Source organism: Urocitellus parryii, chromosome 10, assembly GCF_045843805.1.
Source record: "Urocitellus parryii isolate mUroPar1 chromosome 10, mUroPar1.hap1, whole genome shotgun sequence".
Lineage (NCBI taxonomy): Eukaryota > Metazoa > Chordata > Mammalia > Rodentia > Sciuridae > Urocitellus > Urocitellus parryii.
The window spans coordinates 38,121,476-38,193,564 of record NC_135540.1 but is presented as its reverse complement, the minus strand read 5'-3'; the positions used below and the strand labels follow the sequence as shown (position 1 = coordinate 38,193,564).

At 32.7% G+C, this 72,089-nt stretch overlaps 1 protein-coding gene across 1 annotated transcript; it reads right to left on the bottom strand.

The window, feature by feature from the left end:
• Positions 1-12,787: 12,787 nt before the first annotated feature.
• Positions 12,788-67,609, bottom strand: Mmrn1 (multimerin 1). Its single transcript, XM_026405201.2, has 8 exons — positions 66,956-67,609; positions 54,216-54,335; positions 51,436-51,542; positions 40,176-40,310; positions 36,430-36,603; positions 29,644-31,629; positions 14,766-14,918; positions 12,788-13,550 (listed from the first exon to the last, which is right to left on the bottom strand). Exons 1-8 carry the CDS (start codon positions 67,537-67,539, stop codon positions 13,129-13,131), a joined length of 3,681 nt encoding a protein of 1,226 aa, XP_026260986.2. The 5' UTR covers positions 67,540-67,609; the 3' UTR covers positions 12,788-13,128.
• Positions 67,610-72,089: the final 4,480 nt, after the last annotated feature.

Genomic DNA, 72,089 nt, shown 5'->3' with positions numbered 1-72,089 from the left:
ACTTTGTCATAATAAAGTAGACAGATTCATGAAAACCATAAAAATATTACCATTCTGATTTTTAAATAATAAAATATTTTAAATCTATAAACATTCATGTTATAGCTCATGTTGATACTTTCAATTCTAAATGGAATAGAATATTTAGTTGATTTATAAAGTTAAGTGAAATTCTGAATTCCAGAAATAATTTCATATATCTTCCTTTTATTGTGCTCTCATTTTAAGTACTTTTCCCCTACACACAAACTGTTTTACTAGAAGTTAATGACATCTATGAACTGCAGAAATATGCAGGGAATCCAGAGTGCAAAACCATTTCTCCAAGTTTTTGTACATCAACTTTTCAGATGTATATGCATATATATATATATGTTTGTATATATGACAAAAGACACAGTGTCTGTTATTAGTATTTTGCCAATTCTCAACTTGCTTTTCTCTTTTTGTTTCCAAATGATTAATCCACACCAAAACTGAGTCAGTTTTAACCCAGTTTTGTTTCCACCTTACTTCCCCTAATTGTATTCATTATCCGTGGGTGGACGAGTTAGTTTAATATGCTTATTCTTTCATCAATATTCTTTTACTCAGGATATATCTTTATAGTGGATTCAACCACTCTGTAAGATAGCTAATAAGATCACACCTAAGATCTTCTTAGGTGACACATAACTAAATCAAACATGCAGGGATCCATGTGGATTAAATCTGAAATCTGTGATTTTTCTATATTGTAGAGTAGGTTCTTGATCATGTATGAAAAAAGAAAGAAGAGTGACAGACAGGCAAATGGGAATGAGTAAAAATTTCATTTTAGTATTGACATTGGCTTACCCAAGAGATTCTTACTTTTGTTATAACTGCAATTCTTTGAACATCCCCAAATCTGTTTTAAGTGACATCTCTTGAGTTTAGGAAAAAATATTTTGTGAGATAATGCATTGAAATGTAAAGCTGTGATGAACACCTTCAACCTAAAGATGTTCTATCATATATGTATGTGTGTTTAAACTCTTTGAGATTGTTTCAAATATTTATTGCCATCATTTTTAAGTGCAGAATTTCAGAAGTACCAATAGTGAACACTTCAAGAGTACACATTATGTGCCAATTGTATACAAAATGATGTCTATTAATTAATTTTATCCCTGTACCAAACCTATGAGGTAGATACACTTATTATTATTCTTATTCATTTTATAGGAGATGAGATTGGAGTTCAGAGAGATTAAAAAATTAACCACAGGTCCCACAGCATTTAAAGGGCAGAGCCAGGTGTTGAATTAAGCAATTTAGTTTGTAACCATTATACAATCTACCTCTTAATTAAAACCTTTTAAGTAATTGATCCTGCTCTTTTTGTTAGTGTCTTTCAAGTGTAGTAGAGAAAGAGAAGAACATCTTTGAAGGAATATTTGAAAATTCTTATTTTTAAGAGATCAACCAAGAAATTTTAGTGCAGTTTTTACTATTATTGAACCAAACAATTTGTATAGATATAAAATGATTTCCTTAATTTTCAAGTAATTTAGATGCACTAGAACTGCTTATGATAACCCTGAAATCTTACATGTTCTCCTATGTGACCTATCATTGACATTTATGGTCAATTTACTAGATAAAAAATTCTATAAATACCATAATAAAAAAACAATTCTATTAAGAAAATAAGCAGGTGAAAAGGATTAATTGTTTTTCACTAGTGGGAGAAATCCTTTTTCATTTTGAAAATAGTTTTATAGTATCTTAAAGCCTTTCTTTATACTCCTGCTAGGATTATGTCACTATGAAATAAAGAAAAGCAAAGAATTAACATAGAATCCAAAGTTCAACAAATAATTTCCTGCTGAATTTTCTTGTTCATATACTCTCATTTCCTCTGCCAGCTTAGCCTTAGCTTGTATTACCTCAGGCTAAAGATACCTTTCATTTTAGAAGTATGCAATTGGATGTGAAGATTACCTTTTTATTTGTTTATTTTCTTTCGGTATTTCAATTTGCCTGTTGATGCCTGTGCAAGTTTTTGCTGGTGACATGATTTCTCTTAATTTATCCATTTTTATATGGTGTCCTACTTTACCAATTTTATTCCTCTTGTTGCTTTTTTCTTTTCTGTGCATTTAAAACTCAAATCCAACTATAAGTAGTCTTTAGAATTTGCTAATTGTCTCCTTCCTTTTCCTGTGCATTCTCTTTTACCTTTCAAAGCTTCCCCACTTTTTTTTCTAGCATAACAATAGAGCCAGCCAATCATTTTTGAGTATTTGCTAAGCATTAATCATTGTGCTAAATGTGTTACATGCATCATCACATACTCACTACATAACAATCTTACTCAGTAGGAACTATTTTATATCCATTATGAATGAAGAAAATGAGGCACAGAAAAGTTAAAGGTCAGATGGTGGATGATGGGGTTTGAACTCAGTTAATCCCTGTCCACATGATCCCCATCCCTTCCAAACCAGTCTCCCTTTCACATCAAATAGTATGACTTTTGGATTTGATCAAGAGACAACCAATTTCAGGTCTTGTTAGTGAGGAAGCACTTGATTATCTTTGCACCCAAATCTGTGATTAGTTTTGATAAGAAAATTTCAACTTAAAGTAAATAAACATTGGAATCAGAACTTTGAACCACATGCAAATGATTAAGCTACAGTTGATAGAAAATTCCTATAGCCTTCTATGTGGAGTTGATCCAGTTCTATAGATTTAATTGTTACAAGAAGCAGACAGACAAAATCAGGGAACTCCATTTATATAATATTTTTATAAACATTTAGTATTCCTCCATTGTTTCCACATATGGACTGTATAATCCTTATGACATCTTTCTGTTTGAAGTAATCTTAGTTACTTTCTCAGGTAACATGGTTTGTTTGTACCCAACCCAAACATATGTCCTTAAGAACACTTTGTTTGTACATTTGTTTTAAAACTCAAGCATTAGTTAAAAAAATATACTAATACATTTCTGCTATTTGCTGACCTTGTAAATATGAACAAGGATAACCAATGTTAAGTCACTGTGAAACACCTCTAATAAATATAACCAGTATTGCTGTTATTGAATAACTGACACTGAGAGTCTTATTTTCTCTAGTAGATATGTCTGAACATAAATACTAAATACTAGTGTTTTTTGTAATATATTTATATACACACATATATACATATGTATGCATATGTATATATAACATATGTATATTCAGAAATCATTTTTTTAAAAATTCTGTCATTTGCAAAATAGGTTGATTATTTTGATTATTTAGAGAAGTCTATAAATTTTCCTTTATTCAAAATGTCTATAATCTTAAATCATGCTATTTTAATTGTAATAGGTTGTAAATTTGCAATAAAATAACAAGAAGGGAGTCTGTAACAGATGTTCTGTCAGTACATGTGATTTCATCTGAGACAATCTAGCATTCATCATGCTTAATCTTCATCCACTGAAATGTACTTATGTATAATAATGTGAGCTCTATATATTCAAAAGGCTTCTGATTTTCAGGAAGGAAATTTTTTGACCAACGCATTTTTTTTTGTATACTGTTTAATTTACCTCATGGGTTTTTTTTAACCCTGATTATAAGTAATTTTATTTAGTTGTATATTATTTCATATGATAATGTTATAAAAGTGGCTTTTTTTTACAAATACAATTTAATGATTCTTTGCGAATGACAAATATTTTACCTCAATAAGTAAAATGTGGTCTTTCCTTAAACTGAAATTCATTGTAAAACCACATTTATAAATAATGGTGTTAAGTTTTTTTCTTTGAAATATACTATCCAGATGGCAGTTAAATTTAATCTGTTTAAATAGTTACAGAATACTGTAGAACAGCATTTTCTGTAATACTTTTAGAAAAAAAATACAATATAGGTCTACTATATACAATGGAAACTAATTTCACTCTAACCATTGTAGGCCTATTATATTAGAGTGGGTTTTGGATTATTATGAGGCCTTTAAAACTATGAGGCAAAAATAGAAGAAAAGACATGGCAGGATTATATTATATATACATCCTTTAAACAAAAGCAAAGGTTTATAAAAATATGTGTAAGCTAGGGAGAGTGGGAAAAAGAAAAAGAATAAGAGGGAGAGCAAAGGAAATTGAAAGTGAAAAAAGAATAATACAGATATAGAGAAAATGGGCAGTTAGAAGGAAGTAGGAGGAAGAAGAGAAAAAAGAGGAGGAGGAGGGAAATATGAAGGAGGGGTCAGATGGGGTAAGAGGAAAAAGGGGGGGAAAAAGAAGTAAAAGAAGAGACAAGATCATGTAAACAGATCAATGCTTGTCTTCACATTTGTAAAAGGACTTCCATAGACTGACTTTCAAAGAGCAGGTGGAGTCAAGCTGGGTGTAACAGAAAGGTAATTTCCTGCACTGGCGCTTGCCTCTGTAGCAAAGTAGTGCACATGGGGATGCTATAGTTTGGATTGAGGTGTCCCCTAAAAGCTCATATGTGAGATAATGCAAAAAAGTTCAGGGGAGAAATCATTGTGTTGTAAATCTTAACCTAATCAGTGAATTAATCCCCTGACAAAGATTAACTGAGTGATAACTGAAGTGGTAGGGTATGGCTGGAGGAGGTGGAAATTGGGGCTGTGACTTTGGGGTATGTATTTGTATTTGGCAAGTGGAGACCTCTCTCTCTCTCTCTCTCTCTCTCTCTCTCTCTCTCTCTCTCTCTCTCTCTCTCTCCTCTCTGATCATTATGTGAGCTGCTTCCCTCTGCCACACTCTTCCGCTGTGATGTTCTGCCTCACCAGGAACCCTGAGCAATGCAGCCAGCCAACCTTCTATGGACTAAGACCTCTGAAACCATGAGCCCTTAAATAAACTTTCCTCCCCTAAAGTTACTCTGGTTGGGCCCTTTTAGTCATAGTGGTGAAAAAGCTGACTAAAATAAGGGATAAACAGAGTCTCTACGGATGGAATCCAAGAGAGGCAAGTAAGTCTTGGCCCATTTCTTAGGTCCCACAAAGGCCATTTGTCTGGACCTAGAACTCTCCTGGTTGCTGGGTGAATGATAACATTTGAGAGGTTCCTGGGGATTGCCAGAAGTTGTCTAGAACCCCAAGGGTGGTGAATGTGGAGATCAAAGTAAGATATAAAGTGGGCAAAAAGGAACATAATTGCCCTTTCTCTCTCTCTCTTTCTTTCTTTCCCCTTTTCCACTGTGGAAAACAAAATAGAATACCTTCTGCAATATGGTTTTGTTCATTCTGAAATGTTGTCATTGTAACCTGGTCTGTGAGATATTATGAAATATTGTGGGAAGAAAAAAAATCAAGACTGTGCTGCTTTTGATATCTGCTCTGTGATTTTAGGAGTCTCCTCTTCCAAATCTCACTATACCTTTATTTCCTTACTTACGTATACATTTGCTCATGGGTATTCTCATCTTTTTTTCCAAAGCTGGTATTGAATGAAATTTTACTGTAGGTGAAAATTTGTTTTCTCTTGTCTTTTAAGAGCTTTGTGTTTGGAGAAGAGAAAGAAGTACATATTGTTGCAGGCTATTTTCTGATCAATATTTATACAACAAACTTTATATTCAAGGCACATGGAATTCAATGTAGCTTTATTTTAAGGTCACTACTCTAAACATCTTTAAAAATTCATATTCCAATTTTCTTTACTTTAAAAGATCAGAACACACAGAAAATGTTTAAATACATTTGCTACCTTCCTACATTTGTTCAGTAGCAATGCCAGTGTAGAAATTTTGTAATTTCCAAGCTGGAGTTTGAGCTCTATTTATTAAAAACATATGCATTTCACCTATTTGTGTCTTTTGATTTAATGTGCAGAGCTGAACAAACATACTGATAATCATATAGTAGGAAAATCATCTTAGGATTTCATTAAAAGAACATTTAGATGGTAAATTCTCATCTTAGATAAATTTCCAAGTTTCAATAAGAGGATTTGATAACATTTGACCCCAAACAAAGTTTTGAACTAAAGCATTAATTTTTGTCCTTTTTCTTTCTAGTTTGTGATTCTTGAATTAAATTACTCAGAGAAAAGCAATTTTACAAGGTGCAAAGAAAAATGTGTATCTTAAAACTTTTTCAAGACAACTTACAAGTTTTCAAAATGGCAGCTGGAGTAGACAGACAATTATGATTTCCTATTAATATTTCCTCTGCTAGATTTTTTTTTTAATCATCTAGGGTTACTAAATTTGTGCCAATGTCTTACATTGCCTGTGATTTTTCACTCTTTTACACTATTTCACACTGTGGCCACAATCTATCACTCAACACCCATTTTGCTATAGATTTTTCTCTTCCTTAATCTCTTTCATCTTTCTTTGTCTTTCTGTTTTCCCCCACACTCTTTCTCCTCTCTCTTTTTGTGTTCTCCTCTTTCTTCTCCTACCTATTTTTTTCCTTCTTCCTCTTGCCTCTGCCATATATTTTCTATAGAACCATCAAAGTAGGAAAAGCAATAGAAAAAGAGGTTTTTTTCCCTGAAGTTTGTGTTGTTTTTATTTTACAAGCATAGAGAAAAAATGATGTTTTAGCTTTTACACTGAAGAAAGATCAATAACTCTGAACTTCGAGTGACACACATTTCAAAAAAAGATTGTCAAAACCAAATTCTGTGTAATTATTTATGTGGAAAGTGGTCATCATCTTTGATTCAAGAGCCATTTGGCTCTATTAAACACAGTTTTATTGCAGGATAATATGCTAAGAAGATTCATCTATTGATCTGAAGAAGAAATATCTTGTTAGAAGGACTACATCTGCATATTAAGAATACACCTACATTATGTAGTTGTTGTTTGTTAGAACTCAGAATATTTTAAGAAAATTTGATGTTACCATGACAGACTTGAAAATCTTTATTCAATTAAAGATAACAACATCAATCAAATATAGACATCATATTTACATCTTCAGATTTTGAAAATTAGAAATAGTTTTGGGCTTAGTGATTGCAAATTGAAATGTGTGTCTTCATTAGAGTGAGTAAAATGAATATAACTAGAATTTTTTTAAGTTTTAGAAATTCTAAACATTTACTTATAAATGTTTAAAATTTTATTCATGAATTTATGATATTCCACATTTTTAGCATTTACTCATCTCTATGATTTTCCTTGATACGAAGTGCCAAGAACTTTCTTGATAGAAAACTTTATTGACATGACCTCATGGAATTCTAAGTTGTTCTGTAGATATTTTAGTCTACTCAGACTATAGACTATGGAATCCATTTTTAGATATCAGTATTGATCCAGTAATATCTAAAATGTATTTCTTAAATTTAAAAGGATCTTTTGGATGCTCAAGAATGCCTTTAAGGTATACAGACAGATGTGCTGTTGCTGATGAGGATGATTATTTTTCCCCTCAAACAGATATTCTACTTAGAGCCAACCATATGGGAAGAGAAAAGCCACACATATATAGAAATGCAGTGATGACATTTATTGTTCCTCTTCATTGCATGGAGTAGAGTTCTCAGTTTGCTGTTAATACAGAGCTCTGAGATAGGGGGAAAACTCACTGATGATCTATCAGTATGCTGACCATTTAAAGGAATTAGAGTTTATGAAATAGATTAATGATTCAAAGGATTTAATGACAAGATTCAGAAAGGGCAATGAAAGTCACATTACAAAGACATGTAATCTCTGGAGAGCCTTTGAATTTTGTCTACAGAATAATTTCCACACTATTTAGCTGCCTCCTCAGCAGGAATAAAGAGTTATAAACATGTTCATTAAATAGCAAATCTACAATGGAGAGATAGAGAATTGGGACAGTTGGGAATTGGAGGATGTGGAAGGCATCTTTTTAGAATATTCTTTGTTAAAAGCATGATTGCTCTGTGACAAACCATGAAAATCAGTGCATGTGAATATATCTAAGAAATCAAGATAAGGACAGCACATTTTCTTGACATATATAAATAGCAGCTAAATGCCTTTATGTAAATTTAAAATTTTTGTTATAAAAAATTACATACCTATCCACCTTGACTCTTTTTTGGAAATGGCTACAATACTTTTCCTACATATGTTTGCTGGCAAATTATTCTCACTATGCACAGATTTCATATAAATAAGGAAATGTACAAGTGATTCTTTGTACACAAATTATGTACAATTAAATGTTTTGATCATGGTGATAGTGATTGCAGAGGTAAATGAGGGAAAATAAGTGACAAAAAAGGACATTAAAAGCTATTTTTAATTTTATCTTGGTATAAGTCGAAATCTACACAAGTAACTAAAATGAGCAAAATTGAGATTCCCCCTCCCTCTGTTGTATAATGTGGCATTTTCATTGATAAGTTGGATTGATAGAAGTACTGATTTGAATTTTAAAAAATGAAATCCAAATATGTATTTGAATTGTAATAAGGCATTGAAAAAACACCTTCATTGCATGTATAATTACACCATAAAATATTTTTGGTGTTATCTTTAGTGAGCTTGATATAAAAATGTATTTGAACCTAACTAATACGAAACCATCTTAATCAGGTTGTATTATAGACTGATATTTTAAAACTATGAAAATGAGGTTTTACAAGCACCATTAAAAATATCGTCACGTTCATTACCTGGTACTGTGGAATACATATCCATATTCATGCTTCCTGGAAAATTCATATGTTGAAGCCTTTACTGCCAATGTGATGAGATTTAGAGGTGAGGTCTTAGGAAGTAAGTAGGTTAGATGAAACCATGAATATGGGGGCCCAGTAATGCATGGGTTCCCTTATAAGAAGAATAAGGCACCAGAGTTCTTCATACCCCACCCCCCTCCATGTGAAGACACCATTGAAAGGCCAGGAAGCAACCCCCTCACCACACCCAAATCTTACTCTGGGATCAAGCCTCCCACAAGCTGGGAGAAATGGCTGTTGTTTACCTCCTAGTCAATGGTTGTTTGTTGGCAGCCAAGCTGACTAAAATACTTGTTGTCTGGAAAGGGGGTTCATTAAAGTTTGGGCTTTGACAACTCAGGAAACAATTCATGAATAAAAGAAATAAAAACTCCAAAATATGTACTTTTCCCAGAATTTTGGATTGTTTAATTAGGATGTCAGAGTGGAGAAATGAGTCTATTCTATTGTTGTTTTCTCTAAACACACACAGTAGAGCTCATTGAGAATTCTCACTGAGCTGTGGAAAAAGCACTCAAGGGAAGGTGCTTAATAACACTCCTCAGCTTATTGATGAGAGGCGGCAGCAAATGTGTCTGCCTTCTGAGAGGAGAGCAACCCAACCACACTGTGAACACTAGAGAGAGCAGGTTTGTATTCTGCTTTAATGTGTCTCACATGTACCCTGAAATAATAAACGCTATGTAAACAATTTTTATTAATGATGAAAATTTTTCTACATTTAAAATTGCCTTGATGAAGATAAAGAATGTGACTCCACACTATTCAATGTGAAAAAGGTGACATTAATAGACCATAGTAGATTTGTAAAGAGGTACCAAGTTGTGTACTCATTTTCTTCAAATTCATTTGACAAGTGCATAATAAAAACTTTACATCTTTTATATATATATATATACATATATATGTATATATATAATATTTATATTATTCAACTTAATGCATATATGATATAAACAAATAACAAACTGCAAATGACTGTTATATATAAAAGTATAATACAAGTAAACATAAATATGCTTCAGACATTATATAAAATCATATTTTATATAAAATGATTTTTATATTTATCATAAACTCTGACATATTTATATAGTTTTAAATGATAATTAAAGATATATCTATGTTTAGGTATATTATATAGGATTTATCTATGCAAATGACAATAAATAATGATTTATACATGTAAATTTATAATTATAAATGATATATTCTATATAAATTATATATTTATTGATAACATTTGTGACTATACCTTAACTTACATATTTATATATCAGTTACTTATATTTTCATATTTCATATTTGAATAATTTTATATAATGTTTTATATACTTACATATAAATTTAGCTGAGTATGTGCAAATCAAAGATTCATTTGAGTTAAGAAATTTATTTTGAGATAGATTAAAAATAACCCAAAAATCTTAAGTAGAATATGTAAGCAAATAACAAAAGATTTTGATTTATTGAATCCTTTTTTAATACCTAAGTAATATTAGCCCATTCTTCCAAAATAAGAGTTGACTGTGAAATAGTACAAGAAAAAAAATTAGGCACAGTTGTATTTGAATATGAAGTCCCAACTTGTGTATAGAGTCAAAAACTATAGAAGTTTGGTTAAGAAAAAAAGAGATGGATGATTTTAGAGATAAATTTCCCATTGAACTGAAGAGAATCCCATGGTGTTGATTGCAGAAAGTAATATTATGACTCTGAATAATGTATTTCAATTTCAGCATTTGTTTACACTGACTTAACTTGATATTTATTTTTATATTATATGGTATGTATGATTTATAATTTGTTAATAATTGATGAATGGATGAGAGATTGTCATCAATAGTTACGGTCTTGGTATACTTTGGGAACTCTCTAGGCAGGAAGGTATGGTGAAAAAAAAAGCCTCTGAAATTTAATCTACAAAGCAATGTTGAAGATAGAGGGCTGTCTCCATAAAAGAAATTCAGAAAAATCTCAGTACTGTATTGCTTCTCCATGAATAAATTTGACCTGGACAATTATTATATTATAATACATTATTTAATTGTCTTACATGATATTGGTTAGGTATTTAAATATACCAAACAAGTTCACAGCAACTTCAAAGCTGCTATAATGCCTCCTGGCTATTGGGAGAAATTTGATATCTAATTATCTATTCTACAAAAACTTATAAAAATAAAGAATAATGTTAATAATTAAAATCTCAAACATCAAAGCACCATTCAATGCTAACTGTTAGTTGTCTAATTATAAAATCAATAAATTGGGCATGGCAATGATGAATATCATCAAATGATTTACTTCCTTCTATTCTGGTACTGTTAAAGATAAGCAGTATTTTGAAAGCACGAAAATATATATTGAAAAGTGTATTTAGAAATTAAAATTATGTATTTAACCCATGAATGAGTACCTGAAGAAATGAAATGAAAAACCTTAAATGATAAATTTTTATGCAGCAACTGAAGAAGGTATAGTAACTTTTCAAATGTTTTTGAAAATGACATACTTACACATAACAGGGTAGAAATATTCACCCAGTCTTCAGTTTTCAGCTACTAACTCACACTTTCCCCTGGAATCCTGAGTCTAATACTGAATGAGGCTGGGATACAAAGCCCTAGCTGTTCTGTCTCAACATGGGACATTCTCAAGGATAATAGTCTACTTGCAGGATTGTCCAAGATTTGTTAGACTGCAGTTTGTAAACTTCCGCATCATTATTGTAAAATTCATAGGTATTTCAGTGTGTTCATTCTCTTTTTATTACTTGATAGTGCTCTATTGCATGGATAAATGAAAGTTTGCTTCATTATCTGTTGTTAAGCATGTGGGCAAATCCCAGTTTGGGGCTCTAACGAAATTACTATGAACATTTGTGTACAAGTCTTTGTATTGAGGTATTCATTCCAGCTTAAACAATATTTTTTTTAAAAAAATTAAGTTTCTGTTATATGGAGATAATTTCTTTTATCTTAAAGACTGCAAATATTTAAAAATTGTGAGTTTTGAATGTATGGGGCATAAAGAATCTTTTTATATATATATTTTTTATGACCGCAGATTGTGGAGACATATTTTTAGGGTAATTTGGTAGTATCTATCAAAATAATAAAATTGCTAGTCCTTTGTTCCTGAAATTCTACATCATTTAATGTAATATTGGAAAAAAAATATTTGCTTTTATGTGCCTCTGTTCCTCAGGGCCATAAAGAGGATAATAACATGCAATATGTATTTCACATTGATGTATAATTCATAGAGTTATAGTGAGCATAAATAAATTAATTCATGAAAAATGCTGGCCATGACAATTGTTTTTTATTATTATTTTTATTACTACTTAAGAAAATATGTCCTTCAGAAATCCTTTGATAAATATAAAAGGCAAAAATTTTTAAGAATGTTTACTAGAACAATTTCTTATAATAAAAATTGTAGACAACCTAAATGTTCATTGATAAGGGGTTATTAAATAAATTTTGGGACAAATGAGGGAGGCAATGGGGAAGGCGTGGACTCAGTTCAGATGTTGCTTCAGTGGGTGGGCTCTGGGTTTGGTCCATTTCTTAATCTTTTTATGCTTAATATTTTATGCCATTAAAATAATGATAGTGCCATCTTATATGAATTATTGTGAGAAATCAACTAGACATGAAATGTAAATTGTTTAGAAAATAACCAGGGCATTGTGAGCATGCCATAATCCATAGCATTTTACAGTATTACCCTTTATAAGAACAGAGGCAGATCTGTATGTATTGTAATAGGATACTTATTATAAAATGATTTTATTTTTTCTCACTACAGATGTTATATGAGGGAGGTAGATATATAATCCACTTATGTATCCTTATAAATAGGTGGAAATATCCCATATGTATCAATTATTATTTTATCCATTAATTATAGGAAGGAAACAATAGTTAAACTTCTTTCATTTCATGCTTCTAACAATTCCAAATTGAGGATGAATGAACATTTAAATATATTAAATAGTTCACTTCAATAGTAAACAATAAAAAAATTTAAAAAGCACTTTTTGTCTTTTAGTAATTTGAGTTTATTAAATCAGGAAATGTTTGTTATATATTTATATACACAGAATGTAACAAAAATCAAGGGTACCATGACTGAAAATATTGTATGATTATCATTGTACAATACATTGAAATGACTTAAAATCAAGGAAAAAAGTAGGAATAGTTACTTGGGCTAACAAATGCTCTTCTGTGTGCCGCTATGTTCCTTTGGGAGCAAGAACACCTCCACAAGCAGGTATACTGAGATCATTTTGTGAAATAAACAAACATATAGCTTTACTAAGTTTAGAAAGAAAGTTGGTTTTTGTTTAGTGTAGAAAATCCCAGGTAGATGAGATGTTCATACAAAGATAATAAAATCACTTACTGTTTCTCAGTGAAGTTGATAGTATCTTTCATACTAGCTTATGTACGATATAACAAGTAACCACTAAATGTGGTAACTGGGGGAAACTTGGCTGGAATTGTTCCTTTAACAAGTCGCAACCACACTTCCTGCCCATAATTTAATTCTAATAAGGCATCTCCAGTCAAAACTCTGTCACAGTGTATTTCACTGTTAATATTTTCAGCCTCAAATGCAAGCTTGTCTACTCCATCAACCACTAAAAATCCAGAGATATGAGCACTAAATGACTCAATGGTATATTTGAAAACATACACCCCAAGATATGGAATTCTGAATCTTCCAGTTCTTGGGTTATATGAAGCTCCATAATTGACATCCAGATTATTAAACAGGATAGGACCAGGTGTAGTCATTCCATATGTATGAGATGCAAAGAAGGCCACCATTGGTGCATATCTATAAGATCCTTTGGAAAAATCTGTTACAGAAAAAAAAAAAAGGGCAAGAGTTAATTTTCATGTTTGTATTTTGTTTTGTTTTTTTTTCTCATGTCATTATCATTTTATCTTAGTTACAAAAAGCCTTACAGAAGCAACTTTAACAATGGTTATGTTCCTGAATGTCTGCCTCTTCTCTTGACTGAATTACCCTAAATCATTTAGTTTTTTAGAGCCTCAGTTTCTCCATTTAGATCAGCATAGAGGAAAATAACATTTGTTATCTTCCTCATGCAAATGCCTCAAAGTTTAATTTGCATATTTCTTTGATCTCCCCAGAGATAAAGGAATTCAAAGCACTCTATGATTATTATGGTATGCCAGAATGTTTTAAAGTCCCTAGCAAGAATTGAAGCTGACATCAAGTAGAAACAATTTTTCCAGCACCTTGTCAAACTGTTTCTAGAGGCTAAAACAGAAACTAAATGAAGTCATATTCACTATAGGGAAGTAGACAAAAGAAATTTCCTGTGTAATTAATGCCAAACACACATACAAAGGATCAATTAAAAAATAGGCTAAAAAATTTACTTTTCAATATGCAGCATATTTAAATAAAGCCCTATTTGAAATGGCTTTTTGCTTCTATTAAAGATAACATAATTTGAATGCTGTACATATTTTCTTGTATTAAACCAGAAATGTACTATTAAAGTAAATGTAAAGCAACCAATACTTATCAAATGACATGATGAAAAAGGCATCTTGTTTTATTCCGTACATTTGAGCATGTTCTAATAATCCCCATGTCATCAAAATGGCAGCTAGCTCAACCCTCATGGAAAACATACTGTGGAGCCAATGTTGAAGCTTCATTTAAATGACCATATCTGACATGACTCAAAGGTGTTTCTTTAACAACTGTTTGAGGAGAGTTTATACCTGTCAGATATGTACATCTGCATTTTCTCTTAATACGCACTAAGAGAGAAAAACTGATGGGGGTAGGACTTTCAATACAATGCCTCTAGAATACCAACATAAAAATGTCAAAAAGTTCCTGCAAATATAAATTTTCCTGAGATAAAGACATTCTATTTGTAAATCAGGTAAGTTATTCAATAAGTTTCCGACAGAAAAGTAATTAATCCTCACGTGGATCCAGAATAGATCGACTTAATATCCGTTTGCAAATATTTTCAGAATATGTTTCCGTATCTGACATTGAGCAAATCTAAGGATGCAGACTCTTTTACCTGGAGTTAAAGCATTTTCTTGCATCAGCTTGATAGTGCAGTTGTCACCAGTGAAAGGGTGCCGGCAGGCGCAGGTATAGCTCGTTCTCCCACTTATACAGGTGCCCCCATTCTGGCATGGGAATCTGCTACAGCCTGAATACTCCTCTGTGACTGAAAAAGAATCATGGTAAAGGAGAATAAAGTGACTCTATTTTCCTGTTCATCTCAAATCAGAGTTTGCAAAAGAATAGGCAAAACGCTGAATTTGCAATTTAAAAACCAGGTTCCTAGGTACAGATCTCCTGCCAATGTAATAATGGGACTCCATGCAAATCACTTAGCTCTGACCTCTTTCTTCCTTTTTGTGAAGTAGGAATGATTCTTTTATCTATTGCATTTACTTGTGTGAAAATGCTAAGATTTTGATCAACTGTGATAGAGAGTTCTATTACCTAGACAGATCATTTATAATTGGAACTGGTATGGGATAAAGGTAATGGTGCAAATCACTGAAGAAGAAAAATATCTGCTCAATACATAATATTAGGATTATTGGATAATGATAAAAATGCAAATTCTACGTGTACAAAAATACTATATTTTTGTTTTAAAAAACCCTTTGATTATATTACAATCAAATAAAGGAGAGTATATAAGGTTTTTTAAATTCTAGAAAACTCTTTCAAAACAAAACAAAAAAACAGATGCTATAAGAAAAAATTTCCACATTTGATTATGAAAGAATTAAAACTAATTTTAAATGAAAGTTGTTAAATTAAATGTTCAATGATAAGGGGAAAATTAAGAGACAATATTTTAATAGACATAATCTAATGACTAATATCTAATAACATATGACAAGCTCTGATGAATCTAAATGAAATAGAACACGGTTCCCTGAAAAATAAAGTGAAAAATGAGCAAATGGTATGAGCAGATAAGTCACTGCACAAAAACTGCAAAATTTCACCAAAAGTTTTAAAACACATTCAATTTGCTACTAATCAAGTAATAATAAAATTTACCATGATAATATTATTTCATACTTTAAAAGAGAGAATATGAAACTTCTTATACAACATTGGTTTTGAGCTTAAATGATTTGACATTTTTTATAGAACAATTTGACCATATTGACTTTGAGCCAGAAATTTCTCCTGGCAGAAAGAGATCTACTTGTCTATGTATATAAAGATAATTTTAAAAAGGTGTTCTTTATGGAGTCATTTTCATTAGTGAAAAATTTAAAGACAACTAAATAAGCAGTAATTCAGAACTCATTAAATGAATTGTGACATATGTCCACTAAGAAATATTACATAGCAGTTAAAGAATGAGGTAGATCCCCCAACACATTTGGTTTACCAATATCAGCAAATTACCATTTGTATTTTGCACATAGACTAATTCCCTTTATTTATAAAGCTTCAAATTATAAATATGGTTAGAGCATAATACATGATATATAATTAAGTAAATGCTGGGAAAATGCTGGAAGAATCATTACCCTTCTTGCCATATTTACACTACACCACCACCTTGTGGCAACAATGTAAATAAGTTTACAATTCACTCATTTCAAATTATGTGTTTCTTGATGTTTTTTTAAATTGGGGATTATTTTCTTTATTTGATTTTTTTTCATGAAGTGAGATATATAAACATTTTTAATACATTTTGTTTCCTATCTGCTTATATTAAATTCTTATAAAATGTATTCAAACTATATTCTTATATTATTAAGATTTTTTTTGCAAAGAAAATATAATATGCAACTAGAAACTAAATTTGAATTATATTGATGTATTCTCTGCAATGGTCTATAAACTACTTCCCTCATCAAGAAGAGTGTAGCTGACCCTGATGATGCACATCCTTTAATCCCAGTAACTCAGGAGGCTGAGGCAGGAAGATCCCAAGTTTGAGGCCAGCCTCAGCAATTTAGTGAGGCCCTAAGCAATTTAGGGACATTTTGTCTCAAAATAAAAGATAAGAAAATGGGGTTTTGGCTATTGAGCCACGGTGTAAAGCACCTGGGTTCAATCCCCAGTACCTCCAAAGCATAAACTGGGTGTGGAGATGTATACTTCTAATCCCAACTACTGGGAAGGCTGAGGCAGGAAGATCACAAATCTGAGGCCAGCCTGAGCAACTTGGTGAGTTTCTCTCTCAAAATACATTATCAAGATCTGGGGATGTATATCTGGACAGAGTGCTTGACTAGACAGGAATATATTTCAATTTATATAAACACATGGTATGTAATACATTTTAACAAGTCTTTCAATCTGAGCTACATTTTTTGAATGCCATTTCTCTACCATGTGACTAGGTCATTAAAAAACTCTCATTTGCTGTGAGCTGTAATTCTAGAACTTAGTCCATTACTTGCTGGTTCTCAAAACATCAGTGATTCTCCATTACCTGTAGAAATGTGAGTTCTTCACAGCAAAGCACTGCTCCATTTGTTGTTACATTCTCTGAATCTAGTACCATGACTGATTCAAAGGAGAGTGCTCAGTTATGTGATTCACGGGGAAGGGATCAAATGTGCAGTAGGATTGGGGAAACACTGTAGTTATGCAATTTGATCAACTCTATAATTCTCATTTTCCCAGATGAGAAAAAGTTACTGTCCTCTGTAAACACAGCCTATTCACGAATGACCAAATCCGTTCTAGGGAGAATTCAAAAAACTAGAAACAATGCATTGCTTTGCATGGCTTTGCTACTCTGATTCTTCAGGTCAAAAGTTTTTGAGTTCTATTTAATGTCCAGAATGAGTATTCTATTTTTCTCCTCTTTATGTTGCATTACCTCCTGGAATGGTGTCTTACCTTTCTTTTGTTCTTTTAGCAATTCAGCGACTGTTATTTTATCCTATTTTTCCCCCTGACCTGTTTTTAGGGTCATTTATCTGGATGAGGGTCCTCTTTAGTCTGAGGGCCTGCATTTTCTCCCACATCTCTCTTGGTACCTACTGATCATCTGTAGGGAATGCCTCATTCGCCTCATTCACCTGGCTGCACCTGCTTCTACTGCTATTTTAAGTTACTTTCTTTGCCTTTCTTGCTATTTTATGTTATTGCTGTTCTGTAAATCCCAGCCAAAATAATCCACATTTTAGTTAAGCAATGCCCATGGCGTTTTGTACTGGACTTATTATGCCAACAAAATCTAAGCAGTACAGGCTTTGGCAATAATTGCTAAGTACCTTGCTAAAATGACTTTATATCTCTCGTCAATGCAAACTATGTATTAGGTGTTCATTATTTTTGCATCGGTATCATACTTTGTCATAACAAGTCTATGTTCTGATGTTATTGAAAGGCTCCAAAGTCCCATATTTATGTCATTCATTTAAACATACATTTACAATTATTACTGATAACAATTAAATTTGTTATACTTGAGTTGTCATTTCTGTGCACAGACATGACTCATTGTTTTATTCGGTAAAGAAATGTTTTAGCCACTCCTCCCAGCATTTTATCATCTCCAATTTTATGTTGCATTGTGTTAATCCAAATCATTGATAAAAATGTTTCACGAATCACTGTCAAGTACAGCACCTTATAAAAGACAAGTAAACTTCGTTGTCAGTGATTTGCCAGTTGAAGTTGTCTGCAATATGTTACACAAATGGGATAGACATCACTACCCAAAGTACATGTATGAAGACATGAATTGGAGTCAATATACTTTATATACAACCAGAGATATAAAAAATTGTGCTGTATATGTGTAATAAGAGTTGTAATGCATTCCGCTTGCTAATCATTTTTTTTTAAATTCAATAAAATAAAAAATAAAATTAAAAGAAAGAAAGAAAGCGAGCCAAAGACTTGAACAGACCTGTATTTGAACAGAGGAAAAAAAATAGTTATAGATTGTATAGATTTTGTGCATCTTCTGATTCACATTTTCCATTTTATTGTTAAAATACTTAAAAGTGGTCAGATATCTTTATTAATATCTCCTGTACAGATTAATACTTAATAAGTATTTGTTTCTGAGATGATAACAAAAATTACAATCCAATAAAGCATCATTTCTGACATCTTTCCTCATTCCTGCTGCTAGAGTTAATTACTTTAATTCTCTCAATTATTGCATGATGCCCTGGATAAGTTTTCTCATTGAAATGATTATTATATGATACTCATAATAAGTATCATACTTACTGTTAGTTTGATAGTGTTTTTGCTCATGTGTTCTTCATCCAATTGAGTGTGAGCTTTTTTGAGGTCAGGGCTTACCTCTATTTCTTAAATAGGACCTTAATATTCAATTTACTCCTACTCTCAAATTCATAAATGTTCATGTTAAATTTGAACAGATTGGAGAGCTCTTTACATTCTCAAAGCACCCTGCCGTGGCCAACATTTGTCATATTTTTATTGTAAGTACCTGCTGTCACTACTGATTATCACAAAACTTTCATATAGAAAGTTTTAAAGACTTTTTATAGAAGAATAAACAAGTTAACAAAAGATAGAGTAGAAGACCACACTTTTACCCGACTCTATCCCTTCTTTACAGTTTCTCAAAATCACAGAATTTGCTGCTGTATCATAGATATGTTTTTGTAGAGACATGGAATTATCTCAAGAAAACTCAGGCACAACTTCCCTCCTCCCTGGGGTTTCAGTAACTTCTTAAACCCTATCCAGTCCATTTAATTTCTTTGATGGATAAAAGTGCAATTAGTTGAACAGTTCTACCAACTCAGCATTCTACTATTTTGTGCAAGTAGCATGACAAATCTTTCACTATTCATTTCCCTGCTTTGAGTATGACTAGAATTCCTTTCCCAGTGTCCTGGAATATTTCATCAATCACTATTTGTTCTGGCCTTTGCTTTCTGGACCTTAATATGTACTCTAGTTGTACTTTCCCCTTAATCCTACTTTCAAATTCATAAATGTTGATGTTAAATTTGAACAGATTGGAGAGCTCTTTACATTCTCAAAGCACTCTGCCATGGCTAACATTTGTCAGATTCTTATTGTAAGTACCTGCTTAATGTCTGAGCTCCATGAGGAGAAGGGACTGTGTTGAATTGACACTGTATGCACTCAGCCTTTCTCAGGGCTTGTTCAGAACTTACTCAACAGGGAGTTCATGAACAAATGAAAGAACACTCTGTGCTACTCTTCTACTTAATCCTCATTTATTTTATATATAACTTAATATTCATAATTTTTGAAATATACATATATGCTAGATAATATATTGTAATTTATTATTTTACTTTGCTTAACGTTTCACTTTTTTTCTTACTCATAGTTTGGCGTGAAGATCTTACTTTTTAATTTTTCATTTGAACAATAATGTACGTAGCAAAGGGCACCTAACTCTGAAATGAGTTATCAACAGATTAGTGAGAAGACCTGTCCTTTTGCCTCTGGAGGAAAGCATTATGCAAACCACTACATAACAACTCTGCTCCTAGGTAATACAACCTCATAGCATTACCACTTTTCTTTATGTTTCATACTGATTCCAATCAATGCTTTCCAAAATACTTCAACTCTATTATTTGTGAATACATTCTTAGCATTCAGTGTTATTCTGCCTCCTTACTTATCAAAATTGTTTCTATCAAATAAGATTTATTCTTCTATTACTCTAGAAATAGTTCATATTCTCCTTTCCAACAACTCCTAGAAATGAAAATATTTATGTTCATATTAAATATTCAAATTTATTGATCTAAATACTCATATTTTCTTCACTGATGTATAAATGATTGGAAATGTTATTTCCAATCATTTTTATTGCTTTTATTTCAAATACCCAGCTTTTATTTTTGTTCTTTTTATTTGACATCTGCTGTTCTTGACATTGTTTCCTGGGATTTTTTTCTCAACCATTCAAATGTCACTTTAAAGTACATTTAATCCTATCAGCAATTTTCCCAGAAGATTTAACCTTTATCATTAAACAATCATCATGTGATCTTAAGCCATAAACTAGAAAATTAAATGTTTTATTTGACATTATCAACTGTTTTCTCATTTTTCTTCAGAGTCACAAACCCACAATCAAAAGCATTAAAAATGCTCTCAGGTAAATGCATGAATATATTTTTTAACATCATTAGTCATTAATAAAATGCAAAATAAGGTCACAAGGAAATATAGCCGCACCCTTATTAAAATGTTAAACTAAAAGATATTGTCAATTTCAAGTTCTGGCAAGAATATATAGCAAGTTGAATTCTCTCATATATTATTGATAGAAATACTAAGTGACTTGTCATTCCTTATAAAGTTAAGTCTGGGTTTATCTTATAACCAAGCTTTGTTACCCTATTTTTTAACTCAAGAGAAATCAAAACTTATGTTCATACAAAAAACTTGTATGTGAATGTTTATTGCATCTTTATTCATAAATACCCTCAACTAGAATCATCCAAAATATCCCTCAACAGGACAGCAGATAAACTGTAGTACAAGGTTACAATGGAATACATGCAGCACTGTGGGTAATCTCAAACCTACCACACTAAGTGGAAGATGTTAGACTCACAAGTCTACAGATACTGTGTTGTTTCATCTATTAGATATTCTGGAAATGGGAAAAATGTGTGGAAAGAAAACAATTATCAGTGCCTGGGAGTGATGTGGAATCTGCCTACAAAGGTGTATGGGACAGGATGAAATACTATTCAGCATTAAAAGAGAATAAAATCATGGCATTTGCAGGTAAACACATGGAGTTGGATAATATAATGCTAACTGAAGTTAGCCAATCCCCCCCCCAAAAAAAAAAACAATTGTAGAATGTTTTCTTTGATATAAGGATGTTGATTCATAATGGTGTTTGGGGTGGGCAGCATGGGAGGATTAGAAAAACTCTAGATAGAACAAAGGGGAGGGAAGGGGAGAGAGAGGAAATTCAAATCAAAACTACTCTAAGATTTTTATCTTGCTCTAGTCAGAATGGCAGCTATTAAAAATACAAACAACAATAAGTGTTGGCAGGGGTGTGGGAAAAAAAAGATACATGCATATATTGCTGATGGGACTACAAATTAGTGCAGTCAATATGGAAAGCAGTATAGAGATTCCTTGGAAAACTTGGAATGGAACCACCATTTGATCCAGCTATCCCACTCCTCGGTCTATACCCAAGGGACTTAAAATCAGCATATTACAGTGACATAGCTGCATCAATGTTTATAGCAACACAATTCACAATAGCTAAATTGTGGAACCAGCCTAGATGCCCTTAATTAGATAAATGAATAAAGAAATTGTGGTATATATACATAATGGAATATTACTCAGCATTAAAAGAGAATAAAATCACAACATTTGCAGATAAATGGATGGAGTTGGAGAATATCATACTTAGTGAAGTAAGCCAATCCCCAAAACAAAGGCCAAATGTTTTCTCTGATATGTGAATGCTGATCCTTAATGGGGGCGGGAGGAGCATGGGAAGAATGAGGAACTTTAGATAGGGCAAAGGGGAGAAACAAAGCTCTGTAGAGGAACCTTTCACTCTCAACTTCTTCTCTTTTTTTTTGTTGTTGTTGTTGTTGTTGTGTATTGGGAGGGTATTGGGCTGAACCCAGAGGTGCTCTACCATTGAGTTACATACACAGCCCTTTTTATTTTTTATTTCCAGACAAGGTCTTGCTAAATTTCTGAGGCTAGCCTTGAATTTGCTATCCTTTTGCCTTAGCCTCCAGCATCACTCTGATTACAGGTATGCACTATGGAGCTCAGTACTATCAACATTTTCCAGAACAAAATTATAAGGATTTTTGAGCCAGATCCTTGCTATTTCATTCTATTATCATTTCCTTACAGAGAAATACATACAGCACTATGTATTGCTTACAGAGTTCACTACTTTTTCCAACAAATGAAGCCAATCTTACCTTCTAATTTAATAATGCTACCTACTTCCAATATACCCAAACACATTCTATAATACTCTGATTTCTCTTACTTTTCTCTGCATTTCTTTCATGCATAGCATCTGTCAACTTTTAGCATAACATTTGTCCACTTATTTATTGTGGATTTGTTTCCTCTCTCTATCCTTGATAGAATGTGAACTCTAGGAGATCAAAATTTAAAAAAATATATATATTGTAGTATATTCAAGGCATGAAAAATAGTACCTGATTCCATCTGGCACTTAAATAATTGTTGAATTGAAATGGACAATTATGATTGCCATAATTTTCAAATATAAATAATTCTAAAGATAAATTATTTCAATCCCAAGCCAAAAATAACTTAAATATGAGGCTTTTTCTTAATGACACAAATCTTTGATTTTATTTTTCTTATTTATTTATTTGTGCATTAGTTTTAAAACAATACTATGCACTAATGTGACACACTTTAAAAAAATTACTGCACCTCTATTGCATCTTCGGACTAGTAAGGTGTTTTACAAAACTTTTCTTGGATTAAATGTGTAGTTTGATATTTTTCAAGGAAATTTCTTGGGTTATAATAAATGTGCAATAATTTGTTAGCTGACAACAAATTCAATGAGTTTAATTTATGTTTAAAAGGTAGTTTTAATATTTGAAGGGTAGTTTTGAAGTCTTATTATTATTCAGAAAATTATTTGGGATATTGAATATTTTCTATCACTTCTAATTCACTGTGAAAGACCTGGAAATCAAAATTAGATTCATATATTAACTTATTTGCTTATTCTCTTACCTCTGTTCCTCCCCAATATTCTCTCTTGACTTTTCTCTCTTTCCAGCTATCCTTTAAAGGTTATTGTTGCCCTAACTCTGATCCTGTTTCCAGTCCCAAGGTCAGATAGGTTTTCCCTTGGTTTATCTCACCAAGCCCAAAGTTTTCCAACATGGTTCTTGTGCTGAGGTCTCTTAAAATTAAATCTCCAAACAAATTATGGTTTTATCACTTGCTTAAAATTATAAAAGATTTCTAGCAGGATTGTTAATTAACCATGGTAAGATAATCAATACAACATGAAATAATACTATTGTGCACAATTTAAAATGAATAATGCAGTTAATGACCAATAGAAAAACATCTATTCATTATATCCAACTTACAGATCACTTAATAATCAAATTTAGTTTCAAATCTTTGATGTCCTTTTAAATTTAATTTAGAAAATGACTCCTATGACTCTAGCTTAGTTAGGAAAAACCCAAACATAAGCAGCAACTACGTAAACAGAACCTGACATTCTGCTACATTTTGCTATTAATGTTAAGCTAAATATTAGAAATTTTGGATCAGAAAACATCCACCCCATGCATGGGAATCTGACTGTTCACCTGAGATATGCTGGTTATTTTATTGTAAGACAAGGTGCAGGAAAGGGTTGCTAATTGTGTCAGACTTCTCTCTTCACCTGTGATCATCTTTCCATATGAAGGGAAATCACATAGAAAGCTGAGAAGGTATTTTTCTTCTCCCAGGGAGCCATGGACAACAAGTAGTTTATTTAATATCCTCTTCAACACTGATGATTTAATAACAGAAACTGGGGTAGCCATCCCCAGGCTTGCTGACCAATTCTTTTTTTAAATGTTATTTTACTTATTTTTATGTGTTGCTGAGAATCGAAACACAGTGCCTCACAGTGAGAGGCAAGCACTGTACCCCTGAACCACAACCCCAGCCCCTCTGCTGACCAATTCTGACACAAAAAATATCTTTAAGATCATGTACAGAAAAAAGTTAATCTGGCAAGCCTGAGCATGTTTTCTTTGAAAGGCCCACTTGCAAGGTTTTGCCTTTGGTTGGGATGTGAGAACCTGACTTCACTCTCTAAGAGGTAAGTATCATTCATTCACCTTGCACAGACTCTTTGTATGAGCAGTGTGCTTTATGCTGAACATCTGCTTTCCTTTAGAGAACATGGAGTTTTGGTATGTGCTTCGCCAACAGTGCCTAAATGACAAGGTCAACCAAACCCTTGGGTGTTGAATACCTGATGCACTTCTCTGGGAAGAAACATAGCATACATGTTGCTACATTTTTTTTTTTTTCTGAATGGAAAAAAGAGCTCACAGATATGTTCCTTATCATGGAAAGGAAAGCATGGATTTCTCAATTCTGCCTAAATCTTTTTTCCTAGTTGGTCCTATTATGTATCATATTACCATAATAAACCTTAGCTATGTACACAACTATATGCCAAGTTCTATGAGGGCTTGTGGAGAATCAGTAAAGTGGGCATGATTTGGGGGGGGGCACTTCTAATAGGTCAGAAATTCTAAAGTCAAGTAAATGCTCTTCAAAATCTAACCACTTTTTACTCAAGTCAATTTATTTGATAACATGAGGTATATCGGAAAAAAATATTTTTTAATGTAGAAAAATTCTATAAAAAGAAGACCCCTTGGAAGAGATCATTCTGGAGGTATTTTTTTTTCCGTGTTTACCAATGCACATGTCTTTGTGCAGTTAAGATTTTATATTTTGTATTTTATTCTTTGTGATTTATCATTATAGAGCAATATTAAGCTAAAGTATAAGTATATGCTGGATTTAAAACACAGTGATTGAGCTGGGGTTGTGGCTCAGTGATAGTGTGCTTGCCTAGCATGTGTAAGGCACTGGGTTAGAGCCCCAGCACCATATAAAAAAACTAAATAAATAAAATAAAGGTGTTGTGTCCATCTACAGTTAATTTTTTGTTTAAAAAGTGAAATAAAAATAGAGAATGATGCTATGCCATGACTCTGTCAATTGTGTTGATGCATAGCAATAATTACAGATGAAATATTAAACAAAATATTGAGAAAATACATCATTAAAAATAGCTAAGAAGGAGCTGGGGTTGTGACTCAGTGGTAGAATGCTCACCTAGCATGTGCGAGGCACTCAGTACCACATTAAAATAAATGTATTGTGTACAACTAGAACTAAAAAACAAATATTAAAAAATAGTTAAGAAAATTATATACATCACAGCTAAATAATATCCTACATGCAGATTATTTTCTTGATCTGGAAAATACACTTGTAAGGTGGGTATGTTATTCTTATTTTATACTTGAGGAAATAATGCTGAGAAAAATGTATGACTTTTTTCAAATAAATATGATAGAAGTTGGACCCTGATTTCCTGACTCCCAATAGTCAGTGCTCATTAGTCATTAAAACTGCTTCTATTAAGAGTCACAAACCTTAGAAATGGTTTTAGAGTGTTAAAAACACAGTTGCATATGTAATAGGTTCATTTTTCTCCCTTTGTAAAATTGCTTATATTCACAACAATGATTTTTTTAAAGTTGTATATACTAAATATTTTATAGAAAGCAATCCTTCTTAGGAGGACTGGGATCATTATGAATAGGAGAAATAAAAAAACACTCTTGATGTCTATTAGAATATTGTTTAGCAACAAGACAAATATCAAGGATAGCTAAACTGTTACATATCAGGGAGATGGTTAATGAAAAGTGAATGAATGAGCCACAAGCTTGAGTGCCCATACTCCACAGTGGACTGAGAAATGATGCCGAGGCAGGATTTAGCTGTCCTTGGAAGGGCAAGCAGCCAGACTCTCTCTGCAGAGACCAGTCTGCCAATTGCTGTACAAACAAATCTTCACAAATGAAATAAAAAACCTCTTGATGTCTATTGGAATACTGTTTAGAAACAAGACAAATATTTAGCAATTGAATCAGAACAGCTTATCAGCACTGGCCTACTAGGAATCAGAATTAGTATAACGGAATGTAAGCATGGTTTGAAAAGGAAGTGCTGAGGATGAGTACCCTGAACTTTGTTGCCATTCTCCTACATCTGGTAAAGAAAAATCCTGATTTAGTCAGCTCCTCTGTTGCTTTACCAAAAGTCCTATTGAGAACAATGTAGAAGAGGAAAAATTGGAAAATATTGGAGCTTAGTTTCAAAAGTTTAGTTGGTGACCAGCCGATTCCATAGTCTGGGCCCCAGGTGAGGCAGAACACATGATGGAAGGCATGAGGGAGGAAAGCATCTCAGGATGTGACAACAGGAAGCAGAGAGAGCTCCACTTACCAGGAACAAAATATTTACTCCAAATGCACACCTTTAGTGACCTAACTCCTCCAGCCACACTCCACTGCTGACAGTTAAGTTATACCTCTCAAAATCGAATCATTTCACCTCCAAAAAGTCTTATATTATCTTGTAACTGAGCTTTTGGAGGACACTGGCCATATAACATAAAAAAAAAAAAACCTGAAAATAGTATCTTTACATCCTCAGCGTCAACACACAAAAAGTTGTCAGGATTTGAATTCCCAAGAAAGGAAATTCCCTGAGAATATCAACTGTAGTCATTATGGAATATTCAGAAATGGTGAGACTTTGAAAAGTACATGATGCATGGGACAGAAGCAGAAGGAAGAGGAAGGCATGAGAAAAAACAAACAAATAAACAAACATACAAACAACAAAAACAAACTAATGCAGTGGATGAGAACACAGCCCTGAGTCCAAGAGACCAGGAGCCACATACAAGGTAAATGACCCTCAGCAGGATGCTTAGGCTAATCTCTCTGCAGGTTAGTCTAGTCATCTTCAAAATATGACTAACTCATATGTATTGGTAAAGGAAGGATATAGTATATAGTTTAATTTATACAGTGCCTTAGATGCAGTAAACATTAATAAACAGTATCCAATATCATACTGTTTAGACACCTGACCTCTAAACAAAATATTAAAAAGGACTGCAGATAAGGCTCAGTGGTTAAGTGACCCTGGGTTCAATCCCTAGTACCCAAGAGAAAGAGATAGAAAGAGAACTTAGCCTGCATCCACTGCCTTTATCAACTTGCAGAAACCTTACTTATTCAGATTCCCAAATAATGCCACTAATTTTATGGACCCTAGGAGCATGGCCAATTTAATGGGCATGAAAACCCATACGATTGCTTGAAGGGGCCCGACACATTATGCCACCTGTCCCACATAAGGTGAATTTCCAACTTGCACATAGAATTAGGGCAATACACCTTTGTTGCCCTGGAATAATTATTGATATTTTTACAGAGATGTCAGTTTGGCCAGATAGTTCTATAAACATTCTGCTCTCAGTAAGTAAAGAAACAGGAAACAACTTAATCAAAACATTACTGGAAAAATATGAATCAAAACTGAATTATTCCCTTTCAGCCCATTAAACTCAATATTGAGTAAACCACTTTATATTTCAAAATGCATTCTTTATACTACTAAAGTTTATAAGTTCTTATACTCTATAAATTTTTTACTTCAGGTTATTTAAAATTTATATTTACTATATAGATCCAGATAGTTTTTGGTTTAAGAAAAAAATGACATCACTTGCTTGATGTATGATCAAACATTTTGCAGAATTTCACGGAAGCTCATATTGCAAATCCCACATGAAGACCAAGATAGTATGGTACTTTGGAAAAGAACAAATCATTATCATTCCTAAAATTGTTACTACAAGGACATCTTATATTGGGATACTAAATTTCTTTGAGGACACATAACTCTAAACAGTTTATTCTGTATACCCATAGGGGTAAGATTAATTCTCCTACTCAGACTAATTTGGGGTACTCACAAATAAATATACTAGTTAAACATTCACAAGAATTCATCCCAATAGTATTTTGTGATTTTTAACATTATCAAAACATTTGGAGATTAAATATGAAAATTCACTTTATGTTAAGATAATGAGCACTCTTTGTAATTAAAAAGCAATAAAATACAAAATTCATCCAAATGGGCATATAATTTAACAGCTTACTTATGTGAGAAAAACACAGCCATTTCTCTTAGTAAGAATAAGCAGCTATTCTCATTGTGAAAATATTACTAGATATTACTCAGCTGGTGAACATTTAAAAAACACTTCTTTCTTACTATTAAGTTATTTATATTACCACACTGAATCCCTCTTTCCTCTCAACTCTGTGCTTTATCCTGTGGTGCTAACAACATCTGTTAATGGCACCAACATCCTCTCATTACCCAAATCTAAAACTTCAGAACATTCTAGGGTCTCCCTTCTCCAAGTTCCATACATAGAGTCTGTGAATAGATGTTTATTTTTATTTTATTTTTTATCAGTGATGCAGTCTGCAACACATTTCTCCTGGGCAAATTACCAGTTGCAATCCTCTCACTCCGAAGGAAGAAACTGTGAATATTTTAATTAGTTGCTCTTTTTTTTCTGTTAATTATACATTCACTACATTTCTTGTCTCTGTTGCCTCTTTTTTAACTACCGCTTCCTTAGATATTACTCTTATTGATATTGCCAAAATTTATTCAGTAATGCTCTAATCAGTACCATAATGTCATTCTCTGCACTCATACTATTTGCTGCTGTTAGCTTCATGCTTCTGAATCTTACTACACAAAGCCCATTACCCCAAATTTCTACAGATATCCCTCCACTGGCAAAATTGTATCTAAGTGGCTTAGCTTGGCACTTAATGACCTTCTGTGATCTACCCAACCCTAATTCCTAAACATATATCATAAAGCAGTCATTCAACAGATAATTACTGAGTTCTTATTACACATTTGATATTGTGTCCAGTAAAGCCAAAATGATTTTTTGATCTTGTTTACCAAATCACTGTGGAATACTTTTCTTTACTTATGCTGAAAAGTATTGAATGGGAGAAAATTTAATTATTTTATAATGATCATCAGATGATCAAATCATCAAATATCAGAAAATAATAAAAACATGTAGACAAATATGTACACTAGAAGTACATGTTTTGTTTTAATAGTTTACATAGAATGAGATTCAAATAATCTTTCTATGATCTTCTAATACTTGACTATCCAGTTTCAAGGGAACACCTTTTGTACTTGCTAGACTGTACAGACTTGCTAAATGTCATTTAACTAGAAAGAGAAATTAAAAGTTATTTTTAGAAATAGCTTACCAGGATACACAAGGTTGTCTGTGTTTCTTTGAGTCCGGCCTATCAGAACGGTCGTAAGATTTACTGTGGGTTTCTTAAGTGTGTTAGGTTTCTTCAGCAATTTTACTTGCTTCTGAGACTTGACAACATTTGCCAGACCTTCAGACAACAATCGATCTATATACCAAGTTAAGTTAGATAGGGTAGCTTGAGTTTTTATTTCAATTATTGATTCCACAAATTCTGTCAGACCTTTCTGAGGAAGCTGATTTTGTGGCAGAGAACCTTTTATCCACTTAAGCACAGCAGCATTCTGTTCTGATGCGCTTGTTGAAGCATTACAACACACGATAAAAAATTCGTGCAGAGTTTTGTTAAGCAAAGAGAAATTAGTTGAAAGATGGATGGATTTGGCTTCCAGGGCCTTAAATCTGGAATTTAATACTTGCAGTTGAAGAGCTTGGTCTCTCTCATTTGCAGTCATACTGCCTTTTTTAAGTGAAATATAATAAGGAATGAGCGTCTGACTCACTTTAGATTCAATGCTTTGCAACCGAGTTTCAAAGTTTTTGTAAATCTTGGTGGCTGAGAGTATATTTTCTTCCAAATGACTCATGTTTTGCTGATATTTCATCACTTGGTAAATGGTTTCATTGAACATTTGATAAATATTTTGAAAGTTGAACTGATCTGCTTTCTCATCTTTAGGAATAGCTGCAAGGGCCTTGGCAACTTGCAAAACAAAATTATATCTCTGAGTGTCATTGACCAAAATTTGAATAGAATCATTTAAACGTTGGAACTGAGGAATAAATCTCATAATGGTTTCCATGTTTTGATTACATTTGTGGTGGACCTCAGGATTATACTTAATAGTACTTAAAGTTTCTTTTAGCACGTAGTTATCTTGAACAAAATCAATGGCATTATTTATAATAGTTGTTGTCTTATTCAGGCCATCTTCCATTTCAAAGGCAAATTCATGAATGCGTCTTTCTAAGGCATTTTCACGACTCTGCACTTCATTTCTCAGTAAATTGTGCCTTTTTGTAAGTTCTTTGATCAGAAAATGTAGACTGTTGACAGCACTTATCAGACTTTCCACCTTTTTCCTTGTAACTACTACTTCTTTGGGTTGCTCTAATGTCACTGTCTGTTTGAGTGATGCTCCCTGCTCAAGCAAGGGTTGAAGGATCTCCATGTCATATGTCAAATCGTTTAGTTGCTCACTCATTTTATCCATCTTGCTCTCCATTGGAAAGAGAACCTCAGCCAATGTTTGGTTTAACACATGTACACTCTCTTCTGTGTCTTTAAGTTGAAATTTAAAATCATTTCTGCACTTAGATAGCATGTCTTCGCATTCAACCCTCACAGATTCCTTCTCCATCCCCAAACTGATGGTGAGATTGTTAATCTTACTCTCTTGGATGTGCAACTCATCAAACATCTGCAGCATCATCAAACCTTGCTTGTTTATCTTTTCATGTAGAATAGATACGTATTTAGTGACATTATTGCTGATGGATTCAGCAGCTGTAGCATTCTTCTGGTCTGACACTTGTTCATTTGATAAAAGCTGCTCGTGCACTTCCTTCATTTTGGAAAGAGTTTTATTGAGGGATTCATAGTACAGAATACCCCTTGCGTGTTCCTGTTCTAGAGCACCTTGTAAATGAGCCTGCTTTGCTTCTAGTTCTTTAATAGGCTTCTCACACGTAGAAGTCATTTCTTGTCTGATATTCACAATGTGATTCTTTAGATCTACTATATCAGTCAATGTGGGCCTGTTTTCTTGCATTAAAATAGACTTTTGTTGGACTGTTATTGAAACCACAGATGCATTAACTTGTTGAATTATATGCCTAGTGTTTTCAAGGTCCTCTGACAATCTCGACACAGTCTTGAAGAGCTGTGCGACAGTCTCTTGCATGTCATTTTGAAAGACTTTAAATTGTTCTCGTACTATGTCCTTTACTAGATCATTAATGCTTTTGGATTTTAGACCTAGAGACAAAGATAACAAATAATAAAAAATACATGATTTTAATTATGAGAGGCTAGATATATTTAAAAGGTAGATGTTTGAAACTATTAATAACATTAACTAGTGAAAATAATACTCTAATACATTTACTTACAACATTTAAAAACTACGATTTATAGGAGGCAATCACCTTGTTGGTTGATGAATCTGATTGGAGAAATCAAGTGTAATGTAGAATATGCTAGAACCATAAATCTAAGGTTCTATTGACAAAAGACATGAAGGAAATACTGTTGGCTTCAGTAATAGACATTACTATGCAATAATCTGGGTCTAGTCCCGAATGAAAATAAATGGCTTTGTTCTTTTTGCCTTTGCAAATAATTCCCATTGTTAGCTGATGACTGTGTTATTAGATTTCTGGTAATCAGGTTCAGAGCTTACGTTTTGAATTCATAAACACTATGAATCTGCTCTAGTAAAGAAACTTAATGAATTGAAGAAAAAGATGAATTCACATTCACAGGAATCAACATGGTTTACAGCAACAATAAAAAAGTAAAATAAGAGGTTTGATGATAACAAAACAATTCAATTGTAAATCAAAACAAGAATTCAAGATATGCTTAATTTTCATAATATGACTTACATTTTAACAGAAAGAGAGGAGGAAACTTCCTGATAATGACTACATACTAGTGTCTCCAATATGAGAAAGCATAGGCTAATTATGAACCAAGATTGTGGTAAGTTTGAAAAGTAGTATTAAGAAAGAAAGAGAAAATGAAAAGTATTATATAGATTATTACAAATGATATAAATAGAAAATGAATATTTAAAACTGCAACAACATTCTACTGTTTCATTCAGAAACAAATATATATATTTGGGTTAAGGACATATATTTGGGTTATATATATACTGGGTTAAGGACATAACTAATCCCTTCTATTAAGTAGAGAATTTTATTATTATTGCCAACTTTATTTCCTGTATTAGTTTTTTCCTGTGCCAGATTTTTTTTAAGTAGGTTAGTGGGTTACAAAAAGCTGTTTATGATAACCAAATTTTATAGTATCTAGCTATTTAGCAATGTAAATGTAAGATCTGTCCATTCAAATTCAAAAACAACAAAGGCTATACAACAAGATTCAAGCAACATAATACTTAGGATTTTCAAAAGGAAAATATGTGCAGTGGGATATTGCCATTTGAGTTATGGCTATTAAGTAGCCTATATAGGAAATATCATAGGATAAAAAAATGAGTGTAGGCTCTTTATTTATTTATTTTGTAAGCATGTTTTCAAAAGTATTTAGTATGCATGAGAGACTTACATGAAAATTATTGTGAAAGAGAAATTATTAAAAAACAGAATGAAGTGTTGCTTTAGCATCTTGCTGTCAATGAATGTAGTACAAAGATAAAGGTGTAAAAGTAGATGGTTTTTACATGGACAAAAATGACCTAGTAAATCCTATGTTGTATGATTGATGTTGCTAAAATGAGAAAAAAATTTTACATTTTCTAAACATAGTGGAAACTTAAATAAATTGTGAAGTTCAAAAAGTATAGAAAACTCAGTCTGTATATAATAGGAACATTTTTTAAAATGTCAAATATGGAATAATACTCAGTGACACACAACTCCACAGAATACTCAAGAATGAATAAATTCATTAGAAAAATGTAAATAACCACAATTAAGAGATGTTACACATAAAAATTCCTAGCTTTTGAATTGTAACAAAAGGTTTTAAAATATTTGTATTTTCTAAATTCAGACAGCCTTTAACCAATCACCATTTATTTAACAAATATTCTTTAAATACATTCTGTATCCTATACCAAAAATAAAATTTTAAAAATTAGATTTTTGGTCTTAAAAACAGACTATACGAGCTTCCCCCAATGAAAGGTACTACTCCATAGTGCAATTACTTTTATAGCACTATCTACAGGTAATTAATTATCTCCTGTTAGTTAAACTTAATTTTAATTCTCATGATAGCAAAAAAAAAAAAAAAAAGTAGTGCAATAAAGCATACATAAGGTTGGGGTTAACCCTTCTTTGAGTTTATAACCTCAGAATTTTGACAAAAGATGCTTTTCAAGATTGTAAAGATAAAATATAAGTTAAGCTTTATTGAATTAATTAGTTGTAGATAATGACAATTAGGTGTTTGAACTTGGGAAACAAAAACTACATGACTGAAAGTCAGAATAAGAAATAGAGATAAAAACAGTGTCAGGTAAAATTCAGGTCAGAATCTTGGTCAAAGCAAGTAGGAGAAATTAGGAAATGAAAAATATGAGATGCCTTAGCCATAATTCTTTAAAATCTTTATGAAAAAAATATATTGGAGAAAAGAGAAAATCACAGCAAGGTCTGAAGAAAAAAAAAACCTAAACAGATTATTAGCTTAAAACTTTGTTTCTGTTTCAGATTACATCTCCACAATTTGTTACAAAAAATATTTATGTAAATCTATTTTTGAAAAAATATGCCAAGATGGCTTATGGTAATATCTATGTGGGAATATAATTTTGAACTCTTTTTGATTCTGTTTCATGTGACTTAAATCCTTCTACTTTCTTAAAAAATAATATTGTTTTTGGTGACTTAGATATATTTAATATCAGACATATTTGCATGCCCTTTCTGTGGTTGTGAACATAGGGTCTTTTCATAACATTCAGATAGGTTGTGAGGAGTTGAGACATTTGATTTTCAACAGTTTCTATGGTTACTAGCAGATTAAGCACTGTTCTTAACCTTGGATGTGAAGTAAACAAGAGAAGAAGCTGTAGCAAGCTTGGCACCTTAGGGGTGGGTTTAGTCTTTGTTTCCTATAAGAATATTCATGAACTACAAGCCCTCTGGTCCTCATAATTAATGATTGTGCTAAGGACATAACTAATCTCTACTATTGAGTAGGGAGTTTTATTATTGTTGCTGTGAGTATGATTTTTCATGTGTCAGTTTTTTCCTGTGCCAGATTTTTTTAAATAGGTTAGTAGGTTACAAAAAGCCATTGACAAGCCTAAATCTCTTGGGTTGTGTTTACCAAATTTTGCTAATTTCATTAAGATGGTTACAGTCAATCATACACTGTTTCTTTTTGACTTCTTTCATTTTTATATTTTATTTTTATTTTTTGTTGTACATACATGCAATACCTTATCTTATTTATTTATTTTTATGTGGTACTGGGGATTGAATTGCACCCAGTACCTCACATGTGCTAGGCAAGCGCTCTACCACTGAGTTACAAACCCAGCCCAACTTCTTTCTTGTGTTATCACTTCAGGGAGAAAAAATTCTTCTTATATGGTTTTAATTGGTAATATTGGCCATACCAATTATGTAGGACAGGGTCTTCATTTCAGATTGAAAAACATAATGGAGTCATGGTTGCTATTGAGCTGCAAAAGTGTCTTTCTTAGTGGATGGTACATCAAATCTATAACTGCTTAGCTTTTTTCTTTCTTAAATGTGAACCACAAGAGAGAAAAAATAAATAAATTGTATAGAAATAGGGGTATCCAGTGAGAAAGTTTTAATGAATAAAGCAAAGTCAACGTGACCACTAATCTTGAGACTTGGAAACATACAATAAACCCAGTGCATTGGGATCCTCCTAGTAACCAAACTAATTGCCTGAAACATTCAAGTCTTACCAAAAGGTCAACTCCTCCTGATCCTCCACATATCAGTTGAGATGGCTTCTCTTCCTAAATGCATCCCCTGACCCCTTACACTGGATTTGTTGCAAATCTCAAATGGTCCCATTGTACCCTGTGCATAACACTACTGTGCTAATTACTATGTATATATAAATCTTGATGGTAGACAGACAAGTTCACACTCCTTTCCCTGCAAGAGGTCCTCATCCTAAATCACAGTGCTTATGAATATTACCTTATATGGCAAAGGGGACTTAGCTGATATGTTTAAGGATCTTAAGATTGTCTTTAGTCATTCAGATAGGTCTAATTTAATCACATCCATTCTTAAAATTGGAAGAGGAAGGCAGAAGAGTATATTGGGGAAGCATTATAAGGACTCAACCCACTAGCTTTGAAGGTGGAGGAAGAAAGCTATGAGACAAGAAATGCAGTGGCCTCTAGAAGATGAGAATTGGCCTCAGTTCTCAGATCTCAAAAAAGTAGGAACCTCAGTCCAACAGCCGGGAGGAAATAAATTTATCCAACAAACTGAATTAACAGAAAATAGATTATCTATGCTATAGATTCTCCATAAAAGAGCACAGCATACTTCTATGTGTATTGTTTTAAGAGCATAGATTTCAGACAAAACTTAATCCAATTTATATTGCAAATTTACTTTTCTGAACTGGAATGTTTTAGAATATACTGTATTGATTATAAACCATGACTTAGATAATTTCTGGGATAACCACTTCAGATTTATTCTCAATACCTCTGTCAATAATATTAAGACATCTGTGCATCTAGTTTGCCTTGATAATCATTACCTCAGCACTGTCTTTATCCATTAACTGGATATTACCAATGATGGATTTTAAACATAAAAAAAGACAATTATGCTGTAACTAGGTACATAACATCAATCAACCATATGGAATATTCAAAGATTTTTGCACATAGTAAAAAATATTTTGATATAATATTTCAAGTTATTTCAGAAGTTGAGTGATTATAAAATATCTCATTAAAAAATGCTGTAGACTTCCATATCACCCAGTCTACAGCAAAGATCCCAAAGTGACACAAGAAAAGATGAATCATTTTCCTTTTGTATGAACGGAAAGAGCCATTTATTTTAATTTTTTTACCTTTTAGAAAAGACTGAAATTCCCTGCCTTTATCTTCACTGATTTTCCTTTCTAGGGAAGAATATGTGTTCCTTACGTCATCCATAGCCAAAGAAATATTGTCAAATTTCTTCTGCAGAAGCGTCACTTTCATGGACTGCTGGTTCATCTGGTCAGTCATTTTTTGTATTACTGCTGCATGTAGAAGAAGAGAAAATTGGAAGCATTGAAAATATATATTTAGAAACACTCAAATTTCATATTAGATTTAAAGATAATTCAAATAAATCATGTTTGTAGTAGTAAATTTGAAAATATAAGTAACTGGCTATATTCATTTACCAAGAGGCAGTCTGAATCTTAAGGCTATTTAAAGATAGATTTTTTAAAAAGTATTATAATATCTGATTTCTAAAGTGTTTCAAATTTTCTTAAAATTTCTGTCTTTAAAAAAAAAACTCTCATATAGTTATTGTCACATGGTCAAAAGATGACAAAAGTGAAGTTTGGAAAGCCAAAATAATTTTTTTTTTGAGATTGCAGAGCTAATGGCTCATCTTAGGCTTCACAATATGATGACCCACATCTTCTCATAGAGCTTTTATCATCTTGTAAGAAAGGGATCACACCATCTACAAAGAGTGATAATTTGATTTCTTTCTTATCTATTTGTATCCCTTTCATTTACTCCTCTTGTTGAATATTTCTAGCTAAAATTTCAAGTACTATATTGAACAGAAATGGTGAAATGGGACATCTATTATCTTATTCCTGATAACAGAGGAAATGCTTTCAACCTTTCCATATTCAGTATGATGTTGATTTGGGATTTATCCTATTAGTCTTTGTGAGATAAGTTCCTTCTTTCCTCAGTTTACTCATTGTTTTTACTGTTAATAAAGCTAGAGCTTATAAACAAATTTAGCAAAGTAGTAGGATAGAAAAATCAACAAACAAAAATCAATATCTTTTCTATACACCAACAATGAATTCACTGTAAAGGAAATCAGATAAACAATTTCATTCACAATAGTCTCCAAAAACAAAAAAATCCCACCTAGTAATAAGTGTAACAAAACCTCCACAAAGAAAAATCACAGAACACTAAACAAAGAAATAGAAGAAAACACTAAAAATGAAAGACCTTCCACATTCATGGATAGGCAGAATTGATACTGTTAAAATGACCATATTACCAGAAGTGATCTACAGACTTAATACAATTTCCATCAAAGTAACAGAATTATAAGAATTATAATTATAACAGAATGATAATTCTTCACAGAATTATAAGCAACAATCCTAAAATTCACATGGAAGAAAAAACCCAGAATAGACAAAGCAATTCTGAGAAAAAAGAACAACACTGGAGGCATCATAGTACCTGGTTTCAAATGATACTACAGAACTATAGTAACAAAAGCAACAATGGTATTGATATAAAAATAAACAGGAAAGCCAATGGAATACGATAGAAGATGCAGAGACAAACCTGCAGAGATAGTCAATCAATCCTTAACCAAGGTGATAAAAACATACATTGAAGAAAAGATAGTCTCTTTAACAAACAGCACTGGGAAAACTGCATGTCCATGTACAGAAGAAGGAAACTAGATCTCAATCTCTCACCCTGCACAAAAGTAACATAAAATGGATCAAAAACCTAGGTACAGACCAGGAACTTTATGACAGCTTGAAGAAATGTGGAGGCAATACTCTAACATAAGATGTGGGCAATGACTTCCTTAATAGTACTCCTAAAGTTTAGGAAATAATACCAAAAATTAATAAATGGGATTGCATCAAATTAAAAAGCTTCTACACAGCAAAGGAAGCAAGAGCCTGAAGAAACAGACTACTGAAAGGGAGAAAATTTGAAGCAGCTGCTCTTCTGACCAGGATTAATATTCAGAATATATAAAGAACTAAAAAAATTACCATAAAAAACAACAAAACAAACATTAACAAGAACAAAAACCAGATAATCCAATTAATAAATGGTCAAATGAACTAAACAGACATTTTTCAAAGAAGAAATGCAAATGACCAACAAATGCAGGAAAAAGATGTTCAACATCTTTGGTAATTAGAGAAATGCAAATCAAAACAACAGTGAGATTTCTACTCATTCCAGTTAAAATGACAATCATTAAAAATATAAATAAGAATACATGCCAATAAGAATGTTGGTAAAAAGAAACTCTTATACACTGTTGGTGGGAATGTAAATTAATACATCCATTGTGGAAATCAGTTTGGATGTTCCCCAAAACACTAGAAATAGAATCACCATGGGACCAACCTATAACACTCCTAGGTATTTAACCAAGAGAATTAATGTCAGCATATCATAGAGATGCATGGGAATCAATGTTTATCACAGCAAAATTCACAAGATGAGTCATTAAACTATTATAGGTATCCTTAAACAGATGAATGCATAAAGAAAATATGATCTATATACATAATACCAATTTATGCAATCATAAGAAAAAATATATATCTTGTCATTTGCAGGAAAATGGATGGAACTGGAGAGCTTCATGTCAAGCAAAATATGACAGGCTCAGAAAATAAAGTACTGTATGTTTTCTCTCATACGAGAAAGCTAGAGAGAAAAAAAAAAAAAAACAAGAAAAAGGATCTCATGAAAACAGAAGACAAACCAGTAGGGCAGAGAAAGGGGAGGGGGCAAGGTAGAGAAAGGGGAGGGGACAGGGTAGAGAAAGGGGAGGTAGTGGGAAATGAAATTAATCAAATTTTATTATATGCATTATGAATGTGTCCCAATGAAACCCACCATTCTGTATAATTATTATGTACCAATAAAAAATAAAGAAATCCAACGACCCAGCATTACATATGTGTAACTTTATATATATATAACAGTAACTATATTCTGAGAATTTTATTGTTTACTGAGGCATTCCTTAATGAGATATATAGAATTTAAATTAGATCACTTTATACAGCAATGACATTTTCTATCCCTTTACATATAACTTTAATAATTCAAGGATTGGACAGTATTTTATAAAGCTACTGAATTCCATTCCCTATAATGCATTAGAAGACAGTTTTTAAGGCATATTCACCTGCATTCTTAAAGAAATTCCCCTTAAATCACATTTCTCAATTTGATTGCCCTGTTATATGCCAAATATCTGCCAAGCCCAGAGAAGAAATGTTAGCACCAACCTCCCTTATATTTTTTAGACCTAAATTTAAGCCCAAGAAATATGGTAAAACATTTATGATTAGAAGAATGAGAAAAAGTATAACATGCCAACTTTTTATCAAAACAAGATCCTTGGCATTTCTTAGTCATAATTGTTTTTCTTGACCAGTCAATAACATTGCTGATCTCCTATCAACCAATGGAAGAAAGCTTTCCTTCTCTGATTCCAAAACGGGACAAAGTGTCTTCCCTTCTATGTCAAGATTGTTCCATGATTGCACTGTTTGAAGGATGAAGGTTTGAATTTATTTTAGAAATGTGTTCTTTTCCTTATAAGTGAATATCACAGTACTTGTATTCTCCTTCTGTGTTTGCACACAAAGCTTCAATAATTATTCCCCATCTTTTCACCCTAGAATCTGTAGCACATCTAGTTTCTCCCAACATCCAGCACCAATAGAAAAGGATTAAGGGGTATGTTAATGTTTCACCATCATACATTTGAAAGCTTAGGTTTCTTGTTTGGAAGTTGAAATAAACCTTGTTGACAATAATTGGGTTAGAGATAATAGTAATTACAATCTATGACCTGGGTCACCACAGTCTTGCTGCTGCTGCTGCTGCTGCTGCTGCTGCTGCTGTTGAGGCTGCTCAGCTGTTCCTCTGTCAATAGCTATGTGACTTTCAGCCTGGTTGCTGTGCATCAATTGCTGCTGTTCCTGAGCTAGATGGAAACAAAAGAGAAGAGAGAGTGTTAAGCACTGGAACTGCCTCATTTTTTTTTTCCAGTCCTGAGCAATATTGTGGCTGACATTCATTTTCCTGGGTACTGAAGCGTGATGGTCTAGGATGATTGCAAGAGTAAGCTGCCCCGCCCCCAGTCACAGGGCAGTGTGACACCACACTGGAATTGGAAATACACCACTCTAACTCTGCCTGGAAAAAAAATTATTCATAATTCCTTTAAACAAAAAATGGATGGTGGGTTTTTTTTTTAATTTGGGTGGGATGGGAGAAGGATGTAAACTACCTGCAAAATTGGATTTTAAAATCTGCTGTATTAAAAGTACAGCAGCCTTATAAGTGGACTGCCAAAAAGGCTAATCTTTTAATGGTAGAATTTCTAACCAGTGACTACTTGAAAGTAAGGAAGCACTACAGGTTGTTTCCTGGGGGGAGGAGATAGTTATTTAAATAATAGAACCAATTAAAAGGGTTCTTCCCAGATTTTAAAAAAGCACATAGTTTCTAAGGGACTAAAAGTAAAAGTAAACTTACAGGTACATCTCTAAGGTGCTAACCCATGATGCCAGTGAAATTTCAGAAGAATGGAAATTTTACTATCTACTCTTAAAGAATCCTATTTCCCATAAATCTAGTGATATTTTTAGTGGTAGTGTGAGTCTTCATTGAGAAAAACAATTTAGAGAGATTTCTAAAAAAAATTTGAATACACTAAATAATGTATGTCTATAAATCATGGACTTTGAATGAACAAATTTATGCATTAAATTCTGCATATCAGACTTGTGCAAACAAGTGTTTGGTGTCTGCTAGGCTTCTTCCCATGTGAAATCATGTACCAGTGAAACTCTGCACCTCTGGCACATGTTAATTATGTTCCCTAAGGCATATGTGGCTGTGACAATAATACTGAAGTTTTTTACTCCATAAAAAGAAATATAATAGACTTGGCAGTAATTTGGGTTAGTTGCTGTTGTTAGATTGAATTTTGCATTTCTTTTCTTCAGGGCATTGAGCTAAATTAATGGATTTTCATTCATGTCCACAGTTTTTGTTTTGATTCTGCTTTCTTTTCCTTTCCTTTTGGCCTCTACTGTGTAATTTTTTATTTATTCAATGGTAGAAAAACAATGTGCTGTTTAGGGAGAAGTGTAATTATTTGGGCCTGAGGTAGGTAGGGAAAAGCATTAATCTCCTAAATCCTATTGAATAAGGTTCTTATAACCTAAATACAAATTAGTTCATAAAATAGGTCTATTAAATTATTATATAAAATGTCTGTCGTGGATCCTCCTTAGATGGTATAATAAGAGATTTTTTTTTTCCTGGAAATTTATATCTGTTGACTCAAAAGTGTGCCTGGAGAGTAAAACAAAGGTCCTCAAATTGAATTCCCCAGTACCAACAGCTCCTGGAACTTTTGTACTTGCAGCTTCTATCCCCCTATCCCAAATTAATAATTTAAGAAACTCTGGGGTGGGCCTGCAGTTTGTGTTTTAACAAGCCCTCAGGGTGATTGTTACACATGCTCCACTGGAGTAAAGTGTCTAGATAAATCCTCTTTAGCAACTTCTCACCCCACTACCTTCAATGTTTCTCCAAGCAGACAGTGTTCAGGACACAAACTTGTAAGGATAGCAGTAGGAACAGGTGGCTTACCAGGATGACCAAGGGACTTTTCATGTTCTTAGTCCTTAAATTTTGAGCTAGATGATAGGGACAACAAGCATTTAAATGCAGTTCCTTAACATGGTGATAGGTTAATATTTTATTAAGACATAAATCATAATTATGGTGAAAACAAAATCTAGACCATTTTCAGGTTTACAAAAAAGGTTACTGTTCAAATGTTCCTTTCTGTCAACTTTTGACATGTACTATGGTTTTTTTCCTTTGTTTTTACTAATCCTTTAGAGTACAGGCTTTTCACATGGATAGAACACGGAAGCATCTGTAATCTTTGAATTGCTGAGAGTATGCATGTTCTTCCATTTCCCCACCTAAGATTCTGGTCCAGTTTATCTACCCTAGAGAATTGAGTATGTGTGTACTTTATAAATTTTAATTTTACAGGCGAGTCCAATGTGCAGCTCTGCTTAAGAGCTACCATATTTTGAAAAAAAAAATTGCAAAGTATTCCAATTCTCTTAAGTAAATTTATTGTTATAAGGCAGAATGTACAATCATTTTCTTATTTAAATTACAATCCAGAAGTCAGTCTTTGTAGATTTATTTAAACAGCCTGCCAGTTGATAAACAGGGCATATGTTAAAGACATGATTTATTAAAAATCATATAAATAAAAACCTGGAGTCTCCTACCATTCCATAAAAAGGGAGCCATTATCAGAATTAAATGGCATGGGTAGAATATGGAGGCACTTTTCACAGCTTCTTATCCCCCCTCACCCTATGTAGACACACCCTTGTAACAGGTGCTCCTGATCTCGAAGCATATGGAACATGTTTGTTCTACTCTGTCAGAAGTCACATCCAGAGTCCACTGACATCTTAGAAAGTCTCAGGGTAAAACAAACAAACAAACAAAAAAAAAAATCATTTCTATCAGAAGCAAGGCTGTTGCTCCTCAGTTTCACCTAGAAGTATCCACATCCTCCCACAAATTCAAGATTGTGTTTAGCTAGTATGTATCAGTGTGGTCTACCAACTATTGAAATACAGGTATACTTTTTGGAAAATATGAAGTGATGATACCCAATAACTGATAAAATTAACTTAAAAATTATAATAGCAATTTATTTCCAGTTAGTTGTGGATACAAGGTAAAGGATGTGTTTTGCAGGACACATGATGAAAGGAATTTCTATTGCAGCAATATCTGAGAACTATTTTTCAGAACTAGAAATTTGTTGGGTCCACATCATGCACTGTATAGGCTTTGTGAAATGTAGTGTTTTACTAGCATAACTGGTTTACCATTACCTGTGACTTATGTAGTTCTTAGAGCCAAGTCATTAGGTACTTACTTTACTACTTAGAATGTTCTAATTGTCCTATCTGCAGGGTTTTTTTTATATTTCTTCTTCAGGAATTTATAAAGAATTATCAAACCACTGAAAGGAACAAAAGTTTAAATTTTTAAAATAGTTCAGGTATCATGAGTGTGAATTTGTTGAATTTAAGAAAAGAAAGGTAGAAATTTTACCAGTTATGAATTTGGATCTAGATTTTTAATCATACTATGCAAAAATCAAATTTAAACATTTTTCAGTGTGTACAATATCAAAATTAAAATCTCATATCAATATCAAAAGTAAATTCAATAAAAAACAAATTGTGTTTCTGGAATGGAAATTAACTTTTCAATAAAAATTATTGTATCATTTTCCCTTGTGAGTATTAAATTCAAATAATATTCCAAATGTATAAATCATTTAAAATTAAAATTACTTAACCAATTTTCATTTACATTGTATTGACTGCATTTACAGTGTATTGAAGTTCACTTGCAATAATTAATACTGAAGAGGAAAATATTAAAGAATGTTATGAAATTTGTAAAATTAAAATTTTAAGGATAAAGTTTTCGTCAAAGCAAACCATTTAAAATAATAAAACATTTTTTAAATACTTTATGAAAAATAAAAACGCAGAAAAAATAATACTTTATAAAAAATCACTTTAGTAAAAATAAAAACACTTAGGAAATAAAATCAAAATGTTAAACATTATTTATCTATATTTGAAGTAATAAACCATTTCAGAAAATATAAATATTAGGGAACTTACCTAATATATTAATTCTGACATAGAGATATCATTGAAAATCATTTTTATGTTACTATATTTTGTAAAGCATATATCTAATAAAATGAGAGAACAACTTCTTAGAAACCTAAAAGTCAAATAAATTAAAATTTTAAATATTATTATACAACTTGAGTGCTTTTACACCTAAATGTTTTATATGTAATTTATATAAAATTTAAAAATCAAGAATTTATATACAATTAATAGTTTTCCTTATCTCAGGAAATTAGAAGGAAAAATAATCTTTAATACTATGTTAATATTATAGTCATACATATGAACACTAAAGAAAACAATGTTTCCATGCAAATTGTGCTCATGAAAATGTATTGAATTTTTTAAACAGAGCCAATAGAATAGTACTGAGAAAGTAAGCAAAGTTTTTCAGACAAAATATTTTGAGTTCAGAGATGAAAAGAAGAGCATATGTTAAAGATTGAAATAATAAACACTGGGAGAATGTTTAGACTTTAATGGCAGCCTATGGATAAAAAGGCATTTTGTAATGTTCTTGTTGAACTCCCTTTGTTAAAATTTCATATACACTATGAAAATATTTATATTTGAAGCATATATATTCTATTTTATACACATATTTATATATGTTATTTAAGGTACATATATGTATACATTATGTGAAAACAAATATAATAATCAATTACATTTGAAAATGAACAGATTTCCCTAATAAGTTATATAAAAATTAAATTTATTTGACAAAAGTAAAAAAGTCAATGTTCCTTGATTTACGTTGTCCTTAATTTGGCCAAAAATTTTTACAAAGCTCTATGATTAATTGAAATAGGAAATTCTTATAACAATTTTCATAATATAGTTAAGAATATAGATATTAAATATTTTAAAATGTAGCTTTTAAACTTTAGAAAAAATTGAATACAATTGCTTTTACTTTAGTAGTGCTTAATAGATAATTCAATAGAAAGATATCATTGATAATCATAGAAATTATTACATGTTTTAACAGAAGAAAATAAATAATGCCTTCTTAATCTTTTATATATTGATCAATATTACTGAATTAGTGGGTAATGTTTGAATATGACCCCAGCCCCTTCCTACCTTATCCTCAAAATCAAGAGGCAGGTTGATTTTGCTTGTTTATTATTTTCAGGAGTTCAAAAAACTTTGCTAAAAATATATTATGAATATTAAAGCTTTCTTTTAAATTGCAATTCAATTTTTAAGGAAATCGTTTCACTTCAACTTTTGCAAAGTATTGGACATTGTGCATTTTATATGGAGACTATAACATTATGTTTTACTTAGAATTCCTCCAGGACTGGGGAAATTAGGTGTCTCTGTGTATCTCTCTTACACACACACAAACACACACCATATGTGCAATGCACACACATGAGGAGGTAAAAGGAGTATTTTAAGTCTTCTCATGTCCTAGATGAGATTTGAGTAGAGTATTCCATCAAGTCATAGTTCTCTCTGAGTTACCCAGTTCAGCAAGAACCTAAACATTCAGGACGTCAGAACAAACCCAGATTAGAGGTAATGTATCAGGAAGAGACAGAAAACAAATGAAGAGCATCAAGGTCTAATTTACTACTAACCTTAGATTTAAAAGAATTCCAGATAAATCTCATTCATGTGATCTGGAAAAATGCTACTGTGTTATAAACAAGGTCATAGAATGTGAATTGCTAGAGATGCTACTATATTATAAACAAGGTCATAGAAGGTGGCCTGCTAGAGAAAACCAGTACTTTCAAAATAGAAACTAAAAACATAAGAAAGAAATTTTAAAATCAGTGACAAGTGTTGAAGGACAAAGTAAATGACAAACTATTAGAAATAAAAAGGAAAGAAATTGAAATGGGTAAAAAATAACAAATGGGCATATCAAAGGGAAGTCTGCAGTTTTCTTACACATTCTGATATTTGATGACTAACTCCTCTTTATGTAGATATACAATATATTTTTCATATATTGGTGAAATTAAAAAGATTAATTTGAAAGAAAATTTAATTGGAAAATACTTGAAAACATTGATCAATAAAGGAATATAACTGTGTGTGTGTGTGTGTGTGTGTGTGTGTGTGTGTGTGTGAAGCAGAAGAGAAAATTTTACTCTAAAATAAAGAAATAACCATTAAGCATCACACAAAGATTTTTGGGATCCAGATGTCACATGAACCTGTTTGCTCCTGAATTCATTGCATGGGATTCCTGCCAAGGCTGTTAAAAACTGGAAATACCTGTTTTACAAATTCAATAGTTCATGTTATCTTTTCCTAGCTCTGTTTGTCAACTGGAGTTCAATACTTGCATTCATCCTAATTTATTGCAAGGGATTTAACTGGTGGCTGTGAAAAGCTGATAGGATCTCTGACAGTGGAGTCAGTTACTCTCCTGTAATAGAGTCTGGTTTTGATTAATACTCTTATTTTTTTTTCCATTTAGAAATCTTTCAGTCACCCCAAGTGTATTCTCTACCACAAGGACTGCCACAGATTCTAGATTTTCCAAGCAATCTATCTTTGCTTTCACCTAAAGACAGACCTTTGCTTTGTTTTTAGAATGCAGATTTCAAAGTCTCTTTTTCTTGGTCCTTTCTAAATGACAGGTGCAGAACAGAACACCATTTATTTAAATCGATGAACTTTTAAAGATCTTTGTGCACTTTAGGTTTTTTTGTAAATGCCATAGAATTCTTAAATTGGACTCCTTTTGTCTTATCTGCTAATGTAACTGCTCTGTTTTTCTTCCTACAATGGAAACTCTGACCTTGGTGGATCAAAGACTTAGAGAATCAAGGTCAGCAAGTGTCAAGAGCAAGAGCAACAACTTCCTTATTAGGTGCTTTTTTTTTTCTTTTTAATTAGACAGGTTTTATTTGCAAGTTTTTTTTTTTTTTTTCTTCTTTCTTTCCAGGTCTCTGAGCCATATGGAAGAAGTCATTAATGGCAACTCAGTAATGAGAATGCTTGCTCTTTCTCCCCTAGCTCCAGAAAACCTTCCTGTGTGACTTGACAAGACAGATTTCCAGCTGATCCTGCAATATCAAGTGAATATTTGCATGGTGAATATTTAGTAAATATATAAAGATAGTTAAAATTTAAGCAGGCGGCATGGTGCAACAAAGACTTAAGGAACAGTGTTCTTTAACTTAATATAACAATTTTATTAAACAAGATGCTGATAAAAGGAAATGTTCTTTCTAAAAAAGAAAATGTTGGGCTGGGAATGTGCTCAAGAGGTAGCGCGGGGCTCTGGGTTCGATCCTCAGCACCACATAAAAATAAAATAAAGATGTTGTGTCCACTGAAAACTAAAAAAAATTAAAATTAAAAACTTTTCTCTCTCTCTTTAAAAAAATGTTAAAGACTATTGAAAAGAACTAGATAAGTGAAAGTAAAAGAAATAAAGGCTTTTCCTCTTTCAATTTTGTAATTTTCAAATTATTTAAATTACATTTTAAAATAGTTGTACTACAGAGGACCCCGTATTGAAAATGTTAGTTTCAGCAGTTGGTTCATTAACTTGTTGAATTATTTCACAGGATTATAAAATGAAATATTTATCATATATTGATAATAGAAATCTGGTAGGAATCAGTTTATCAATAGCTGTGTATCTGTGCATGCACACATCTTTTCAGCATTCATAATATCTGTGATAAACTTCATAAAACATTACCTTATGAAAAATCCTTCCCTGTATAGAAAATCTGAGTAAAATAGGGACTGAGGTTATGGCTCAGTTGAAGAGCACTCGCCTTTATGTGGTGCTGAGGATCAAACATGGGGTTTGATCCTCAGCACCACATAAAGATAAATAAATAAAGGTATTGTGTCCATCTACAATTTAAAAATATTTAAAAAGAGAAAATCTGAGTAAAATAGACTACTTTTTAACAGATGTGCAAAAAAATTCTTCATTTTCTTTAATATAACACTATTTGAACTTAATTTCCTTTCCTTTGTGTCATTTAGAGCAAGTTGTAATTTTCTTGTTACACTCAGAATATTTTAGAGACATCTGCTGGAAAGGTGCATAATTGCAAATTTTATAAAATAGGCTTAAGTGGTAGTTTTCTACTGACATTTCAAAAAATGTCTTGAATATTATACCATAAAATTAGGCAAAATCCTGTAACTCTCAAAAAATACAGCAAATGTAAAATCTCTCAAAACTATTATTTGGACTTAAAAGATCCTAACTCCTAGCCAATAAAAGTCTACTTGAACTTCCTAAGAATTGGTTCCTTTTGATAGTGTAAGTAATATTTTTAATAAGATATCCTATAATTATACTACTATTTTGATTATCTGAACTGCAGTACAAGTGTGTGTGTGACGGATCAGTGTATTGTGGAATAAGACACCAATGGCATGCCTCATGAATTTTGATGCCTTAATAATGACCTGAAGAAGATCTAAAAAAGAGTGGGAGAAAGATGAAGAAAGAGGTAGAAAAGTGAGGGAAAGAAGAAAAAGGGTGTCTAGTTGCTAACAACACCATTTTATTACAATTTATTGATACTTATTGTAAATTTAATAGTCCCTATTGCAACCTAAATTAAAAGAAAACTGTTCTTTTTACTGTTCTGGAATTAATTTTGCTTGTGGGGAGGAAACTTGTTGAGGAAGGAAGAATTTGTAAGGTGAATATACTTACTACCTTACAGACTTTCTGAGTAAAATAACCTCCTGATGCTGTGAGGAACCAGTCCTGAAATGACTGTCATGGTGGCTGTATTTTCAGGATATTCCACACCCTTGAGGGTTCAGAAAGAGGTTTGAAGAATACATCAGCCAAACTGATTATCCTTGCCATATCTGAGCCAGCCTGTCACATGAGACAACATGTGACAGTGTTGTCAAACACTGTTTTTTTTCTTCTGGGGGACAGTTTTTCTTTACTGTGTAAGAATAAAAGGCTGGTGGCACATTTATCAAGTGTGATAGAAAGGGTGGGGGGGGTGGCACGGGTACTTGGCATGTAATTGGGCAGTCAGAAGGGGAAAAAGTGACTAAATCCCTAGGCTAGAGATAATGAAGAACAGGTCTGGGGAAAACTCTCACAGTAGTTCTTGGTATCAACAGTGCCTCTATTGCACTGATAAAAAAAAAAAAATCAACAGTCTTTATGGACTGCAAAAAAAGTGAAGAGAAGAATGGTATGAAGTAATAGGACATCCTTTTGGAATCAAAGTTATATTAGAATTCTCTGACATCATGACACACTGGGTATTCCTGCCTTCAGAGCATTATTTCCACCAAGATTCCAAAAGAAAATAGATCTTTCCACAACAACTTGATAAGTGGATAGCTGATTTATGAATAGTTCTAACTATATGATTGTGACAGAAATTCATAAGCAAAATGTTTTGGGATACTTTTGTCAATGTGAATTAAGGCAACAGTTTGTAATTTTGTATTAAAAATATTCACAAGTTGTTTTTAATTAGAATACAAAATGTCACTAAATAATAAAAAGTTAACCTCTTGAATTCACTTAAGATATCTGATGTAATACTTTGACAAATGGAAATAATAGTACATAGTAGATATTTAAAATTGTCAACTAGACTTTGTTTCTGTGTGTATATTTACAATCTATGGATTTGTTTTTTTCTCCATTGTGGATGTAGTTCACCATAGTGATTAAGAATTATTCACCAAGGGCTGGGGCTTGCTGGTAGGATGGTAAAGTGCATGCCTAGCATGACAGATCCTGGGATCCATCCAGAGCACTGTGAAGTGGTAGCAGGGAGAATCAATTTTCAGGTACACAAGGCTGAAGCAGGGAGTAATTGCAATCCTCAGCAGTTAGAGCCCGTGATATTGTTTGACCTGAAGACTTTGTTCCCTGCCACATATCTACATTCAGCCCTTATACAGCAAGGTGTATAATGACATCTCAAATGTCTAGAAAGGCATTCTTTAAGCAAACACTTGAATCTTCAAGAAATAATAATGAAATTATCATTCCCCAAATATCCTTTCTTATATAAAAAGATAAATATAAACCTGAGAAATATGATTCTAAATACTGTCTAGAATTTTTATTCATCTGTAAAAGATAAACAAGAACAAATATATTTTACCATTGTGAATATATGTCTCATGGAAATCAGAAGTCCTCTGAAAACAGGGTATATTTGGGTGTTTTCAGAATATGCTTTATTATCTCATATTCAGATATTTTCAGTATAGATCATATTTTCTTTAAATTTTTTAAATATTTTTTTTAGTTGTAGACAGACACAATATCTCTATTTGTTTTTATGTGATACTGAGGATTGAACCTAGTACCTCAGACATGCAAGGCAAACACTCTACCAACTGAGCTACAACTCCAGTCCCTTCTTTAAAATTTTATTCTATCTGATTATAAATGAGTACATGTTCATGCTGTGGTCTGAAAATGCATTGATTTTTCTATCATCTCTGAAATTCAGGCCAGACCCAGAATAAATAGCATTACAGAGAAATTTGCCTACAGATTTTCATTGTACAGCTAGCAAAACCATCTATAATACCCCTAACTAAATTGCAAGATTCCTAGAGCTCTTGTATTATAATTTTCTTTTTCTTAATGTGAATCATAATGGTTTCTCCACACTTACATTAATTTTTAATCACAGTCTCTTACAATGTTGATTGAATTCCCCACCACTGCTAATGGCCTTTCTTGTAATATTCATTCATTTAAAATATGTATGCTGATGCCATATCTTATTTTTCAAAGGCAACCTGTTTAAAGCCAAAAGCAAAGTAATAGTCACATGGATGTTAGGCCACAGCAGGTTACCATGTGTTTGATCAGCTTTGCCACCAGAAAATCCTTAAAATCTCAGTTGAAAAAATTTGCTCTATTAGGATTAAATAGAAGAATTATTCATATACTTGATATATTCTTTAATATGGAATTTCATTCATATGTGCATTATTTCAAATAAGCTGAGAGAAAGCTAGATGTTATTCTTATTTATACCTACAGTCACTTCTAATAATTACTTAACAACATAAAATTAATATTCTTGATATCATAGTGTGCTATATTTTTCTAGTGTTAAGAAAAAATAAGACATTTAATAAGATCTTCATTTACTCATCATATAAAGCCAACATGGAAATGGAGGGAGAAACTAAAGGATAGTTTAAGATTTTAGGGTGCTATCAATAGCTATCAAGTCAGAAATTTTAAAAAAAAATAGTCCTAATAGTTTGACTATATGTTTATTTACCCTCATTCAAAAGGGAAAAAATAATTATTTTCTTCTATAAAATCATTCATCAATTTTTCAGACTTTATATGCTTGTAATTGTTATTATGAAATTAATAACAGAGTGTACCTTTTAGCTGACATTTTGGTCCACTGTATCCAGGACAGCACTTCCATTCCAATGAGGTAACAATTTTATGTTGCATCCTATAGACAGGATTAGTTCTCTGCTGGGATCTAGAGGGGAGAGAAAGTGCAGGAAAATAGATTATTTGTCTCATATTATCAGTAGGAATTATAAATATAAAGCATTTGAAACAATGCCTGATATATAATAAGCATTTTGTGTTAGCTGTTATAATCACGATCTTCAGCATCAATATTATATCTGAAACTGCCAAACTTAGATTTCTTTGAATACACTACAAAAAACATTAGTGGTTATACTTTTGATATTTTCAATTTCTGTCATTACATTTTCTAAAGATATTTCAGCTTTTCCTTTAATAATGTTTTTTAGCTAAATCAATATTAGAACTTATTTTAATTTCAAATTTTGGAGGGTTATATAGGAATAACTTACTTTATTTCAATTCTATTATTTCCTATATTGTTTCAGGAGAAAAGATCCTCATTTCTTCTAGAAGAATATCAAGCAACTTGAAACGAATTGGATAATAGAGATCTAATTGTCTCATTCAATCTCTATTTTCTCTCCTTCCAGTTTTAAAATTATACTATCTACTGTTTCTGCCATACAGTATTTTAGAGAGAAAGTAAGGGACGGAGGCAAGGTGTCTAATGTGCAATAATATTATTTCTGAGATAAAATCATGGAAGAAAATTAATGTTATAATCTTTCAATACAACAATCACTCTATAGTTAGTGAATGGTAACTAAATTACTAAATTGCAGACTATATGTCTGTAGATATAAGTCATAAAATCAATTTGGCCATATTATTCTTATCCATGACTCATACATAGATGATATTTATCAAATGGGTCTATAAAATAGTCACACATTTTCTTGCCCAAACCTCATATTATTTTTATGATGAAAATACTATTGCCTTGATTTCCTGATGAGGAACCTCAAAATAGAGAGATAAAATAACTTGCTCAGAGTCCCACATTTAAAAGTGATAGAAATGGAATTTTAACCCATGTTGTGTGGGCCAGGCTTACACCCTAGAATTTGTTAGCTACTATCCATGAGCATGAGAAGCCCTTGGATATGTGGATGATAGCATATTCTAATAGACTGAGCTTTCAGTGACTGTGGTTTTGGGTTGTGATACAATGTTCAGGTAACTCTAAGTGTCCAAGGTTATTCCTCAATTATAAAGGGAGTTATAAGATTTATTTCCATCTCTAAAATTTCAATAAATTATAGTTAGTAAATAACTCTGTTCTGTGAAATATCATATCCAGTCCAACCACTACAGCTAAATTGAAAGTGAACCAGTTTGGAAATGGGCTTTGTTCAAAGTTTGTAGGGAGAGGCTCACACAATTAGTTGAATCACCATTGGGTTTGATTTGCTGATTTGGAAAACTGAGTATTTGTTGTATGTAACTCAGATATAATAACAGAAAAGGTGACAAATACTGTTTAAGTACTGAAATAGTGAACGAATGGAGAGATCCATTCAAAAGTACAAAAAAGATAGATAAGAATAAAAATAAGTATTTCTGGCTTATTTAAAGAGAAAAATTAAAAAGAGCTCACCTTGAACCCAGAAGGACAATATGATAGGGGTTACAGTGGTAATATTTTCATTACTGAAGAATTAACAATGCATTCTTTGTGTCTTACGTTCACAAGGAAATTATCACAAAGTGAGTAAATGCTGAAGGCAGAACTGGAGCTCAGCTCTTTCAAATCCCTAAGATGTGCTTAGTTCTCTGGACCATGAACCTTAGCTATCCCCCATGGGAGTAAGAAACACCTTGATTTTATGTACCCTTACTGTGCATTGTTCCAGATTGCTGATGTGTCAGATTCATTTCCTGAGTTATTTGTATCACAATCTGCATAACATTAGCCATCATGGCCTGAATAGCAATTCAATTTTTTATTGCAGGCTCTTCAGGAACATCTCCAGCTGAGCTACTGTGACTACATGAATTCAGAGAATTTATCAAGTGCTCAGCCCTACATTTTAGGGCAATGACATAAATTTAAAAAAAAAAACAACTAAATAACATGGGTCATTAAAATAGTCACAAGAAGAAAGGCCCCACTTAACTGCTTTACCATACATAATTGCAATTGCTTTTTAAATTTTAGAATATGTGCCAAGTTACCGTATTGCATTGTATCATAGTCACCACTGCATTAATGTATATTCACAAGTATTCCATGGATCCTTATCTTAAACAAAAGACAGTGTAGAAATAATTTTTTTAAAGTAATACTGGCACAATTTTTTTTAAAGCTTCACATAATGGTCGCAGCCCACTTCTTTTCACAAAATAACTTCGCATAAAATCTGCAATGATTATGTGGTGAAATATGGTATGTACAGAATCCTCTCTGAGCTAGTATGAAGAAATAATAAATAAATCTTCAAAATTGGATTTTTATTTCATAAAGATAGCATTGTTGGTCAGAATATAGAATGAAAGTAATATGACTATAAGAATAGAAAGAAGTGTGTTAACATTTATTAAATATTCACAATGCACCGGGCTCTAGGTCAAGTATATTACTGCATTATCTCATGTGATTTTAAAATCATATGACACAAGTATTATTAAGATCTGCATTTTAACTTACTGAAGGTCTAATGTGATGGCCCTCCTTTGACCCTATTACACATAAATGCATGAGATGACTAACTTTGCATATTCTTAGTCATAATGATAATAGCTAGCGCAAGCTGTGTTTTCAAGAAACATTACATACGTGTAAGGACAGGATCCAATGGTCCGGCTGCAGGGTCCTCTTCCACCAGGAACATAAGTGACCTGGTTGTCCAGTATCACCGTGGGAGATAATCTGGTATGTACATAAGCACACCAGTTCCTAGGGGATAACTCAGTATCATTATAAAGATCACTGTCAGCAAGTATCTTTTCCATCAAAACTATATTCATGTGCCTATATCTACTTCTGCAAGTATTGTAGTTTAGCTGTCTTAACAATGATATCTAGCTTTAAGATATGTAGATATTAGACAGAATAGACTGATTACTACATTTCAGTACTGAGATAGGATACTCAGATCTAGATCTATTAGTTTGGATAATGTGCAATAAGGGAAAATTAAATAAACTGAATAATGATAAAGAACAAAAATAGAAAAAAACCACCTGTTATTAACAGAATATATTTTTGTGTATATGGTACTAGGGATTGAACCCAGGGGAGCTCAACCACGGAGCCACATCCCCATCCCTTTTTAATATTTCGTTTAGAGACAGGATTTGCTAAGTTGCTTAGGGCCTCATTACGTTGCTTAGGCTGGCTTTGAACTTTCAATCCTCCTGCCTCAGACCATGGATTACAGGCATATACTACCATATCCAGCTCAGAAGATGTTTTGATTGTAAAGAAAATACAATATTCTAGATGCAAACTATTATAATTAATAAGAGGTCCGCAGTGTATTCAAGTTTAATATAAAAATTTATAATAGCTAATCAATTTATTTCCCCCATGACTTGAAGATCAATTACATTTCTTTGTACCGACCACAAATTCAAAGAAGACATCATTTGCAATAGCAAAAAGTAACAAGGATAATGAACTTCAGACTCAATTCACCAAAAGTAGTATAAAATTTAATTTATAAATATTTTAAATGTATTGAAAGGCTAAAATGAAAATCTAATTATCAGTTGATGGGGAAAGCCAAAATAAACATGTTGAATCTCTTCAAATAAATCTATAAATTAAATGTTTATTTAGCAATAAGTCTTCGTTTTACACGAGAGTTTAAATCATTTTATTTTATAAATTTTAAATAATTGACTAAAATTATGAACTTCAAAGAGTTCTGTTTCTAGCTCTAGCAGAACATTGGTTATACTTGCCTATGTTAACAATTCAATCTAGCCAAGACATATAAAGCAATAGTTTCAGATGCTGGACAGCAGATGATACAGTCATATGATTCTTGAAAGAGTGGGAAAGCTTAATATGAGCTCCATGTTCAATAGAGCTTTCAAAATGCATCAATGCTTGCAAACAACAAAACTGAGACACTTGAATAATAGTCCACAGTGCCAAGCAAGAAGCAGTAAACAAAGCTAGATGTGAGAAGCAGGAATATAAGACCAATACATAGAGTTAAACTCCAGTAAATAGTAGAAACAGAGATGACATGGGTGTTAGAATTAGCAACCAGTGACTAAAACAGTTAAACATTTAATAGAACAAGAAACATAGACTTTATGAACTAAAAATTGACTGAATATGCTTAACAGAATTTGGCCTAAGATTGCATAGTTAGAGTTTTAGGAGCCTAGGAGATAGACTGTGACAGAATAAATATTTCATGAATAAGAATGAAATTTTTTTGTAAATTTGATTTAAAAAAATCAACCTCATATCTAAGAAGCTCAATGAATGCCTAAAGGGTAAATAAAAGTAAAACCTTACTTAAGTACATCATATTAAAATTCCAAAAATACCATATGAAAAGAAAAAAAGCAGCTATGTTAATTATCTTGATTTAATCATTCCATATTGAGCTCATCTAAGGAATCCTTCCAAAGCAGAAAAATTGAGTACCATAAAACTTGTGGAAGGTTTTTTTTTTTTTTTTTTTTTTTTTGAATGAGATGTTTTAAGTAGAGAGAGAGAGAGAGAGAGAGATTTGGGCATATTTTGCTAAAGCATAGTGATACCTAAGGCAAAAATATCTCAAAACAAAGAACTGGGAAAAGCAAGAAATAAAAACATAGGTTTATAAATTAACAGAACTACAACAAAGGAATCTCCAAAAGAATAACTAAATTTATCATGCAAATCCAATGATGATCCTTTTTTTTTTTTTTTTTTTTTTTTTTTGGTACTAGGGATTGAACTCAGGGACACTCAACTACTGAGCCACTTCCCCAGCCCTATTTTGTATTTTATTTAGAGCCAGTGATGATTTTAATCACTGACACAATTTTAACAAAAGTACAGTGGGACTGTGTGTAACATGAATACTTAGCAAATGACTAGGGAGGTTGGGAAGGGATAGCAAAGTTAGGAGTCCTAAGGTCTCAGGAATGAAAGGAATTGAGGGGGAATGGGAATAGAAATGCCGAGTTGAATGAATTGGACATTACTATCCTGTGTGCATATAGGATTACATGACCAATGAGGTTCCACATCATGTACAACCCAAAGAATGAGGAATTATTCTCCATATATGTATAATATGTTAAAATATACTCTGCTGTCATGTATAATAAGAATTTTTTAAAGTAAAAAAAAATGTGTTTTATTCTGTGAAAATAAAATGGCTGTGTCACCTGCAGAAATCTTTTAAAATACTAAATAGTAAAACAGTCTCATGACCAAAATCGTTAAGGAGGCAAGGCAGCAGATCAGCTTATTGCTCATGGCCCAGCAATCTTTGATCCAGCATAAATTCAAAGAGCTATCCATAGCAAACGAACCCCTGGTGTGACTCATAATTAGGTTTATGCTACTGATGAAATAAGCTCACCAAGGAATGCTTAAAAATGTAAATATAATTTTAAAACCAAATTATCTGAAAATGTAGGTTTAAAAAGACAAAATTAAGCATGGCAAAAATGGTGATAGGTAATTTAAAGGCAAATGCAATGAGCCCAGACAAGTATTTTGCTGCAACCTGGATATCCTGTGTACCTTTCCAGACTGATTATGGTGAATAGAGAGCAGTGACTTTGAAGTGTTTAGCTGTCCATGGGGTCATAACCCTCCATCCAGCAGGCTGCATTTGGGATTTTCTTTAAGGGTAATAACTTTGTTGCTTTTGTGCAGCAGCATGTACTGAAAAAAGCTTGTATTGATTTTTTGGATTTTCCAAGTTAGTAGGTAAAAGGTTTGGTCCAGGGAAAAGCAGATTTCTTTGGTTGTTCGTACAAACCTAGCTTGTGGAGTACATAAAACAGAAAGTGGGAAAAGGGTTCTGTGATGACTTGTCAAAGTGGAAGTCTCTGTATAATGAACTAAGAAAGGGCATTGTAAAAAATCTACTGTACTTTTGATTTTGACCTTTTAGAGGCAATCTTTCAGGGGGTAGTGAAAAGATTAAATTAAGAAAAACTTCCACTAACTCATCAGATCACAATCCAGATATATCAATTCTTATTCTGAACAGGAGTGGACTAAAGCAGCAAGGATGCCTTTAAATAATGACCAAGGATATTTTCCTTAAAATATCCAACAGTTGGATATTTCCTTAAAATATCCAACAGTCCAAGGATTAACATTGGTCAGTTATAACACACATTACTTAATTCCTTATTATCCAATTCTTAAGAGACTAAATGTTTAAACTTCCATATTTCATTATCTGTGACTTGATTTGACACATAGTATAAAAGCATCAAATCCTGAAGGTGTTCAAGTTAAACCAGAAAAGTCTCTACCATAAACCCAGCCAATACTAGTATTTGTGTGTGTGTGTGTGTGTGTGTGTGTGCGCGCAGTGCGCACATGTATTTTTTTCCCCTTAGAAGTTGGAGAAAATAGGTTAAGGAATCTATCATCCTCTTATTGAGATAAATTTAGGAATCCAAAGGGGAACAAGAGGAAAATGAGACAATACAAGACAAACATGGCTGTTTGTGAAAAATGATATTTTCAAAGAAATAGGCTTACCTGGTAACTTGGTTAGCAACCTCCTTACCTCATCTAATTACCCACCTAGGCATCCCTGCCTGGAGAAAGTGTAAGATTATAAGTGACCTTTCCTTACTTTGGACTCACAGATGAATACAAATTACAAATGATAATGACATATACATGTATTAATCATTCATACATGCCTTAGGGAAAAATTAGGTCTCTGGTGGGATTTAGAGAGGAAAATATTAATTAACCCTTCACAAGAAAATAACCCATTCATATTTCCACTAATCTATCTCATGCAGAGCCCTATTTTTAAATTAAAAGATTATTAGTACATGGAAATACTTAACTAAGTTTGACTATAACTACTAGCAAGATTATAAAATGACAGTGCTGTATGTCTTAGAAGTAAAATCAATTTGTCTTTTGTGAAAGACAAAAGGAAGAAAAAAGAGCCGAAAAAGGGTAAAGAAGGATAGGGAAGGAGGGAAGATGAGGGATTTCCCCTGACATCAGAGCTGTCATAAGTACTTGCTATTTCCACCTCTGTGAGTCAGAGTTAGAAGGTCATTTCTGATGATGAAAGACTGCTGCTTGCTGGACAAAATTTCTTGCTTTGTTTTTACTTTACACGCTGAGAGAGCAAATAAGGAAGAAAATTCATTTCTGCATTGAGTTTGTTTTTTCTATATCAGAATACATCAGGAAGAGAGAGGATCTGGGTGGTGACAGAGGAGTAAGCAAAAGAAGATAATAAAAAGTTTCCCTGAATGGAGTCATGTAACATCGTTGTTGACCTGTTAATAGGGGCATGTGACAAAACTGGATGCCGGAGATAGGCTGACGGCTTCTACAGCTTGCCTCCACAACCTGTTACGCATTTCTTTGTCTGTGAAATGAATCTCTTAATCTGTAAGTAAATATAATCTTCCTTACCTCACAAAATTATTATGAAACTAAATAAGTTAATATATGTAAAAGACCTTCTCCTCAGTCTATACCCAAAGGACTTAAAAAGAGCATACGACAGGGACACAGCCACATCAATGTTTATAGCAGCACAATTCACAATAGCTAAACTGTGCAACCATCCTTTAATAGATGAATGGATAAAAAAATGTGGCATGTATACACAATGGTATTTCACTCAGCAATAAAAGAGAATAAAACCATAGCATTTGCAGGTAAATGGATGGAGTTAGAAAAGATAATGCTAAGTGAAGTTAGCCAATCCCAAAAAATCAAATGTAGAATGCTTTCTCCTATATAAGAAGGCTGATTCATAGTGGGATAGGGAGAGGGATCATGGGAAAAATAGATAAACTCTAGATAGGGCAGAGGGATTGGAGGGGAAGGGAGGGGGCATGGTGTTAGAAATGATGGTGGAATGTGATGATCATTATTATCCAAAGTACAGGTATGAAGACATGAGTTGGTGTGAATATACTGTGTACACAACCAGAGATATGAAAAATTGTGCTCTATATGTGTAATAAGAATTGTAATGCATTCCGTGGTCACATATAAATAAAAAAATATGTAAAACACTTGCTGCCATCACCACTTGTGCAAATAATTAAATGACTCAAGATATTTAAGTGAGATAAGTGGGTAAGTGGGATTTTTTTCTGAAGAATATATACTTCCCCCTTTTTTTTCTTGCCTCATGTCTCCATTTTTACTTTTTTAATGATATGACAAATTCATTTTAACCATAATTGTTTGTATGCTTTAAGTCAATAATAATTCCCCGAAAAATACAGAAGTATATCATCATTTGTGTTCAATTACAATGCTGAAGCTTAGCTCTCAGGAGAAATATAGTATTCAAAGTGTCTCTTTAGACCTAAGAAGCCATGAACATAAACATTTTCAAAGTGTTACAGAATAATTTATTGGAATTTTAAAAATCACACTTAAAAGAGAAATTCTTCAACAAACTATTAATGTTAGAGACTAAAATTTACGTGTAGCTCAGTAGTCCTAAATTAGAATGTAGTTCAAGGGGAAATATATGCAATATGAATAATAGCAATGGAAACAAGGATTCACATTTAGTAAAAGATTCTCCATAAGCAAATCACATTTAAATAAAGCACTCACTGGTCTTTATATTTTGTTTTATTTTGTTTTTTCTGGCTAATAGTCTAAAAGACTATTTCAATTCGATAGTTATTTCCTTAAGAAAATGGAAGTTTTTCTGGGCACACTGGCACATGCCTGTAATCCTAGCAGCTCAAGAGGCTGAGACAGGAGGATGGAGAGTTTAAAGCGAGCCTTAGCAACTGTGAGGCACTAAGCAATTCAGTGAGACCTTGTCTCTAAATAAAATACAAAATAGGGCTGGGGATGTAGCTTAGTGGTAGAGTGCCCCTGAGTTCAATCCCCAGTATGCACCCCCTCAAAAAAGTAGAAGTTTTATTTTCAGATAAAAATAATAATTTGTCCTTTATTTTCCTTTAGTGTACCTTCCTGCAGTTATAGCTTTTTCTTTTCAAAATTCTTTATAGTATTTAAGCCTAGATAAAAATATTAGTTTTATAAAAGAATAATGTAAATGAATTAATATTTTAAAACATTTCAGAAGTGAACCATGCAAAGCTCAGATCATGGGGAATTTTTGGTACTTTAATTTTATAGTTATTCAGGTTTCAAGAACAAACATGTTTTTATATACCAACTTTTGTAATCAAAGTCTATTTCAGGCATCATTAATTTTCTTTCTGTAGTGGGCACAGGGTGGTGATGAGTTTCCAGTGATAAACGAGTATATGAACCCACAAGGCACACAAATTATATTGTCTTTCTACAATATTCTCAGTGTAAAATAATAGGAGAATGAGATGGATGTGTTCCCATCGCAGGAAATACCTAAGATTTGTTTTTTGTTTTTGTTTTTGTTTTTTTGATCCAAACTATTTTCCAAGTTTTAAAGTTAAAGTTAGGACTATTTAAAAAGTGGTACACTGAATTATTTAGGTATGATGTATACCTCTTTTAAAATAATGAATATTAAGTTTAACCTTAAATATAACTTTTTTCATACATTTTCTTTATTTCACTTTATTTTATTTTAATCTCTTTTCTTCGAACTCTCAGGGCATTGTAAACTGTTTTTATTCCAGTAGGTGTCAGGCTTTCCCAGGGTGCAGACTACAAAGCAGGCTAACATTTGTGTGATGCTTAATTCTATGTTTAATTGGTTGTTCCTGCAAACTGTCCCTCTTAGCATTTCTCCATAAATAATGAATTTTAAAAATTATAGTTTTATAATCAGAAAAGCAGAAGGTGTGGAAATACAAAAATTTACCTGGACTAAGGACTTGTTATATTCTAGCAAATAAAATACAATATAGGTCTATATATTCAGTAAAAACAGTGAACAGAAATGGCAAAGTAATATAATAAAGTAAATGATTAATGCAAAAAAATATGGAATATACATAATGTTTATATATATAAAATGTTTGGAAAAATATATTAATTTGATGGTTTAATGATTTGGTTGTATAATTCAAGAAAATTTTAAAATGAGGTATTAATTTCTTAAATTACAAATAATAAAAGATATGAAGAATATATCTTTTGAAATATTATATTAGAAGTTGCAACTCATTCAATGTAAGCCTCCTCTTTGTAAATAAACAAGTTATATAGTTTATAGAAAAAGAATACTATGAACAAAATTTTAAAAGAAGTTGTCATTACATTCATCAAAAAACATTGGGGCTGGGGATGTGGCTCAAGTGGTAGCACGCTCGTGCGGCCCGGGTTCGATCCTCAGCACCGCATACCAACAAAGATGTTGTGTCCGCCGAGAACTAAAAAATGAATATTAAAAATTCTCTCTCTCTCTCTTCTCTCTCACTCTCTCTTTAAAAAAAATTCTCTCTCCTCTCTCACTCTCTCTTAAAAAAAAACATTTTGTTTTTACCTGCATTTTCAATTTTTATTTTTTCATAAACATTTTGACCCCAGCTGTATATGAAATAAAATAAGGAAAGAATAAGATACAAAAAATAGAAACTGAATCAACCTTAATTTCTTTTTCTTTTCTTTTTTCTTTTTGGCATTGGGGATTGAACTCAGGGGCACTCAACCACTAAGCCACATTTTTGTATTTTATTTCGAGACAGGGTCTCACTGAGTTGCTTAGTGCCTTGTTTTTGCTGAGGCTAGCTTTGAACTCTTTTATTTTTTAAAATTAATTAATTTTTTATTATATATGACAACGTAATGCATTACATTTCTTATTACACATATAGAGCACAATTTTTCATATCTCTGGTTGTATACACAGTATATTCACACCAATTCGTGTCTTTATACATGTACTTTGGATAATAATGATCATCACATTCCACCATCATTAATAACCCTGCCCCCTCCCCTCCCCTCCAACCCCTCTGCCTTACATAGAGTTCCTCTATTCCTCCCATGCTCACGCTCCCTACCCCACTATGAATCAGCCTCCTTATATTAAGGAAAACATTCAGCATTTGGTTTTTTGGGATTGCTAACTTCACTTAGCATTATCTTCTCTAACTCCATCCATTTACCTACAAATGGCTATAAACTCTTTTTTTTTTTAAATAGCAATGGTTGTTTATTGTTTAGGTTAAAAAAAAAACAAGGGGGAGAAATGAATTACTATAGATGGGGTAGAGAGAGAAGAGGGGAGGGGAGGGGAGGGAAGGGGGGATAGTAGAAGATAGGAAAGGCAGCAGAATACAACAGACACTAGTATGGCAATATGTAAATTAGTGGATGTGTAACCGATGTGATTCTGCAATCTGTATACGGGGTAAAAATGGGAGTTCATAACCCACTTGAATCAAAGTGTGAAATATGATATGGCTTTAAACTCTTGATCCTCCTGTCTCAGTCTCCGGAGCTGCTGGGATTATAGGTACACTCCACCTCCCCTGGCACTAATCTTAATTTCTGATCTCTTTCTTCTCTGTTTCATTAAAACAAAACAAAAGAAAAAGAAAAAGTGAAAACCCCAACAGAGCTGTCTGTAACTGCCCTCTGTTTTTTCCACCTTCCTGCATAGCTCCATTCACTTGGGCCTGAGCACAGAGCTCACTTCACTATTAAGTTTCATGTCACTGTAGTAGTGGATATTTTTGGTCTTCATTTTCCTGCCCTTTTCAGCAGCATTATACACTGTTGATAACTTGCCTCCCTTCCTAAAATATTTTTTTCTTTGTTCCATGGGCCATTCCATTTAAGGGCTTATTGCCCTGGTACCTGCTGCCCTTATTCCACCAAATATTAGAATTTCTCTGATCATGATTATAGAACCTTCAGCATCATCCATATCCATAACTTAATGTATTTCTATACTAACCCTTTCCCAGATTCTGCTCCTACACTTGATCTTCCTCCTGAGTTTCAAACCCATCCAAAACCTGTTTTTCCACACAATTTGTTTTTTTTGGGGGGAGGGGGCAGTGGTACTGGGGATTAAACTCTGGGCACTGGACCACTGGACCACAGGGTCTCACTGAATTTCTTAGTGCCTCATTTTTGCCGAGACTGGCTTTGAACTTGAGATCCTCTTGCCTCAGCCTCTTGCACTGGGCTTCCACACAGCTTTATTGAATTATTTCTGCAAACCAGCCACTACTCTGGGCAGTAAATAGAATAATAAGATGGGCAAAGTTCCTGTGTTAGTGGAATGTATATTCTATTGTGGAAAGACATAGACCAATTAATTTTAAATAAGTGCAATGAAGGAGAAAAAAAGGGTCACAAGATTGGGGTAATCTGCAAGAGGATAGATAACTTTACATCAGTTATTCAGAGAAGGTCTCTTTGAGGAGGTGACATTAAATCTGAAGTTGCAAATGAAAAGGAGTCCCTCACTCTAAATGCTGAAGAAAGAGCATTCTAGTAAAAAATAAATAACTAAATAAACAGGAGTTTTTTTAGAGATGCATATTAACCTGACATGTTCAGTAAGCAGAGAGAAGGCCACTGTCCCCAGAGAAATCCAGCGTCCTGAGTTTGGAGTGTGATGGTCAGTGAAATACCAGATTTCACAGATTTGAAGACATACATTTCTGTGAATCCAGAATGTATTCTGAAATCAATGATACTCTTCAGTCACAATTTGTCAGACAGTAGTTAGTGCCATTGCCTTATAAATACCTTAACCAATTTCACTTGTATTTTCAAGTTCATAAAATAATGATGTGATAAAAATTTAAAAATCTAAAAGATAAATAAATCTAAGAATTCTAAGAAATAAAGTGTGATGTCATCTTTTTCCTTCTTATTAGTACCTATTATAATGTGTCACAATGATGAAGTTTTAGAGCCAATGAAATGCATTAATCTGACTTAAATGTCTAAAAGATCTCTCACTTGCATGGGGCATAGATCATGGAAGGCAAGTGTGGAAGGATATGGACCAGTCAGAAAATTATTGGTAAATGATGGTAGATGGGAATAGAATGGTGGTAGCAAAGTTGGAGAGAAGTTGAGGGATTTGGGAAATATTGACGGGCCTAAAAGACTTTATAGATTAGATTGTTTTAAAAGGAGAGAAAAATGTAAAGGATATACCTAAATTCTACAATGGAATTATGGAATTAATCACTTACTGAAATGATGAAGATTGAGAAGCATGTGTGCAGGGGTTGGGAAATATGGGAGAAGCTAGGGAAGTTGGATTGCATCAACACTTCATTGTACCTATTGTCCTCTCAGGCCAGACTCACTGACCCTGTTAAAGAATGGCAGGCTGTTCGTTCACCTGTTACACACCTAGTAGCTTCATTCAGAATGTTATTGCTATTGGATTCAACATCAGCATTTGTGATTTGTTGTTTTTCTTCCTCTCACCCCTCCCACAGGACATGTGTTTTTGTTTACTATTGACTCCTAGCATAACCATAGCACTGGAGTCAGATTAGGTGTTTAGCCAATATATGTTTAACACATAAATACACTAGTCCTAATTTCTTCTTTTATTCCTCAACCATATCAAAGTGCTTGGTCACTAATTAACACCCACTCTGCCACACAGGAAACCATAGCTCTGTTGTAGCTAAGAGTTCTGCAGTGCTAAAATGAGAGAAAATGCATGATGATGCAAAAATGCACCAGAATAACCATGTGGAAAGGAAGTTGTCATAGATAGAAGTATTCTTCTTACTAAGAACTACTATAACATTCCAAGAATGATAGGATAGAAAAAAAAGGAAGAAGAGTTTACAACAAATCAACCATACTTTGCCATGGAAAAATAATGTCTTTGGGAAAGAGTCTTCTTCATATTCACAATTTGATCCACATATTTCACATTTAATATTCTTAAATATTTATTGTGCACTTAGTAAGCACAAAGATTTTGCTATCACTGAAAATACGTCCCTATATGCTCTCAGTGATATATGTCATTAATGTTTAATAGGCACAATTCTGCTGTTTCCAAAAATAAACAAGATTAATACATGTTTGTTAACTCTCTATTATAGACAAAACTTACTCATTCCACACTGAGCATTTCATAATCTGTAGTATTGATTTTACAATTAAAAATTTCAAGTAAATAAATTCTAAGTAAATAAAGTTTTAATTAAAATCAGATATACATGTATATTTTTACAAATTGCATAACCTTTAGGATATGGTGAAAAAATTGACTCAAATAATAAGAAATACTTATTCACAAATTCATTGGTTTGTATTCTTCCTAGTGTCTTGCTTCTCACCTTTGTATCAGCACCAGCTTGAACAAATGTCCTCATGTAGCAGGTGCCAACTACTATTTTACTTTTGATTTTTAAAATATTATTAGAAAGAAACTTGATTTAGATTCCAAGCATGTTTGGTGTATTGAAATCATTTTATTACAGGTAAAAGTATTTTACAAGTTTATTTTTGTAACCCTCAGCTTCCATTATTCTAAACACATTGATGACTATGATCATGATCGTTAAAAGGAATAAAACACTAACTTAGCCAGAACTGTTTTTTCTTTGTTTTTGTTTGGTTTTCAGTTTATTTGAAAGCCCTCTCTAACAATACTTGGTTTTATTATTTCACTTCAGCAATTGACACTGGTCTAACTTTAATTTAAAATCAACACATAAGTAGTCTTTTTAAATTTATCACATTCATGACAATGAACATAATATGATAACAATTCGAAATATGATTTATTGAGAACCTTTCCTGTGAGAATCATTTGTCTAAGCATATTTCATTATTTTGAATCTGGATGATAAACCCATAAAATTATACTTTTATCTTCATTCCCCATATGATATCTTTTTTACATTTGAGGAAATTAAAACTTAGGAAGATCAGTTGATTTACTCCAAGTCATGGGTTGCGACAGCCGTAGAGCTAGAATTACAACCTCAGCCTAATTATATAAAAAGTATTTTTGCACACTGTAACTCAGTTTGTTTGGTCTGATGATTGATTACTTCATATTTTCTATAATTCTCCTATTTTAATTTTCACATCTGTTTATGTTTCCATTAAAAAAATGTTTTTCTTTCAAGTTGTGGATATTGTAGTTCTGAACACAACTAACACATGGACCTAAATAAAAATCTAATAGCCACTATGTTGCTACTTTGGTAGTGACTATTCCAAGTTAACAATATTTGCATAATTGAATAAAAAAGTGATTTTGATTATATCAGATAAAATAAAATTGTTGCATTTTACTTGTTCATCTTTTCTTGACCAGGTAAAGGGAAAAATTGTAATTGTGGGGTTACAATTATGATCTGATTTTATCTTGAAATAATTTTCTGAGAGTGAGGTAGTTCAAGCAAAAAGTTAGCTTATAATTTTATAGAATTTCTAGTCAGACACAGAAAAAAAAATAAAAAAGTGTTCCTTACTTTCCTCTAGTTGTTTCAAAACTTGACTTTTGATAGCTGGATCGTTGACTTTGAGGGCTGTCTCCTCTGCTGAGGTAGGTTTCTCTTGGGGATCGATTTCCCATGCCTCTAACTGAATTTAAAGAGATGTCTTGTTCATTTGACTTTCTGGCAAAGCTCCGAAGAAATTTCAGGGTGGAATTAGAAAGAACGACCATCTCTGCTCCAGGGCTGACCTTGATGCTGGACTCAGTTGGGAGGGTAAGATTTTGAAGCCCCACCACCCCTTCTTCTGTCTTCCCTGTGGGTGTGAGTGTTGGGTTTCTGGTACCTTCAGGGAGGGTGCGTGTCTCAGAGGGAGGCAGCAAGGATTGTAGAGGATTCTCTTCAGAAGTTCTGGCTTCAGGTGTTGTAACTCTCTCAGCAGATGGGATCTGAGAGGTTGACTGCATTCGGAGACTTTGTTTTTTATTTACTGAAGAAAAGGCCACATTCTTCTGGAAGTTTTCATCCTCAGGTGTAGTCCAAGAATGCTCAGTGCTGTTAAGCCCCATGCCCCCACTCCATAAACTTGAAAGCAGGAAAAATAACTTTGCGCCCTTCATCTCAACAGATTAAAACAACAAAGAAAAATTCATGTGAAATTTGAAGATAAATTCCTTCAAGCCTTTGGGATGGCTGCTTCTATACTGAATGTGCTAAGACAGAACTTTGCCAATTTGAGATGTGTAGAGGAAACAGGTTTCTGTGTTTTGTGGTGGACTCAGGAAGTTGGATTTCCTGTTTCTGCAGGCTTTTTGTGATCTGTGACCTCTGCTAGGATGGATCTATGGATGTGGTAGAAGGGACTCTGACAAAACTAAGGGAAAATGGGAAAAAGAACACAATTATTATCAGGAAAACCCAATGAGAAAACCATGAGCAATTTTCCTTCCGAAGTATACACATGATTTTGAAGAGAAACTTCACATGGATAATGGAAACTATGGAATGTTGTTTATGGAGGCTGAAGGAAAAAGCTTAACATTTTGTTCTGGACATAGGAAATGGAGAAAACATTTTGTGATACTTCTTTTCCACTGTGCCATATCCAGAGAGTCACATTTTATACAAATGTATACCTACAAGCACATAAATAAACAAAAACACCTTTATAGTGTCTGTCTTTCATACATCACAGGATGAGTTATTAAAAATTACGGTATTTATAAACACCTTCAACTGCATCATTACTTGAAGTTAATCTCAATGATTATAATAACAAAAAAGGAAGCCTAAATAATCGTAAAGAATCTTGCTTTAAATTTTGTTCTTAGAACTCTGCCAATGACACCGACTAATAGAATGAATAATTAGAATGTCACCTTATCTATTTTTAGCACTAATTTTCTAGAGGTTGTGTGTACCACTGAAAAATAGATGAAGAAAAATGAGTCACATGAAAATAAATTAAAATAGTATCATATAAAACACACATATATCTTTGCTGTAGTGCACAGAGAACTAAATTGATCAAAAAAGTTTTCTAGGTTTACTTTTTTTTTTTAGTAGAGGTGCTTCATGAGATGTATGATTTCATTTCTCCAGCAAATCTCTGATTCCTAGGATTCTATTAATCTCTTTCATCTGCAGAATTCCTTATCATGTACCTTAGACAAATATATGTTAAGTTATAAGAGTTTATTCATTTATCCTCACATTTAGTAATAATCTAAACCTTCAGTCAATGCAAGGCACTCTCTCTTAGATGATGGTGGGATTACAAAGGAAACTAGGAATATTACTGGATATCAATTTTTAAAGGTCATTTACATGTTATTTAAAGATTAGATACATGTGTAATTAATCTTTTGTCAACTTCTTTGCCAGGCATTAAGTTCCTGCTAAATAAACATCATAGATTTTTTTTTCCAGAATTGGAAAATTAGAAACCTGTTCCTATTTGGTTCCTGTGTTATTGTAAATATGTGTTCTTGTCCCTAGTTCTAAACACAGGACGTCAAGTTTTGAAACAAGACCTAATTTTCCCTGACTTGCTAACTAACTACTTAATATTAATACCTCCCCATCATTGCTATTCATTTCTATGTGCATACTGTTGTCCTACCAGACAGCATATAACATGGGGTTATTTAAATTAAAATACATGGGAATCACAGCCCAATTGACTGGAATGTGAACTTCAAATTCAAAAAATCCACAAACCTGGCATTAGTAAAAACACAAGGGTCCAGCACAAAAATCCAGGCAGCTATTAGTTAGCCAAAAGGGTAATGGAAACACATAATTTTTGCAATACAAACATGGTTTTAAGTACAAAAAAAGAAAATAATTAATTTAATTAAATTTTAAAAAGACATTGTAGCTCTTTACCCAGAAAAGACAGAAACAAATAGCTTTGACTTATAATGGAATAGTAATTCAGAAAAATACAAGTAAAATATTTCTATTTAATGTACCATTTTGAATTTGTTTCCTTTGATGTGGGAAGCCATTCTAACACGTGATCGGGTGACTCCCGTTAAGGGCCTGAGGCACTTTGACTAAGTCAAAGTTTTTCCCGACCCTTTCCTGATGAGAGAGCCCATCCGTGTGGGGGTGTGCCTGACCACTGACCCTGGGGACGCAATCACTGACCCTGACCTTGGAGTGCAGCCCCCCCTCAACCTTCATTGGATGGAATTCTCCCCTGAATCTCTTGTTCCCCAATAAAAGGCTGGTCCCCGGCATGCTCACTCTCTCTCTCCTGCTAGCCCTGAGTAATCCCTGCTGCCCTTCTGGGCAGTTTAGAGGAGCGAACCAGAGGGGAGCCATCTCGGACCTAGCAATAGAAATAAGGTAACTGAGTCTTGTGTTTTATTTGGATCTCTTCTAACTAACTTTATGCCTAGAACCTCATTAATGAAACCACTGCACAGGCCGCGTGGTAGACTTTGATGTAGTAGCAGTAGATGAACAGAGTATCTTGAATGTTGAAAACACAACTAGATGGCATTCACAGTTTTTTTGTTTTGCTTACTTTTGGCTTTTGCTTCTATAGTTTTAAAATCCCATCTTGATTCTTGATCCTAGTCAAAGTAAGTGAACTTTAGTGGTAAAAGGTCACTCACTGGATCTATATTTGATACCAAAGAGCTACCAAATGATAATAAAGTTGAATGGAAATGAGCAATCCATTTCACCTCTTGCAGGGTATTGACCAGTGATCCCTGCTGTCTGCATCCAAGCTTACAAGTGACCTTGTGATCTAAAGGATAAAGGTGCTGTATCTCATCATTCATCTACTAAATGATCTTGTGCTATAACTCTCCAGAGAATTCTCAGATCATTTGATGGTTTTAGGAATATGGATCTGCTCTTAATTAGAGACAACGTTTCTGTACTACAGAAACTATCAGAGACCTAACTTCAAATTCTGCTGATATTCACTTATAGCCATCAAATAACAATTAAGAAAAATAGTATTCCTAAAATGACTGACAGAACAATACTCAGATCATTTCTTCTTCCAGATACTTTAAATACTACTATTGAATTAAATTTGCTGTCAGTTCATATATTTGGACCCCTTCATTCTGCTACACCCCTATTTTCCATTAGACTATTTATATTAAGTTGTTTTTACCATGTTGCTAACTTATTTGCTTTGAGTATTTTATAAAAATAAAACATGAAATTCATTATGTTATGAGCTCTCAGGAGATTTTTATGTCATTTTTCATTGTATCATTAACAGGATTAAATACACACTGCAAAATGGGTTACCTCTAGATGATGAGATAATCAGTCTCTTCTGGGTTTCTTTACAACTCACATAAATTTATTTTCTAACCACTAGAAAAAAAATACAAAATGTTTTTTTTTATTAAGTTAAAAAAATAACAAATGTAAGTTAAACAAGAACCTTAGACTGAGGACTTCACTGTAGATTGTGCTATGTTTTATTTGAAGCTATTTTTATGGCTTGATCCTAGTCAAATTTTTTATTTTTATTTCACACCTAAGTTTAGATACTTTAAAGAATCTTTATAAAAGGCTATGGTTATTATATAACTTTATTTTTCATATAAGAATTTTTTTATTTTCTTAAAACATTCCAAATAAGATTTCCTTATAGCTTTACTCTGTCATTTGGAATTGTTAAAAATATTTCCCCCCATTTTTTGTTGGTTGAAACTATTCAAAACCTATTACCTTTACATGTGAATAAAGGGAGTGACATGTATGCAGCAAAAGGGTTGGGAAAGGAAAGAAACAAGTTTCCTCATGATTTTGATGAAACAATGTGGTGCATAAGTTAAATTTGGCATGCCATATAATTATAACAACCATGCTATATAAATATTCTCTTCTCATTTTACTTATAGAAAATTAGTGTTTAAGAATAACTTCACAGGGTACCACACTAGTGACTCATAGAACACACAATTTAGTTTTAATTTATATTCTACCATTTGCTAGTACCCTCCAAGAAGTAATAGACTTCTAAGTTTAGAAAAACTATAAAAAAATAATTTTCAAATTGTTTTAAATTCATCTTCTTAAACAATTTTAAGCTATTTTTCTTTTTTTTTTTTTTTTTTTTTTGTACTGGGGATTGAACCCAGAGACACTCAATCACTGAGCCACATCCCCCAACCTTTTTTTATATTTTATTTAGAGACAAGTTCTTGCTTAGTTGCTTAGGGCCTCAATAAGTTGCTGAGGCTGCCTTTGAACTCATTATTCTCCTCAGCCTCAGCCTCCCAAGATGTTGGGATTATGGCTGCCACCTTACCCAGCTACCAAGTCCAGCTTCGATTTTTTATTTTTATTTCACACCTAAGTTTAGATACTTCTAAGAATCTAATGATTTCTATTAGTTTGAGGTTATGAAGTTAGAGGGAACATTTTGGGTTTTTATAAGTTTGCCTTTAGTCTAATAGTAACTGCTTCTTTCTTTTCTGTTGGGCATCTATTTTAATTCCTGCATACAATTGTAGGAGCTGATGATGTCATGTCCTCGACAGCACAGGTATTACACTCCTTTCATTTGCCAGAAAAGACACCTCCAGGAAGACAGAACACTATGCCATTCCCAGTATCCAGAACAGTATTTCATAGGCACTCAGAAAATATTTATTGAATCAGTGAATGGATAGATGTAGCTATGGAT

What these genes read in the sequence shown, in the direction of transcription:
- Mmrn1 (XM_026405201.2), bottom strand. Translation starts at nt 67,539, where the DNA reads ATGAAGGGCGCAAAGTTATTTTTCCTGCTTTCAAGTTTATGGAGTGGG. An exon ending in TTTGAAACAACTAGAGGAAA is followed by an intron (nt 54,336 to 66,955) that starts GTAAGGAACACT and finishes GTTATCCCCTAG; the next exon opens with GAACTGGTGTGCTTATGTAC. An exon ending in AGACAACCTTGTGTATCCTG is followed by an intron (nt 14,919 to 29,643) that starts GTAAGCTATTTC and finishes ATTCTTTTTCAG; the next exon opens with TCACAGAGGAGTATTCAGGC.